We start from the raw sequence: 72,089 nt of genomic DNA, 5'->3' as shown, positions 1-72,089 counted from the left end.
AAAAGGACCCAAATGGGTATATGGACCTTTGGACTGTAGCATGGAGGGCCGACCTGCTCCAGAATTAAACTCTACGAATTGGCCCATACGCCGAGGATCCGAGGGTACAGCCGAGGGCGAACTTCTCCTCGGACAGATCCAAGAGAACTCAAAACTTCATTATGAAGGTCAAGGCACAACTCTGGAAAGACTAATGGTTAAAGGGGGACACCCTAAACCTTTTAGATGCACCAGTGTTAAAGAAAATATCAAGAGCAAAGGCTGCCACCTCCGCATTAAAGGCTCTGCACCTACCTCCCTGGCCGCATTAATGGGGAAGTGACCCCTAGACAGTAGGGCTGAAACTTCTAGTCACTGTCCAAAAAATATCAGGGAAGGAAGTATTTAAGGGGGGTGAGGGCCAGAGAAAAGGGGGATCGGCAACAAAGAAAGAAACTAAGAATTGTAACTTTTAAGTAAGAAATAGAAATAATACAGAAGTAATCCTCGGCTTACGTCCGAGGAGGCCTATTTACAATTATCTTTTGTTATTTACATGTGTTTGTAACTCTTAGCCCGTTATCAAGTTCTCAGCACTTCTAACCTAGGTTTCAAGCTCACGCTCTACAAATTTTATTGTCTAAGGCTCATTGGGCCTGAGCCCGTAGTTGTCTTTGGGTCCAGGTGCAATTGTGCACTTACAATTATATTCTTAGTATTTTGCACTCATTAACTCACTTGACACAATAATTAAAAAAATTAAGTAGACACATGGCACAAGCTTAAGTGGATAATTATAATGTAGTTTCCACATAAATTTGGATACATGATGCAAAATTGGATTATAATTTCAAATTCTAAAAAATTTTCTCTAAGATTTACTTATTAATATATATATATATATAGATATATAAATGACTTATAAATTTGAACTTTTTTTAGTTTTATGATTATATCTTTTATGATTTATTATATTGGACTCTTCGTTTTCTACAATAAATTAACTAATTTGGCACAAAATTTTAGATTAGATAGGACACTTGGCGCAAAATTAAACTCTAATTGAAATTTAATTTTTACACTAAATTAACTCACTTGACACAAAAATCTGAAGTTTAGATTAGATGAGACATATGACGCAAAATTAGACTTTAATTGAATTTCAATTTGAAATTTAATTGGACTTTCACTCTGCTTTACCTATTATTATATATATAAATTAATTCACTTGACCCAAAGATTAAAAAATCTAAGTAGACACATGACACAAGTTTAAGTGGATAATTATGGTGTAGTTCCCACATAAATTTAGACACATGACGCAAAATTGGATTATAATTTCAAATTCTAATTCAATTTTCTCTAAGATTTGCCTATTAATATATATATATATATATATATATATATATATATATATATAGATATATAGATGACTTATAAATTTGAATTTTTTTAGTTATATGATTATGTCTTTTATGGTTTATTATATTGAACTCCTCATTTTCTACACTAAATTAACTAATTTGACACAAAAATTTAAAAATTTAAATTAGATAGGACACGTAGCGCAAAATTAAACTTTAATTGAAATTCAATTTTTACACTAAATTAACCCACTTAGCACAAAATTCTAAAGTTTAGATTAGATGAGATACATGGTGCAAAATTAGACTTTAATTAAATTCCAATTTGAAATTTAATTGGACTTTCTCTCTGTTTTATCTATTATTATATATATAGATTAATTCACTTGGCAAAAAGATTAAAAAACTTAAGTAGACACATGGCACAAGCTTAAGTGGGTAATTATGGTGTAATTCCCATATAAGTTTAGACACATGACGCAAAATTGAATTATAATTTCAAATTCTAATTCAATTTTCTCTAAGATTTGCCTATTAATATATATAAAAATTTGAATTTGTTTTTAGTTATATGATTATGTCTTTTATGGTTTATTATTTTGGACTCCTCGTTTTCTACACTAGATTAACTAATTTGACACAAAAATTTAAAAATTTAGATTAGATAGGACACGTGGCGTAAAATTAAACTCTAATTGAAATTCAATTTTTACACTAAATTAACTCACTTGGCACAAAAATCTAAAGTTTAGATTAGATGAGATACATAGCGCAAAATTAGACTTTAATTGAATTTTAATTTGAAATTTAATTGGACTTTCTCTTTGCTTTATCTATTATTATATATATAGATTTAAAGTAAGGATGTCAAGCCCTATAAGTTAGGGTGTTAGATGGATTTTTTTTTTCTGCATAGGTTAAGAGTGTTACATGTTAAAACTATCATTAGATTATTTTTTTTTCCCCAGAAACCATAGAGTTACTATACTTAGGTATTAATTTGATTTTTTTTTTGTTTCGTTTATATGGGTATAGCCGAATGGACATGCTAACTGAGAGTGAGAGATACAACATTTGAATTAAATCAACACTGGAAAAATGATTTAGATATGAAAGTAACATTTACAAAAATAGGGGATGTACTAAATATCAAGTCAAAGAGTGGTCTTATTATATCTGTAGATTTGGTGTTACTTGATAAGAATGTAAGTTTTAATGCAATTGAGAGTGGACTTATTATATATGTAGATTTAGTGTTACTTGATAAGAAATGTAAGTTTTAATGCAATTGACGTTTATGTTTGTGGATAGGGTCCCTTGCTCCCGTAGGCTCAGGCTCAGCAGGTAAAGTGTCACTATGGTCATATCCAGGTGGAAAACACCAACTCCGGTCACTCCTCTCTACCCATTTTTTCATTCATCAAAACAATGTTAGTGGATAAGGTTTTGTCTCTTGTCTTATTTTATTTTCTTAGTTTTTTTTTTCTAAAATTTAGATAAAATTATGAAAAATAACTTTATTCATGCAAGTATTAGAAAAACAAATTATTGATAATTTATAGATATTAGTCAAGAATGATAAATAAATAAAATCCTCAAGTTTCTAAGAGCATCTCCAATAGGCTTTTTAAAGCCAATTATATGGAGTAAACACACAGAAAAACCCCTCCAACAGTCTCTCCATCTCCAAATCCTTTTCCTCTTTACTTGGAGTAAAATATTATTTCTTTCTCTCTCTTCCTTTTCTCTTTTTTCTGTTTCTTTGCTCTTTCCCGCCTCTCATCCCTTTCTCTTTTCTCTATTTCATTGCTCTCTCTCGCTTCTCATTAGAGAACAAATGGAAGTAGCCCTTCTCTCACAAAATCAACATAGCTCTCTCTCACAAAACCCCTAAACCGTGGTTTGCTCAACCACACGTGAAAAAGAATAGAGATTGAGAACATCAACTCAACCACGAAAATCAATATGTACCCAAAATTTTATTTTATGGGTTTTTCATAGTGTTTGAATTTATTGGTTTATTCTATGAGTTGAAGATTTGGTGGTTTTGAATGATTAGCTATTTTCCTCACTGCTATCTGGGTTTCCTACTTCACTCATTTTTCTTTTTATTGATACCTGACATTAATTTTCTTGCCTTCTTGTACTCTTTGACATATGCTAGCTCCAATTCTTGCCTTCTTGGTTTCTGAGATTTTCTTTCCTCCCTTACCCCTTTCTTTTACTAATTCTTGACTAGCTTAATGTATGTTTAATATGTTCATTTAAGCAGGTTCTATGTTTCTCTCAATGCTAATGAATTTTGACATTTTAATGTTATTTTATTTCTTTAACTATGATTCTAACTAGATTATTTTGAATCTATGTCATAAACAAATGTTGATCTAGAGTGATTAGAGTTGTTCTTTTCTAGAAAACTCTAATGGAGAAGAAAATTTTTCGTTGGTAATATGGTAGTGTATGGGAAGATGGTAGAGGAAAAGCTGGATGAGGAGGAGTGGGAAATGATGGAAGAGGAAATTTTGGAAGATGAAGTGGTGGAATTGGAAATGCAAAACAAATCTATGTATGTATGTGTTGAAGTTATCGGGGAATCTGCGTATTACTTGATGCACTCCATGAAGTTGAGCGATCTCTTATCAAACTCGTGCATTTGCAGTGCTAATCCGACTAACAAATTTACCAACACTAATACTAGGTGCTCCAATTGCCTTTCCAAAGGAGAATTAGAATATAAGATAGAATTGAAGCAAGTGGAGATTTTGACTAGTGACAGTATCCCATTTTTCATTGGTTGGGTTGTAGGGCATTCGGCTCCAAAATCATTCTTGCCAGTGGTTGTAAACACATGGCAGGTATACATGGGCCAGTTCTTAGCCGAAGCCTTTATGTTTATGAGACAGATTCAAATATCGATTCTGAACCATGATTTAAAGACCAAGGAGACTCCAATGGGTTTTTCAGGTATTTTCAACAAGCAAAGGTAGACCCAATCCTGGTCAAGGCAAATGGAAAGCTCTATGCACTTGTTGGAGCTCCCCTAAATAAGCAGGAAGGACTATCTTTTGAGGTGTTCAACCCCGAGACCATGGCATGGTGGTCCTTAGACTCCCCTCACTACAACGGAAACATTGACCCTTTTCTCTTTTGGAGCAATAAGCTCACCCCATTTTTCTCTCATGCATTTTCAAGCAGTAACAATAGGATTTTCATTTCAAACTTCGACACTGCTTTGCTTTGCTTTGACTTCAATACCCATGAAAGGAAGAGATATAATTTGTTAGTTGAATGGCCAAATGAAGATGAAGAAGTTCCTAACTTGAACAGTTTTGTACCTCTTCCCTTCTTTGGCAAAGCTGAAGTTCTTAAGGAGTCTCCTTTTGAGATTGTACTTCTAGGACTGAATATAGAAGGTACTTTCATTGCCACATGGGTTAATTCTTTTACTTTGCACCTGCTATCTCAGCAAGAGTTGTCGTTCCATGTGTCTCCTGAATTTCGTGGTAGCCATCCGAATTTGGTCCATTTAGGAAACTAGCTGAATTCCTGCATTATTAGTTTTCTCCAATATTTCAAAAAAATTTATAAAGAATATTGTAGTTTAATTGTTTGGCATTCAATTTCCAAGAGAGACATTTATAATTCAGATCCCTCAACTATTGATGTGTAAAAAAAATTTCAAAAAAATTCCTTGTAAAAATAATAAGCTTTAGTTATTTTATGGACAAAATAGAAAGACACTAAGAGTAGTGTAGTGATTTGATCACACTATATATATGTGTTCACTAATTGAAAATTACATGATATAATGGTTAATATAGATAAGCATGATTCATGCCTACTAAAAAAATGCATATATACTTTTTTTTTGTAATGTTCTTGATTGTGTGTTACTAATTTTCCCCTTTTTTATTGGGCATTGCATCAATTTTTTCATAATACAGTCTTTCAATTGTTTCTCACATAAAAAAAAAAATTGTTTCTCATACGATTCCAAGAAAAAATGATACTCCATCCGTCCCAATTTGTTTGTCCTCTATTCTATTTTAGGATGTCCCAAAATATTGTCCACTTTCTAAAAATAAAAGTCATTAATGTACTAAAATTCCTATTATACTCTTACTTTATTTTCAAAATTATTTGAAAAGAAAACTAACAAATATTTAAAAAATCAATCTAATTGGGACACCTTTTTAGTTGCATCCTTAAGAATAACTCTTTAAAAAAAAAAAAAAAAACTGATAAATTTATTTAAGGATAGTTTTGGAAACACAAGACAATAAATGGTATTCCTTTAAAAAGTTTGACTTTTCAAATAGTACAAACAAATTAGGAGGGAGTATTAAAATTTCATTATGTTATAACAAAATAAATATATTCTAAATTTATTATTATTATTTCAACTAATAATTATCTCTTTTATAAAGTTTATAAAAAATAATTATATAAATTCATTTAATATATATAATTAATACACAGCTATAGATAATTAATATATGCATTTAGATATTTATGAAAGATGGTTTTGGATAATGTTGTACATATATTATAAAGAAAAAGTAAACTAAATTAGAGTAAATAAACATATACATTTTGAGATATTAAAAATTAATTTAGTAGTTTCAATAGATATTTGTAGCTTTCTCAAGGTAAGATTAATTTTTTTTTTTTTTTTAAATCATGAACCAAAGATAAATGTAAAAAAGTAACAAGACCATGAAAATCAATTGATTTGTGTTGTATTCACATATTTCATACCATAAAATGAAAGTATGTCCAACTCTCTTATCGTCTTCTACTCATCGATAGTGTAACATTAAGACATGATGTAGGTAAGTGTATATGCATGTATCTTATAGATGATTTAAAATTAAATTATGGTAGAATATGGCTTTATATTGCGCACCAAATATTTTTTCTCCTTATATACCCAAAGTAAAAACCATCCAACTAAATTACCCAAACCTAAATCATATTTAAGCTCCTAATTTAAAAAGAAAAAAAGAAAAAAAGAATATAACCGTAAGGGTTTCAGTGTCTTGATGGTAGGTGGGTGGCCGGTATAACAAAGGTAGTGACCTCTTAGATTCCTCTTTCTCTCCCTTTCAAATATTTTATCAGTCTCAGGTCCTTTATTTTGGTAATATATAGTGAAACAATGCTTTTTATTTAACAATCCATAACATTTTTGTGTCTTTCTATCTCTTTTTAGGGTCTTATCTGGTTAGTTATTACTATTAGTCCTTAATTATTATTGTTTTTTTGTTTTTTTTAAAATACTAAAACAGTGAGTATGCTAAAAGACATGAAGAATAGAAAAATGTGTGGTGTAAGTTTAATCAATTAATTGATTCTAAAAAAAAAGTTTTAATCAATTAATGAGACATTAATGAGATAACAGTAAAATAAGTTGATGTAGACTTTTGAATAACATTGAAAAAAACTTAATGAAAGAGGTCCAAAAAAAAAAAAAACTAGATGCAAAATTAGAGCTCTACTTGGCAGGACTTCATGCACTCTCACATGAGTTATCTGATTATATATATATTGATTAATTGGAAATTCTGTCTCGTTACGACTCATTTCATCCCATGCAATTCTGATAAGGATACTATTGAGACTCAGGATGACAGAGATAGTATGATTACTACCAAGGGGAAGATGCTTATTTTTGTGGTCACCTTTCAGCTTTCACAGAAAGAACAAAAGACTCAAACACATCGTAAAGATCCTAAATCATGGTCGTTTTGTGATGCATTAGAGGTGTCGTTGGGGTTCGGGTTGGAGTTGGATATTAAAACTGAATTAAAATGCTGTGAAGTTAAAGAATTTGCATTTAGTTTCAAATTTCTTTCAACTCGGATATTTGAGTGTGATAGGTCAGCACCCAACGTTGAGACTAAGGGGGACGCCATCGGTTGTTTTGTGCTGTAGTTACTGTAAGTATCATAGAATCCTGCCCTAGGTTCCATTGCATAATTTGATTTGATTTTGCATAAGAGGAATTCTTCCTAATATTCAATAGTACAATGAAGTTACAATGTTTCTGCTATGTTTAAAAAATGCCATTGTTTCTATTAAATGTGGACGGTTCCCAATCAAGATACTAGAAGCTGTTGTTTGTAGCCCATCAAACTTTGCTTAATAAAATATTTCAACTACCCTTGCACTTTAATTCTAAGTTCCTCTTCGTCTTAATTACTTTATAATCCATTGCTTATCTCCATTTGTGCTGCAGAGAACATACAAAGGCTAGTTTCGCATAAAAGTTGAAGAGCAGCAGTATTGCCACCTACCATAGTTGCTATCAGCTAGAATACTTTCTGGACTCAAACTTGAAGTTTCATGGTGAAATACTTTCAGAGGAAGATATTTTCTTGAACCTTCTAAAGCTTTTAGCCTGAATAACTAGGCATCTGAGCTACTTTACTTCTGATCCATGTGGGAAGTTAAGTTTTAGCTGTAAACTTTACTATGATTAGTTGATTACCACTGTCAGTTATAATTGAATATTTCACAGGGATGATGAGCACTCTTGGTTGTCATGTGCTTGCAATCTTGGAAAAACAATGGCCTAGATTCCTCGACTAAACTTGGATGATTAATGCACGAGTGCTATGCTTCTTGGATATCTTCAATCTTTGATTTTCGTATTGTCTTTGGTTTTGTGGAATGTGACAGAAAAACATGTGAGATTTTGCAGAGCAGAGGCGGTGTGTCATGCCAAATTTTTTGGGTTTGAAATGTGAGAAATAGTGCTCTGTTTACTTATCAAAAAGAAATAGGCAAAAGTCCTCTTCCATAATATTCTGCTTTCATATATGCTACTTTTTTTCTTCCTTTCTTAAATTGTAGTGATTCAATGTGTAGCCAGATTGTATATTCAGAAATCAAGATAATATACATGATAATTTCTCCTCCTTTTTTTTATTTTTTTTACTGAAATGGTAAACAATAATTTCAATAACTTTAATACTACAAAAAAAGTATTTATTTTTGTGGTGTGTGTCAAATTGCATGTATAATTTCTCAATGTTTGTAATACGCTGGGAGCATATTAGGTCTTGCTTTTAGGAATTGAGGTTGGTGTCAAATGAGCATGAAGAGATGCCTCATTGGTAGAGGCTCTGCATACTTCTACGCCAACTACAATTATATTATTTGCTCAGTATGTTTAGTATTTGTCTACTATTAAATCTTGAATACAACTATTTGGATGCAACTTCTTATTGGTGCTTATTATAGCTTTATAATTCCCTTCATAGATGTAAATGATCATATGTCCTTTTACTCGATTCTCAACCAAAAAAAAAAAAAGTCCTACTCTTTTGTAGCATTTCATGTATAACATTCTTAGTCTTTTCTTTTTCTTCTATTACATTGGTTTTATGCTTCAAAAAAAATTACTATATTTTTTGCAATGTATAAGCAAATTCTTCCTTTAGTTAATTTGTTTTTTCAAATTTGAATAAGTGCATGCCCTGTTATTTCAAATTCGTAAGAAGTTTCTTTCTAATCCTGCACATTTATAAATAAATTGAAAAAAAAAATAGTTCAGAATTCTATTATTAGGTAACATGAATCAAAGCTGTCTTAGCTTACACAAAGCATAAAACTCAGACAATAAATCAACTACTAGAGCTTCTAGCTTACTTCAAAGAATGAACTGACTATTAACACATGGCAGTGTGGCTTGATAGGTCCATGCCTTTAAGGAGTTTCGTTCTAATGCAGCACATGTATAAAGTAAAACACGGGTAGATTGGCTTTGATTTTCTTTCAAGTTCAAGAAGAATTATGTGTCACTCAAAAAGTTGCTAAACAATCAACTCATAGGAAGACAATAACTACAGTCTATATGACTAGAGTCTATATGGGTGTGGGTGAATGTGGGCGTAAAAATAAATATACATCAAGAGATAATTTCATATCAGCATAGCCCAATAATTTCACTTTAGAGAGTTATGATGGCATCAACAGCCTTGATCTACTTTTCACAAACCTGTATTAGAATCATCAAAATTTATTTTTCTTTGTTCTCTTATTGCTATGCCCTTTTGCCAGAACAATTTGGTGGGTTTCTGAGCTTAGATTTATGAAAAGTAGCTAATGTGAGAGATGCAACAGTTTCAAGTCTCAACCAACACTTGATTTTTAAATAATTAGGCCAGATCTACTCACCTTGGTCCTCTTCATGCTAGAAAAACAAAGCAAATATGAAAAGTAAATTATCACTGACAAGTATGCAGTCAGCAAGATATACAGGAATAGAGATTACATACACTTTGACCAGTGGACGGGATATAATAACAAGCATTTGCAAATCTTCATCTTCATTTGTATTCCATACCTGCAATGATGATTGTAAATAAAGTAGTAGTAGTAGTAACAGTGATAACATGTCACGGGATGATCTTCAAAAAATGTCAATTGCAACCAACAAAAAGTAGATGGGAGAAATTTCAATTAATTTAAAAGTAGATATCATTCAGCAAGCCAGAACTATGAATCTATGACCTATCTTGGTATCCACAACAGCACTTATCAAATTGCAGTTTAATAGTTGCACCGAGGCATCCCACAAGCACTAAAGCACAATAGATAGCATCTATTTAATACAGGGATTCAGAACATCCTCCAAATTTTTCTTTGAACCCCACATTAACTAACATCTTCTGAATTACGTCATTAGATAGCATCTTCTAATGCCAGTAGAAAACATAAAACATAGAATTGTTTACCTGGTGAGCATCGTTAACAGGGATATGAAATGTGCTATTAGAATATATTTTATACTCTTGAGGCTTTCCAGGGTACTTCTCATGTGAACTTGATGCAAGATACAGAGTGCCACTTCCCTTTAGGACAACAAGAACTTCTTCGCAGGAATGCCTGTGAATCGGCGTATACAAATGTTTGAAGCCATACCTCAACCTGCGAGAACCCAAATCTTGCATTAGATAATTCAGGAAAACAGATGTGTGACATATTTACCTTGCCTTTTACAGAGATTATTGCCAAAGCTAATTCAAGCCAATGCAAGGGATGCACATAATCTAGAAAATGAATTTTTTTTTTTGGGTTCAAAACTACAAACAAGACGGGCTTATTATTATATAAAATTCAATATTATTACTTTTAGATGATCAGGACGCGAAGCACATTATGTCAGTCCACCAATAAAATTTTCTATGGAATTTTGTTGAGAAAAATCCAATGGAAGATATGAAAGAAAACAAACAAAAACAAAGAGATAGATTCGATGGTGGGTGGAAGAAACAGCGAGATATATAACTCAATGGCAAATTTTAACACTCTTATAAGGCCCAATAAATTAATTGATGCTAGAAATACTACAAATTTTATTATACAAGTCTTACAATTTGATGGGTTAATGACAAGAAGCAATTTAAATGCCCATTTATTATCTTATTACAGTGTCATCTGATTGTTGCTAGTGTAAGTAGTTTTTGTAGTAAAATTTGTAATTTCCAAATAATTACCTTTTAAGTGAATCGATAATGCTAGTAGAAAAACTTGTAGCAATCTTATTATTGCTCAAATGATTTTTTTTTTTTTTTTTTTGAGAATCTACTCGAATGAATTAATCATATGAAAAGGTAGAATAATATATAAATTTTAAATGAAAAATTTATAGTATTTATTAATTTCTACACATTACACATCTATCTATATTTATATAATAATACTAAAAGTTGAAGCGTTGAGCCACATCAGCAGCCATGTCATTTCCATAATCTTTTTTGAATTTTTTCTACAATTTTTAAATAATTTTTATTAATTTTAAAATACTGATTAATATAGAATAAATTCCAGCCCTATTTTATGATAAAGCCCACTTCTTCTAAATTTAATTCCACCATAAATCCCAAACCCAAACCTTTTCAACTGAAATCCTCTCTAAAACCATTTGTTTTCATGCTTTAAACTTTTTTGTTTTTTCCTTTCCTTTTGTTACACGGTTTCAATTTCCTGTCTCCCCACATTTTAGTTCTTTCCCTTTCCCTCTCAACGGTTTCAGATTCTCCCCATGTTCTAGTTCTTTCCCCTTCCCCACCTTTTGTTCTACGGTTTCACATTAAATTCACGCCAACCTCACTCCCTTCTGGCAGCAACCTCTCTGTCTTCCTTCCTTCCTATCTTCCTCTCTTCACATTATATAAATACTGACAAAAGCTGCTAAGGTATCTCAAAATCTCAGTTCCTTTTGTGCTCTATTATTTTGCTTGATTTTTTTCCCCCCTCTTACGGCCTCTTTCGTGCTTTAGGGTATTGAATTTTTTATTGTTGGGTTTTTTAATTGGAGCTCTACCTCTTTTGGGTCTGTTCGTTTTGAGTTTTTAGATTGCTAGGTTTTAAATTCTATGTGATTCCAACGACTTAGTGTGACTGAGTTCTTAGTGTAGTTCTGTGGTGTTTGCTTCCGCTGTTTGTTTAGTGTGACTCTGAATTCCTGGGGTTTGAATTTTCTGCAGTAATTTTTCTGCATAATTGTGTTTATTATGGTCTTTGGTTTAGACATGGTTTATTCTGGCAGTAGCGATGAAACTGTTCCGCTATGGGACTACTGTACGTTCAATCATCAATGTGCTAATGTGATTAACATTGGAGACACTAAAATGAGTAATGTTTTGCTCTCAATGATCTGTTCTTATTTTTCAATTGCCACTTTTTTTTTTCTTTTATCTTTTTTTTTTTTTTTTTTTTTTTTTTTTTCGTTTGCTCAATTCAAGATGTGATCTAGATTTGGCATGTTGGTACTGTTGTGGGTGTGGATACCGAAACAGGTGCTGAATACAATCTTAATGGACCTTCTACCTAGGAAGTTGTTAACGAATTGCTTTTCAACATTGGTGACATTATAATGAGTAATGTTTTGCTCTCAATGTGTTGTAAAGGTGAACATGAACAAAGTAATGATTTGTTCTTATTTTGCTTTTGTCACTTTTTTTTTTTTTTTTTTTTTTCCTTTTTTCATTTTTGTTTGCTCAGTTCAAGATGTGATCTAGAATTGGCATATTGGTATTGTTGTGGGTGTGGATACCGAAACAGGTGCTGAATACAATCTTAATGGACCTGCTGCCTAGGAAGTTGTTAAGGAATTGCTTTTAGCTGAGGTAGAGGGTAGACCTAAACTTCTTTGCTAACCGTTTATCGTTGGAATTGGACTTCTATTAATTGGACTTTTGGATTCATAAACGGGTTAGATGTGAATCAGTTAATGTATCTGGTTTGAGAAATTATATAATATTTTGAGATGCAATTCACTATCACCAGCGCTGTCAACATATATGCACATCATAGCTACTCTTACAGCACATGATTCCTGGTGTTTAAATTTTTTGCAATAATTTTTCTGCATAATTGTGTTTATCATGGTTTTTTGTTTAGGCATGATTTGATATTCATGGTTTCAATTTGTGAATTCGTGAAACTCAAGTGACTGCGCAAGCATTTTTATGTTATTAGCGTTAGAACATCCCTCACATGCCACTTCACAATTGTCTTCTCAACCTATACATTGGTGCTCTAGAAACCAGTCAGGGTATGTATGTGGTTAGTGATGGATTTATTATATTGAACTTTATGCCAATGTGAACTGAGAATTCTTTAGTGCTGGAAAAGTACTTTTCTGTTTGTTTTGTTTATTTGCTTTTATTATTCTTCTTTATGACTAAATCCTGTTACAAAAATTCTTTTTCTCATGGGGCCTTTAACTTTTATCCTCTAAAAGCCGGTTATATAGAGTTCTTTTATCCAAAGAATATGGTGAAAACGAAAGCACTAAAAGAACAATTACTCCTCCAATTGATTTCTTTTTCATTTTCCTTTTAATTTAATTGTTCTGAGAGGTTTCAAATCTAGTGTCTAAGCTATGGACTGCAAAGAAATCATTCCTTCCAAAACGAGATATGGAGTGGTTCTTCTTTTGTGTTCAGTAACTGATCTGGATATTAATTAATTTTGAGCTATTTCAAAATTATTAATAATTTATTTATATATACAACTTATGCATGGGTTTATGTTTAAACGACTCTCTTTATGTTTCTTCTTGCAATATTCAATGCTTGCACTGTCATCAATAGATATCTAATTTAAGTTAGTGATATATAGTTTTATATACAATTATTAGCGATATAATTTTAGAACATATTATAAAATAACATTAATACTAATTAATTGTTAAGGATAAGAATTGTTATTCAACTGAAAAACAAACTCATGCATGCCGGTTGTGATATGGTGATATCTTAGAAATTCAAAGTAGAAAAGAGACCTACAATTGGAGGTAAGATAAATGATAGCATTAGCCATTAGAAATAGAATCATTTGGGGTCATTAACTTCTCATCTTCTACCACCGCATACCCTTGGTGCAATAGTTACTCCACAAGTGTAAGTGTTTATGGGGTGTTGGAGGCAAGGGTCGGGGTTCAAGTCTCCAAGAGGAAACTTCAGACACATATATACTTAAATTAGGTTAAAGTAGAATTTTTATTTTGTATTAGAAATTTAAAAAAAAAAAAAAAAAAAAAAAAAAACTTCTCACCTTCTCTACACTACTTTAAAGAACAAAAAAAGCAAGGTTGTGGATGTCTATTCGGTTGCTCCACAACTGTTATTTTACTATTAATGAAAGTAACTGACACATGTTAATTTATTTGCTACCCTCATCATTTGTTGATCATTTAGATACATGGAATGTGTGATTGCTAATGAAAACTCTATAAAATTGTTTAAGACATTGCTAGGTTGGCAGATCAAAACTATGCTTAAATAATTGAAATATATATTCAATACTATAACATTTAAGCTTTATAGTGGAGGGTATATGAAAGGCTTCTATTCATAAAAATAATAATAATAATAAAACTAAAAATAATTGCTAAAACTTAATCAATCACTCATCCATAAAACAAGCAAAACAGTGAAACACTATAAATTACAATCCTAAACAACTTCAAAATACAAACAAAAAATATCCTTAAAATACTCTACACAATCATGAAAATGAGCATACAACACGAATTATTTTCCAATGTTGGAAGACAATCGCCAAGATTTTTAGGCAACATCAAAATGAGGTACACAATTTTAAATTCACAACTAATGTTTGTTACTTTCACATAAATTACTTTTTCTCTACTAATCACAACCTACCACGTCCAAAATTGTGCCACAAAATATTGTAATCCTATATTTTCTCTTTCTATTAACTTTATCCAATGAAGTTGTGCACTGTTCTAGAGTGTTATATTTAAAAAAAAAAATTTTGACTTCATTGATCCAATATTGCAATTAATTCTAAACCAACCAAATGGAAAACAATTGCTGCAAAACTATCGACAAATCCTTCAGCATACAACTTTTGGAACAAACACATTTTGCATCCCAAAAAACCAAGCATGCAAGAAAATGGAGTGGGTCATTGGAATCATGAATGACCTTACCCTTATAGAAACGAAAAATTACATGTTACATGCAAAATGTGCTCAATTGACTTAGAAATGTACAAATTAGCCAACCGAGTATGGTAGAAATTTTGTTTCCAAAATAAAAATCTATAATCAAATTTCCTCATTCTATTCTGAATACAAATCTCTAATAATACAAAATTAATTCCATCACCAAAACCTCCAATCATCATAAATCCTGTAATATATTGGTCAGTCATATATAATGCAGCTTGAGTAGCAATACATAGAAAAATATTAATAATATATAATAATAACACTCTCATAAACAAATTTATCACGCGCAACGCGCGAGTCCGCAACTAGTTTTCTTAAACCAGGATGATATTTAATTAAGTTTTGAGCTTTCGTTACCGTTTATATACTCTCTTTTCTTTTTTCTATTTTTAGGCTCCAATCTCCCTTTCATATCCCATTCATGACATGCTGTGTAACGAAAAAGTCAAAGTCCATTATTATTAGCAAATTATCACATTAATTAATGTAGCCCACTACGTTGTAATTGTTGAAACAAACACCGGTTTATATTTTTATTATTTTTTAAATGGGACATCCATATGTTATTTTATTTAGATAATATATTGAGTTATACAACTAATTTAACTAGTCAGAAATTTGTGCAATATAGAAGAAACTTTAACCAATATGATTTTTTATTTTATTCTTTCTTAGAATATAAAATTTTAATAATTATGGTAATTATTAATAATTATTGATTATGATAGTATTTATATATGAAATTATTTATTCTACCATTTAAAGTTAAAGAAAATATGACATATTAAGATTCTAATAAAAGGGTTTAAATATAAAATAAAATTTTAAATTAATTAAAATTTTATTATAATAATGACGTTTTTATGCAATATCCTTAACTAATTATATAAAATGATTAACTAAATTAACTCTTATTATTTTTTATTATATATTTTTAATGGATGGTATCAAACATATTTATCTTAGAACAAAATTTAGCTCCAAATTATTTTGTGGTTAAGTCCAAATGATTTGTAAGACTATTTATGTGTATTATTTAGACAAGTTACATGATTTTTAAAAAAACGTTGTGTAACTATAACTACATATAAATGATCTCCTCAATCACTACTTTGTGGGTTGGAGAAAGAGACCATATCCATGTTTAGAGTCAAACTTTTTCCTTCCTCTAGATCCAAGAATAACTATTATGTAAAATTTTGAGAACTCAAAATCTTATATGAAAAATATTATGAAGTTAAATAAAAGTCAAATATCTTTAGATTTATAAGAAGGATTCAGATCCTCTAGAGTTCTTAGGGTACTCTACCAGTAGAGTTCATTAAATCCTAACCACTCTTTAATGATTTAATGGTTTAGATTCTGCCATGTCAGCATTTCATTAATAATATTCTTGAAATAATAAAATAATGTTGTAAACAAAACAATTAAGATGATTGTTAATGAAATGTTGACATGGCAAAATCTAGACCATTAAATCATTAAAGAGTGGTTAGGATTTAATGAACTCTACTTGGTAGAGTACCCTAGGAACTCTAGAGGATCTGAATCTTTTTTTTTTCAAATTGGCATAAGAGATACATTTTACTCTTAAGAAAAAATATAATTTTTTTTTTATCTGTTGAGGTTTCAGATCGTTGAGTTTCAATGTGCTTATAAATGGAGTGAATTATATTTTTACCGTTGCCACCTTCTTGTTGCAGATTATGTGTAAGCTAAGTTGGTGTTCCCGGTAAATATGATGCAAATTGAGGAAACTCTAGAGATTTTTTCCGAGCATTATGACTATGATGTCCTCATTTCCCACATGCGCTAAGTGACAATGAAATTCGCAGATATCTTTTTTTTTTTATGAGAAACATGTAAAATTTCATTCAACTGAAATTGAAATACAACAGAGAGACTTTGCAAAAGCATTACAAACAGAGATCCTCAAGAATAAGGTGCTCAACAGGACCTGGGATGGTCCTTTTCCAAATCTGGGAAACACCAGTATTCCTAGCTACTTTTGCAAGATTGTGGGCAACTCTATTGCCTTCCCTTTTCAGATGTTGAAAAGAACACCAGCTGAAGGATGAAGAAACTTCCCTAATATTCTGGATAATGTGCCCAAACTCACCACCAAGGACCCCATCATTGATTGCTTGAATAATGGACAAGGCATCAGACTCACATATGGCGTGGGAAACCTCCATTTCCGATGCAAGGAGAACTCCTTTGCAGATATCGTGAACTTAGTTTATGCATTACGTAATCTCTTCCAATTATAGTAGACCTTGTTTGGTTTATTGTTGTGGCTAAAATGAAATTTCCTCGTGTATTAGTTTATGCATTACGTAATCTCATCACAAGCGCTTCATGCGTGCAAGGAGATTTTGATGTAAGGCAAAATCAACTATTTAATTTTGGTATTTTTTATTTTAGGTTCAAGTTATTTATTTCCTTATTTTTAGGTGCTTTTAAAGCTTTTTAGGTAAATTTTGGTTCTTGTTGTGGTTAGGTGTTAATTAAATAGGCATCTAAGTTTGTAAACATTTAAAAAAAAAACAATTATTGATATTAATAAAAATTCATACTTTTGTCTATTGTTTTTCTAGTGGATTCCAAAACCCTTTTTCCTTGTGGATTTAAGGAACCCTCGTGGATTCGAGGTTATTTTCAAAAGCAAACGTGTTTTATTTCTTAACACTTCCGCATCCTGCATCAGACCTTTTTTTTTTAGGTTTAGTATCGTATTTCTATTCAATCGTCTCCTTTAGTGCACTGAAAAGTTGTTGTAAATTTGATAATAGTATATAGATAATAAAGCATGTATGTGTTAGTACTTTATTTTATTTTACTATTATTTTTTTAATATATTTAGATTTAAAGCTATAATATTTACTTTTATTATGATTGTTCTTTATCATCATATCAAAACATCAATTGATTTTTTGTGAAAGTAAGATTGGAAATGAAGGTCTTAAAGGATTCATGTTAGCCTTAGTGCAATCTTAGCCAAATTTGACTTAAAAATCTCACTTTTATTAGTTTAACAAACACACATCAATGTCAGCTTGAATACTTCTCTATTTTATTAAATCTCTATATTTTTTTTTCTCTTATATATATATATATGTGTGTGTGTGTGTGTGTATAATTTTGGGTAAATTTCACAAACACATTCTGAGGTTTGGGTTAATACCAATCAAATCCATAACTTTTAAAATTTGACCATCCCAATCCATAAACTTAGACGGCATTGCAAGCCGTTAGTTACTTTTTACTTTTTTTCTCTATCTCACCTCTCATCTCTCCTTTTTTTTTTTTTTTTTTCTTCTCTTCCAGTGACTCTCTCACATTCTCTCACCTTCTCTTCCAATGACTCTCTCACATTCTCTCTAATTTCTATTTTCTTTCTTTCTTCTTCACAATGGCATCTTGGTGTGGGTATCCTGATTTCTCCTCTCCCTTCGTGTTTGTAGTGGTTTTTTCGTGGTGGGTTCACTTTGCAGATTTCTCTTCTCTCTTCGCCTTTGCAGTGATGACGTAGCGGTGGATTTGTAGTGGTTTGTGAGTTTTAGTTAGGATCAGTGTTAGAGGATTTCGGATTTGTTGTGCGTCGGCTTTGGAGGTTTATGGGTTTTGGTTTTGTGGGTTTTATTTTGAATACTAGTTTTGGGTTTGGTTTTGGTTTGAATCATTTATTCTGGGTTTTGGTCTGAATCATTGGGGGTTTTGGTTTGAATCACTGATTCTAGGTTTATTGGTGGTGGATGGTTACAAAGTTCTAGGTTTGTGTACTCATGTCAATGTCGTTGTTTTGTTGATTGGTTTGTGGCTTTTGTTGATGGTCGATAGTCAATCTGTGGACGATGGTTCTGGGTTTGTGGATTTTACTGATGGTCGGTCGTCGGTGGTCGTTGATCGTTGGGTTTCATTCAAGGTTTTTTTTTTTTTTTTTTTTTTTGAGAAAAGCCGTGTTCTTCATTTTTTTTTTTTTTTTTTTTATCTTCTTCTAATCCGAATCAAAGAAAGCCAGAATAGGAAGAGAGAGACTTAGGGAAAGGGATGAAAGAGTAGAATATCTAACGGCGTTACAAGCCATTTGGGGTTAGGGATTGAGATAGTTAGTTTTAAATATTCTGGACTTTATTGCTATTAACCCATATCTCAAGAGATGTTTGTGAAATTTACCCTAAATTTTTTTTTCCTACTTCTTTCCCTTTCACAGCAAGCAACAACCCCAATCCACGCTTATTATTGAGTGTTATTTTAAAGATACTCTTATTGAAATAAACTAATCAAGTAGTCTTTATAATTATATAAAAAAAAAAAAAAAGAAGGGGATCCATTTGTTTATGTTTTCCTATTTTTCTTAGGAATAGCAAATTTCTATATAACTCTAAGGTTGATTGAGAATACTACATGTTAAATATTAGCATTGATACACCATGTTGAATATGCTATTATGGATGCGGAAGCGAAAGCATAAAGTATAGAACACAATAACACAAGAGGATTACGTGGTTCAGTCTAACGGCCTACATCCACAGATGAAACCCTAAAGGGCTACATTAATAATATATTAGAGTGTAGAACAAATCATATATTACAATGAACCATAACATATGTATATATAGTAGACTAAACCCTAAACTATTAGACTTCTAGTACAAGTAGGAAACTTGGCTTGCACACAAAGTAGAATTAGGCTTGGGCTTATGCTAATGGGCTAATATATCTCTAACACCCCCTCTCAAACTCAAGATGGAAACTTGATGAAATCTTGAGATTTGATTAGGTTGAAAAGATCCCTTGAATGAAGTTTGGCTCTGTGACAGTGGCTTGAGAAAGGCAATGGTCTTGCAGTGTTGATGTGACTTCTAACGGTGACATGACTATACCGGAGAATTTTGACGGCAGCAGTGGAAAACCAAAGAAGATGAACGCAACAAAGAAACACCTAGGAAGACAAAGATTGCTCTTAATATACCGTAACGGCAGAAAACCATGGCCATAGGAAAGCAGCTCTGATACCATGTTAAATATTAGCATTGATACACCATATTGAATATGAAATTATAGATGCGGAAGCGAAAGCATAAAGTATAGAACACAATAACACAAGAGGATTACGTGGTTCAGCCTAACGGCCTACATCCACGGAGGAAACCCTAAAGGGCTACATCAATAATATATTAAAATGTAGAACAAATCTTATGTTACAATGAACCATAACATATGTATATATAGTAGACTAAACCATAAACTAATAGACTTCTAGTACAAGTAGGAAACTTGGCTTGCACACAAAGTAGAATTAGGCTTGGGCTTATGCTAATGGGCTAATATATCTCTAACACTACAAGCTATAGCCAACATGAATGATAGCCAATGTTACTTGGTTTGCTTCCTCCTCTTCTTCCTCTCAATTCTCTCCACCCAATATGGCCCTATTTTCAATCTCCGCCTTGGTTTCACTCAATGCATTGTAGTTTTATCGGCCTCAGTGGGCGCTGAAATATTTAAAACTCATGATCTTTCTTTTGCGGAACACCCAAGGACGCTTTCTCAGACAAGACGCCATATGGAACCTCTGGATTTTTCAGTGCCCCATATGGCGATAATTGGCGGTTCATCAAGAAATTGTGCATGACGGAACTTATCTCAACTGGAAAGCTTTAAAGGTCCCGGGTGGTTCAAGAGAAAGAACTTGCACGTTTTTTGTATAATGTTTTTGAAAGTGCTAAGAGGAAAGAGGTTGTTGATTTGGGTGTTGAGCTTATGAAGCTAACGGATAATATGTTGTGTAAGATGGCGGCAAGCACAACTGCACAAGTTGTTCAGAGAAAGGTGAGGAAGCATAAAGAATTAGAGAGATGATGAAAGATATGACTAGTATTGGTTCAAAGTTATTTTTTGGAAATATATTGGGACCCTTTGGTATATTGGCTTTCTGGTTGTTTGGAAAGCAAGCCATAAGTGTACGGTTAAGGTTTGATGAGCTCTTGGAAGGGATATTGAAGGAGCATGAAGATCAGATTAGGAAGAAAGACAGTCAAGATTTTATGGATATATTATTGAAGGTGTATCAAGATGACAAGGCTGAGGTCAAAATGACAAGAACCAATCTCAAGGCTTTATTAACTGTGAGTAATTTTTGCTTTAGGCCTTCAATTAACGGTTGGTCCCTTTCTTGGTTTATAGAAACGTTAAAATCCTCAGAAGAAAATTGAAAGTTCAGATAGGTCTGAAACGAAAATTGTTTTCCTTTTCTTTTATTCATTGTCTTCATAAATTACCATCAATTTAATCACTTAATTATTTTTTTTAACACATCTATTTATAGATTAAAAAAAAATCATTTTTATGAGCGGACTTAAACTTCCCATTAATGAGTGAGCTCCAAACATACAAAATTCTAATTGAAAGCAGAATGGAACATAGTTGAATTTATGGTCACTTACTTTAATATATACCATGATGAATTATCACTTTTCTTGGATTAGCCAAGAGAATTCAATATTGCAGTATATTGTACCGATGTATCATTTCGGTGTGGATTGAGGTTTTGGAAAAAGTCTATTTTAATCCATATAGTTTAAGAGTGGCTACAAACTAAACTTTTACACTTTCAAAAGTTTCAGATTAAATCCTATATATAATTTAAAAATGCTTAAACAAAATGTCATCACATGCATGTGGTTATTCTTATTCATCACATGTTCCTACCATATATGAATGTTATTTTATTGCAAGCCACACAAACTTGTTTTGTTTAAAGCCTTTTCTAGTATGGCTTTATGCGAAATGGATTTATAGTTTGAATCAAACTATTTTTGAAAGTGTAGAGTTTACTTTGAAATTTTTGAAAGTGTGAAGTTTAATTTAAAACCACTTTTAAAATATAAATTTTAAAATGTATTTTGCTTTTTTTAAAATAAAATATTTTAACATTTTATTTGTATTTATAAATTTTAAAATAACCGAAAAGGAAAAAAAAAATCTATTAGGCCATGCTTTTGCATTGTTTAATTGGGTCCAGAAGAGGGAAATGAAAAGTTATGCCTTGCACCAATAATATGTTTCCTCTCTTTCATAATTGGTGGGGAGTGACTGTCCACTATATCTAGTGAAGGGTATCTTTTTCTGGAGGAAAGAGTTTCATAAATAGTTGTTAGGACATGCAAGTCACATCAAACCATTCCAAAAAGCATTGAAGAAAGAGTTTGACTAGGGACAACAAAATTTACACAAAAAATTGTAAACCACTCTCACATTTCATTTTACATGAAATACACTACAATACAAAAGCTGTGAGATTGCACGGACTCCTCTGTGTAATTTTGGTTGCAATGCATGAAATTATTTATATTGTGAGTGTGTACATCCACAAATAATGAAGGCCAAAAATTGTTAGAGACCTTGTCATTGTTAATCTAGCACTCTACAGTCTACACACCATACAAGTACTTTGCTTCATCATAAACATCCATGTCAAGACTTTCCTCATGCTCACACTTCCCTATCTAAAAAGAAAAATATGTTGGAGAACTTCAAATAGGACTATGATTCAATCAAAATGTGACAAGTTTTTCATAGTACGTAATACCTGACAAATAGCTACATAAGCTTCAGTTCACCTTGAGTTCAATATGAATAAATTAATTGCTAGACAAAATTTTGACAAGTTCAAGCATGCAAATTAGTGATTTATCTGCAATTGGTTCAACTCTTATTATATGTCTCCCTCATCAACTCAAATGTTGCACTTTTACCAGGATATTTTTGTCCAAAATACTAGTACCTCATCGGAGATCATTCTATGGACAATAGCTGAGCTCATCAATCATCTTCTATATTCGATAAGGTTAGAGACGAGATAAATTCAGTCGTTGGTAGTACTAGACTAGTCAAGAAATCAGATGTTGCGAATCTCCCCTACTTGCAAGCAGTTGTAAAAGAAACACTACGACTATATCCACCATTGCCTGTGACAACAAGAAAATGCCGTCAAAGTTGCAAAATAGGAAGCTTTAAAATACCCCAAGAAACCATGGTGTTAATTAATTTGTATGCCATAATGAGAGATCCAGATTTATGGAGCAATCCAAATGAGTTCCAGCCAGAGAGGTTTTTGGTTTCCTCTAAAAAACAATAAAGTATGAAATATAAACAAGATGAAACCTTTAGTGTTCTTTCTTTTGGGGCAGGAAGGAGAGCTTGCCCTGGTTCAAATTTAGGATTGAGTATGGCACATATAGCAGTTGCAACATTGGTTCGATGTTTCGATTGGAAAGTAGTTGGAGATGGAGAAGAGGCTAAGGCTAAGGTTAATATTGAAGTTACAAAAGGTGCCTTTATTCACATGGCTGGCTCATCCACTTAAATGCCTTCCGATTGTTAAATTCAACCCATTTGATTCTGTGATGTGAGTTTGTTTACTTCAAAAATATTTTCTAATTCAAAAAAAAAATTACAAGCACATGCAGTAATATATATTCTTTTTATGTAATTTTATGTTCAGTATTGAACTCCTGGTGGAAAATAAACCTTGTATTTATTTAGATCATGTTTATTTGTAAAGGCAAGTTAGCTTTAGGGAATTTAATGTGTTTGAAGAAAATGTAAGGAGTCGAACAAGTTTAATTTAATTTAATCAATAAATTAAATATAAAAAGTGTTAATATATATTGAATTCTGTGACAAGTGGTCTCTTCTATCATTACCTTTCAAGTTTCAACAACTTCCTGAGTTTTAGTCAGTTCAACTAATAATGTATCTGATAGTTGAATAAAAAATTTGGAATTCAATTCCCGTCTACACTGAAAACTAATTGATATTTTGGTTTGAACTTTGATGATTAAAAATATCATCAAGAGTGGACACCATAAGTTAAAACTCTCTAAAAAAAAAAGTTTTAACAGCCACGTTGAGCTTAATATCAACTTTAGTCGTGTTTTATATATATATATATATATATATATATATATATATATATATATATATATATATATATATATTTTTTTTTTTTTAAGTCTGATTGTATATTTAACAGTTTTAACACATATAACACGTGTCAAAACAAATAAATCACACGTGCATACTTGCTAGAAAGTTCAATTTATTAGTTGCTAAGGCCTCTAACGGCTAGTTGGTTATCTCTCTCTAACTACTATAAAGAGAGCTCCCATACTATTTCTCATTTAATTTGCTAGCTTTGTTAATCAATTATATACTAGTGATTTTCATTCTCTGTTTTCTCATTGAAATTTTTTAAGTTATCAGAGCCTACGATCAACCGATCATGGCTCCACAACCACAAAATCTTAGTCAACCACCACAAACTCTTACTCCACCTGTGTTCTCTTTGATTGTTGGAATCAATAATGCTTGAGAGGTCTGGAAAACTCTAGAGCAATGATTCACATCAACATCAAGAGCAAACATATTGAATATGAAATTGGAGTCTCAGAGTATCAAGGAAGGAAATGATACAATCTATCAATGGCTTTCTACAGTGAATCAAAACAGCAAGAGATCGTCTACTTACTGTTGGAGTAGCAATTGATAATGAAGAATTGCTATGCATTATACTCAAGACGCTTGCCCAACAAGTATGCCCAAAGGTGGAACATTAATTGCATGAAATCATTGAAATGTTAGTGATATAAAATTTCAATGAGATCTGGTTAGGTTGGGTTAATCCAACTAGGTCCAACATATCTATTATAGAAATGACCACAGCTAGGCCCAATTTCTTTAAAACCACCTAGATATTGATTTTTCTAAAAAGCTTAAGGCCTGTCTCACTACAAATCTATGTCCAATCACATACATAGCTAAACCCATCAGAATTCTTAAGCCCAACCCAGTTACACTAACCTAAACCAAGCCCACATACCAACTTTCCATATTTACACTGACAAACCCTAACTTCCAATAACTACATGAACACCGCTTTCAACTTCAAACAATTACATAACATCCCTAAAACATCCAACAATTGCACAAATCCCCCATAAAATTTCTAAAATTATCATAAGAACCCCCATAACTTACCAAAATACCCCTATAAACCCTCATAAATTATTAAGATACCCCAAAATACTCAAGGATTACCAAAATACTTTCGAAGCAGGAAAAAAAGAAAAGAAAAGAAAAAGATAATTAGTCTATCTATAAAAGAAGGAGATTATATGAAAAATCTAACCGGTTCTTTCCTTTCCTTGGGTTTATGGTCATTCGCCAGGAGTTTCAAGTTTAATTGAAGAAAGAAGGTTGAACTTTCATAAATCAAGCATCTCTTTCACATAAGAAAATGGAGGCGGGCTTGGGTATAATCTTACTAAATTGATTCCACATGAAAGAGGACCAAACAATTGCCCTCTTGAGTAATGGGAAGCAGACTAGTCCCCGAAAGTTCTCGTTCTTTTGTTGTTGGGGCTTACAATTCACATCTGACACAACTTATTGATGATTGCCAAAGTTATGCAATTTTTATTCCAACTTCCTCTGTGTTGTCAAGGATTTACACACGCATAATGTCATAGCTATAGGGTATCGCTCGTAGCCAACTCATATATGCTTTAGACCTTGATTTTCCTCTAATTTATTTGGATGGCTTCCTCATAACAAAGAGCTTCTTGATCTTAGGCAATTAAGGGCTTTTAGAGGTCTTCTTGTTGGCTTTTACATGTATTTTGCATATACAAAGAGAGAATATTAGAGCAACTACATCAGTGGTTGCAAAAATTTGTAAAAAACAAAAAGTGCTCAATTTTGCATATTTTATTCCAAAAAACACCTGCATCAATACTTGTAAAAATGTGTAAATATACAAAACTGTTTTGCACATGAACAATAACTGTGCATATATGCATGGTTACTATTCATGTGCAAATGATTTTTTTTATTCTTTTTTTCTCTCTCTCCTGTCATGTTGCTCTCACATCTGTCTTCTTCTCACAACAAAGAAAGAAAAAAGTGGGTAGAGCCATGTGGGTAGTGGGTTGTTTAATATAATACAAAATTAAAGAAATATTATTATTTAAATAAAATAGATGATAAAATAGATAAAGTGGTGTGGGTGTTTTATAAAAGTAGATGTGTAAAATAGAAAAAGTATGTTTTTTCTTGCAAAATAGACAAGAATTTTGCACGGACTGATGCAATTGCTCTTAAATTGCTGTTTGGATTACCAAATTATTTGGATTGAATTTTTTTTTTCTTTCTTTTATTTTTCTTGGTATCCGTGGCTTTATAGTATATAGTACAGTACTACTATTCTAATAGTTCAGAACAAAAATTACAAAACTGATCCTATAACAAAACAATAATATAAAAACGCATGATTTCAAAAAAAAAAAAAAAAAAAAACAAACAAAACCCAAAAAAAAAAACTTCACAAGGCCTAAAAGTAAGGTAAGCCCACAGCTACAAGTCATATGTCCACCCACGATTAAAAAAAACCACGCATCACATATTCACAATCTGCATTAGGAGAAAAAACAGATAAGAAAGAGTGAAAGACTTAAACTATACCTCAGGTCCTTAGACCTGCTCAGATTGGAGAAGTAAAGCGACCAGCAGAAGCGATTTAAGAGTAGTGAACAGTGGAGAGAGAGAGAGAGTATGGGTAAATTTTTGATTTGTGATTGTTTTGTGAGTAATATTTTTAGACTGGATTTATAGTTTATTTGGTTGAATTTTGATTTGTCTAGAGGTCAATAATGTTATTTTTAGGACAATTAATTTTGTTTAAACAAAAGAATTTTCTTCTTATTTTTTGGTCAAAAGAATGTAACAAATTTTTCTAGGTTTCATTTGGAACCAATTTTTTTTTTTTCCTGATTGCCCCTTCTTTTCCAAAACTTTGGACCCCCTTCCATTCAAAGTCCTTAGAAAATGACCTAATTGGCCTAGTAGAAGGGCAGACCTAGTTCACACATGGCCACAAAAACACATGAATAAAAAAAATCTCAAGCGAGCTAGGGTAAGGGGACCTCAAATAGTTTTGTATTTCATTACATGCAGAGGACAAGATACTACTTAATTTCCTCACACACAGCTAAGGTATAATCAAAACACTTTTGTTAAATATTCTGGTTAACATGTTCTTTAAAATTTAACATTTCCAATTTTACGTGCATCTCATATTCAAGACAATCTGGACAATCTTGGCTGAATAATTGGCTCATTTAGTACGTTTGTTTAAATAACAGTTTTCAAATTTACAAGGTTTTTAAAAATACTTGTGGGTGAAAAAATATATAAAAATACGTGTAATATTATTTAAAAATTAATGAAAAAAGAAAAAGAAAAATAGAGAGTAGTCATCACAAAAATAAGAATCTGTTTGGATACTGTTTATTTTGCTGAAAATGAAAACTTATTACTAAAAACACTGTAGTATAATATTTTTTATTGCTGAAAATACTATTCATGCATTTTTCATCACTTGGCTGGTTCATGAACAGTGATGTAGGACTAGCCAAGTGAAATGCAAACGCACACAAAACGCCACTCTGCGACTACGCAAACGCACACATACGTAACATTTGAGAAACAGTGTTACGTGTAATTGATACATGACAAAAGTTAGTGTGCAATTCTTGCACAAGATAGAGCTTCAGAATTTTGAAAAATGAAGAAACTACCCAAAAAAAGAGAAAAACAACATTATGAAATTTCTTAAAAATATACCAGGGACATTTGTAATTATGGGTAGGGTAGATTGTCACTTGCAAACAATTCTCTCACACAATATACTGTCAGGTTTAGAGCTGTTTGGTCATGGATTTCAAAAATTGTTGTTTAAAATGATGTGAAAATTGTGGTTTAAAAAGTGTTGTTAAAATAAGTATTTTTAGTGTTAAAAAAAAAAAAAAAAAGGTGTTTGGTATCATAGCTTAAATAAATTGTTCCAGTGTTCAAAAAACTAAAATATGTGTTTGACTTAAAAAAAAAAAAAAGCTAACCAGTTGGACTTTGGGATTGGACGTGCAGAGACTTTGGGATAATTGTGAGAGGAAGAGATGAGCCATACCTGACCAGGTGGGCCTTTACCATTTTCAAGATAATTACCCAATTGTCATTGAGAACCCTTGTTTTGTTGTTTAAAAACAGGCCGGAGGTGATTCCAAAACTGTGTTTGAAAACCGGTTTTGGAACAATGTTTTCCAAACAACCTGTGTTGAAAATAGATGGCCAAATACGTTTTTCTTTTTTTTGGACACATATGTTCAGTGTTTAAACATTGACCAAACGGCCTCTTAGTCATCCAATCCCTCATATGATCACACCACAAAATATCTCCCTTACAACAACGAAATCAAAATTAGGAATTTGATGTTAACTTTCAACAACAGTCGTATTAATTAGGAATTCAAAGTTGTAGTAGTTTCACACTTTCACCCTTTATTTATTTGCACGTGAGAGGCATGTGTTTTAGTACAGTTGGATGTTAGTTAGAGAATATTTCAGAATTAGTTAGTTGCTTTGTTGTTGTTGGTCTGTGTGTATATATAAAAGGAAATGCATGTACATTGAATTATTTATCAAATATATTCAGTTTTTACACTTCTCTCTAAATCTGATATGGTATCAGAGCAATTGTTGGTTCCAAAAGTTAGGGTTGAGTATGGCATGGCACATATAGCAGTTGCAACCATCATTCAATGTTTCGATTGATAAGTGTTCGGAGATGGAGAAGAGGCTAAGGCTAAGGTTATTACTGATGATGCCAAAATCGTCAGTTGGGTCACTCGTCCAATCCGGAGCTCTTGACGATCTTGTAGGACCTGCGAGATAAAGAAAGTTCATCGAAAAGACCACCGGGTTGTGCCCGGTGGGTGAGCCTCTGATGCTTAAGTTAGTATCAACCCAAATCTTTCATATATAGATGGTATTTTGTAATAGTTTCTAACGTACCTTAGCAAATGGGCAAATTGTCCCTTTTATAGATGACTTAGGTAGCTGTTGAACATAAATAGGGGTGATTATTACCCTAATTGTAACGTTCTTTATCTTAATGAGAGGGATTAAGGTCTTTGATGATCGTTATTGAATGTGTTGGGTGGTTACTCATCTATCTTTGATGGCCTACTAATGACGCAATGATTGTCCATTAAGATGGACGGCCTTAATGGTTTTTATGGACTCATCAATTGCCCCCCATTCCCTAGTCTGATTTTGCTTTATGCTAGTCAGGCTTTGGGAATATTCTCGACTTGTTTAGACTCAGACTTATTTATCTTCAACTACTTTCTTCTTCAAGAACGGTAGCATTTTCGCAATGACTTCTTAGTATTTGCCTTTTGACGGTCTTTTTGGACGTTCGAAGGATCATAGCTTGATCTTGAAAATGAGCTAATATCTTTAGATGATCATTTTTTTATCATTGTTGAAGAGTAAGGTAATTTTTTTAGACGACCATTTTTTATCACTGCTAAGGAGTGAGGTGATTTCTTTGGATGACCATTTTTTATTACTGCTGAAGAGCGAGGTGATTTTTTTGAGACAACCATTTTTGATCACTTCGACGTTTCTTCTTTCATTCATTTTCTGGTTGTCACGTTTGATATTCTTGATTTGCGTGTGACTTGCATTTGTGTGAGAATCCTTGTCTGCTTACACTTGTCTAAGGGTATTAAGTCACTTAGCCACTTTTAGGTGGCTTACATCTAGTTACGGAGCTTTGTCATTTAGACTTAGCGATTTACATCCGTCTAGCGGAATCTTATTCAATTTTTTTTTTTTGGTGACTTACAACTATTTAAAGAATCTTATCACTTAGGTTTCATCAGTGATTTACATCCGTCTTGGCGGAATCTCATCACGTAGCCATTTTTTTTGTGACTTACATCCATTTAAGGAATCTTGTCACTTAGGCTTCATCGGTGATTTACATCCGTCTTGGCGGAATCTCATCACGTAGTCATTTTTTGGTGACTTACATCCATTTAAGGAATCTTGTCACTTAGGCTTTGTCAGTGATTTACAACCGTCTTTGCGGAATCTCATCACGTAGCTATTTTTTGGTGACTTATATCCATTTAAGGAATCTTGTCACTTAGGCTTCGTTAGTGATTTACATTCGTCTTGGCAGAATCTTATCACTTAGTCATTTTTTGGTGACTTACATCCATTTAAGGAATCTTGTCACTTATTGCTAGAAAGATTCTTTGACGCTATGTCGTTTTAGACCTTCTTGAGGCCATGTTGATATTTGCATTAAGTAACACATGCACTTGCCAAGACTTGGTTAGACAAGAATTTCAGAAAAATTCATATATGAATTATAAGTTACCAATGGCCTAGGTGGGTCTTTTCTTATTTTCTTGTAATCCTAGAGTTCTACCTCTTTTGTGATCTGTCTAGTAGTACATACATTTTTGCCTGAAACCTTATTATGTGTAAATTTTTATAGACAAATATAAAAGAGATAGAGATAAATGTGTTACCTTGAATGACGATATTATTTTGTCACATACCTCGATCTTTTTATTTTTGGGATCTTTTTGACAAGCTCTTCCCTTTTTAAGATGACAAGTTCTTCTCTTTTCAAGTTTTTTGTAAGCTCAACATGATACTTCATGTTTAAGGCCTAAATCTCTTTTGCTTCAATTTTTTGAAGGCGTAAAAACTAGGCCACGTTTTTGCCCCTGTTCAAACGTGAAAGTACTATTCTCGTTTGTTGAAGACTAGAGGAATGGTCTATCATGATTGGAACCTTTTTTTTTTTTGGCGTGCTTTGACGACTATGGTCATTGCCATTTGTAATAGCAATTTCCTCTTCATTCTTCTTTAATTGTGCGCTTAAGTCACTTCAATAGTGCTAGCTGCATGACAATGTACAAATGTGCAATTGCACACTATACAAGACAAAGTGCATTCTATATGAATCATAGAGAAGTATAAAAATTGAAGTTATTTGACTATATGCTTCTTTAAACTGGTCTTTGCTAGGTGCTTGCGTCGTATATGATTTTTAAAGCAATTTAAGGAGATTTTGGTAAGTTGATGGAGATAGCGGAAATTTATTGAGACTTAAATTCGTGGGCATATTGTGAACATGATCATCTAGCATTTTAAGTGTAGGAAACTTAATAGAATTTCTCAGATTCATGTCGATGAAACATATGCTACTAAAAATATAGTCATATTGATTGTGATAATTGTAACAATTTTATAGCAATATTTTTAACATGTTCTACATACACATTTGTAATAATAATACAAGCTTGATATTTATTTAATTTCAATAAAATGATCTTATGGATAAAAAAGAAAGAAAAAAAATGAGTTACCTCAATAGAAGACCTTAAATTTCAATACTATTTTGTACATACCTTGGTCTTTTCATTGTTGTAGTCTTCTTGACGAACTCTTCATCATTGAACTCTTACTTATAGAGTTCTTCTTTGTTGGATTTGTACAACCCATAATTTACAGGAGATGAACTTAGCATTTGTGATGTAGATGGAATTTTCACAACTTTTAGCTATATCTCTATTTTCTTTTTAAGGGTTTCTCTTCGTCAAATTATGACATCCCCTTCGAAAATTTGGAACATCTTAAGGCCCAAAAACTAGGTACCATCGTTGCTATATTTTGTTCCAGTTATTTGAAGATATAGGTATATCTAGAGGGTTTGCCCCCGTTCAAACATGAAAGGTACATTCGCTGTTGGATGTTGACCAAAACAAGGGCCTGTCATGGTTTGTACCTGCATTTTTCTTCCTTTGGACTTAATCTTAGTCCCAAAGGGAAATCTTCATAAAATTTCATGTCTAATGTATTAGAACAAAATTTAGAGACTTATAGACCAATGCCTATGAATATGTATGGATAGAGATGAAGTAACATGTTCATGATAGAAAATTATGAATAAAATTATAGAGTGATCCCAAAAAGACATTGCTACTCTTTAAAATAAATGAGTAGAATGGAGAGATAATTAATTTGATAAATTTTTTCATAGTGCAAGGTGATAGCAATTCAATTTTGGGGGAATAAATATGGAAAATGCCATCATCTTAGGTATGATATTTTCAAGATATGAAATTCCATAACCAATTATATTGGCACCTCAAGCCAAGGTAGCTACTAGTGAACGGCATATAGGCCATTTATGAGAAAATTGTGTCTCATTTTACCTTCGTCGATTATATATTTACAGGGATGGCAACCTTATGAAATGATAGGAGAAGGTCGTGATATGGTTGCATATAATTCACAAAAGGAAATCATTGCAAACAAATAAGGGAATAAATTCTTATATATATTCCAGCCCACATGACACACACGTGCACATCGGTTGCCAACTCCGTTTTGTAGCGATAAAGTAGAAATAGCCTACCATCTCACTTGCTTTCATTTTATGAAAAATGTTTCCTTCTTTGGTTGACTATGCAATTTGTCAACAAATTTTTAACCACATAGTATACGGATGTCTAACTCTTGGCCCTTAACATAGAAATTATTTAAACAATAGCAACTATGGTGGGACAATAATAAGTGTCGCATAACTAACCCGTAAATATGGTGCTAAAAGGAAGGTAAGATATATGATATCTTTCCCCATAGTGTGGTTTGAAATAATTTTAGATTTTGCTCTCTCTCTCTCTCTCTCTCTCTCTCTCTCTCTCTCTCTCTCTCTCTCTCTCTATATATATATATATATATATATATATTTGTTTTTTTTGGTAATCAGAATTTGCTCTATTCTAAGCAAGTAATGCTATAATATAAATAAGAGGAGTAGGGACTTGACCTAGCAAGAAAACCTCTACGACATTCTTAACAGTTGTGCCTACACCATGACCTTTTTCTGTAGGATGATTTTTCTTATGTCGAGCCTTTTTTCGATCCATTTTTTCGAGCTTTACTAGGCTCATTTTGCTCCAAAAAATACTAACAAATTAATAATCTTGATTGTTCTCAAATGATGAGCTTAATATAGAGTACATGTCATTCCGTTTAATAGAATCATGTGGAAATAATTTGATACTATTTAGTATTTAGAGATAGTAAGCTCTGCTCATATATCATAAATGTGAGTAAGTACTTACTCTGGTGATGTCACTAAGGCGAGCCTAAAATAAAAACATTGTACCTGTATAGCCGCTTTTATTGAATCATATATGTGGATTGTGACACAGTGAGAGTCCCACATTTTTCCCTTTGAATTCTCAAGGCCATGATTAGGTATAGATAGAACCATTTAAATTCTCCATTCTCAAAGTCAAAGCAACATATAAGCATACATGGAAAAGTTTGAATAGTAAATTTTGTTTGTTCTATTGTGGGACATTTTAAGATACAAAATTTCATAATATTTTGAAAATGATTTGTGCTTAACTATTGCAGTAATTTTGTAAGGACTGAATTTTATAATTCTCTGGGTCTTTCAACCTTAGTCCCACCTTGCATTCACTTTGAAAATTATTCTGTGTGCAAGGCCGAATACGCCATTCATGCATTTTATTCCTAAAGGTTTCTTTTAAATCTTTTCGGAATTGTTCCTTGAAAAACATTGTTTCATTAACCAAGACTAATAACTCATGCATAACTAACTGTAGAGCATTCTAACCATGTTATGCATTTTCTACTATACTTTTGCCACCAATAAATACGCATAAATTTGGGGGATGGCCTTATGTTGTGGCTTTATTACCCGTGAATATCAACCAAGATATCATTAGGGTACCATTTATTTTTCTTCTTTAGTGTACCATTAATCTAATACCATAAAGGGACACAAATAGTCTATTTTTGTTTTAGTTATAGCAGGAGCCATTATTAGGATATCAATTACGCCATAATATATGTAAAAACAAATAATTGAAATTGTTTTTAGCCTTAACATTTACGGTTCAAGGCATTTTCATATACATCATATTCAAAATTTAAAACGCAATTCGGCCTTACCACATCTATACACAATTAGATATGCTTCTCCATACAATTCGGCCTTGACTCTTCTATACAAATCACATGTGTTCCTCCCTTATCACTTAGATACAAAATTAAATACAATTCCATCTTATCCTAATCCTATCTCAACAGAATTCAAGATTTGTCTTTTGAATACTACAGATGTGATACATTAGTAACACTAGCTGCGAATGACTTAACTGCTATCCTTGATGACTACAGCTGTATCCTTAACAATATATGATTATATTTGGCTTTAATGGCAAGGACCTAAAAGAGACCGGTTTGACTGATGCAGTTTATAATAATCAAGGTATTCATTACCTTTTTTTTTTTAATGCCTATATTTTAGATCAAAATTTTGGTAAGGTAATTATGTTCTATTGAAGTTTGGTTCCACCTTTCATGCAAACTAAAAACAATGGGGAGCCGGTGAAAATAAGAAAAGAAAGTTCTCCTATGGTAATTTCATCATAGTTGACTTGGGTGGCTGAAAATTATATGACCACCTACAATCACTTCTTCTCTTTATTTTTTAACAAAAGGATATCTAATAGAATAAAATCCTTTGTTATATGACTAAAGCTTTAGACGAGGTTATCATTTTTTTTTTAGACTTCTAGTATTCTAGATCTTTTAACAAGATGATGTAAGACCATATAACAAGATGAGAAACAACACATCTTACCTCAGGGCCTAGGAGCTGGGCTATTCCTGCGAGGTTTGCCAAGGTCGCTCAATTTCTGGTTATTATGTGTACTATGTCATGCCTAGAAGGTCACACGTTGTGAAGCTCTTACGTCGTTGTCGACCAACCCAATCACATCTTGCGGCCGGGAGTCACACTTTCATTGGTAATGACATCACTGGAGGTGTCTTTCAACCAGACCCTCAAGCTAGAGGCCAACAGATTTGAGACCTTGGATCTTGGCACTCTCATCATCATCTATTCATTTGGCTGACAAATCGTGTTTTAATGACGAAGGTGCCTTGGTAACATCTCTTTATCTTTCTCATCTCGACCCAATTTTGGATGACTAGATATGGGCAGAGTAAAGAGATAATCATTGAATCTCATCCCATGAGGTACTCTAGATTGAACCAAGTGAACCTTTTGTTACAGGAAGGGCTAGATGACTAATCGTATTCCCACAGACGGCGCCAAACTGATGATGCCAAAATCGTCAATTGGGTTACTCGTCCAATCCGGAGCTCTTGACGATCTTGTAAGACCTGCAAGATAAAGAGAGTTCATCGAAAAGACCACCGGGTTATGCCCGGTGGGTGAGCCTCCGATGTTAGTATCAATCTAGATCTTTCATATATAGATGGTATTTTGTAATAGTTTCTAATGTACCTTAGCAAATGGACAAATTGTCCCTTTTATAGATGACTTAGGTAGCTGTTGGACATAAATGGGAGTGATTATTACCCTAATTGTAACGTTCTTTATCTTGATGAGAGGGCTTAAGGTCTTTGATGATCATTATTGAATGTGTTGGGCGGTTACTCATCTATCTTTGATGGCCTACTAATGACGCAATGACTGTCCATTAAGATGGACGACCTTAATAATTTTTATGGACTCATCAATTTCTGATATTGCATTAGGTGCTTTTATTCACATAACTCATGCATTTAAATGCCTTCTAGTTGATAACTTTAATCCATTTAATTGTGTGATCACTGTGATTTAAGTTTGCTTACTTCTAAATAAGTACAAGCACATGCAATAATATATATGCTTTTTATGTAATTCTATGATCAGTATTGTACTACTGGTGGAAAATAAACCTTGTCTTTATTAGATTTTTTTTTTTTTTTTTTTTTTTTTGGGAAACTTGTAAAGGCAATGAATAAGATAAAGTCCCATCTATAAAAAAAAAAAACATGAGATAAAGTTCATGCGAAGGCAAGTTAGTTTTTGGGAATTTAATGTGTGTGACGAAAATGTAAGAAGTCAAACAAATTTAATATAATCAATAAATTAAGGATAAAAAGAGTTAATATCTCTGTGTGTCTATATATATATATATATGAGTCCGAATTTGGTAAGGACGAGGTGTAAAACATGAGATTAATACAACATCATTTTACTTAAAATTTAATATATTTTACCACACTTAATAATATTTCAATAAACTTTTAATTTGACTGGATTTATATATGAGTATTAGAATTGATTGGATATAATTGTACGTATTCTTAAATATATGATAACATGAGTTTTACACTACATCATTACCAAATTTAATCTCTATATATATATATATCGCTTTACAGTATATCGCTTTACAGTACATCATTATATCGCTTTACAGTATATATATATATATATATATATACTGTAAAGCGATATAATGCGTCTTGAATAATGTAGTCCTTGACAAGTGGTCTTTCCTCATTACCTTTCAACAGCACCGTTGGAGTTAATATCAACTGTAGTCGTTGTTTTGTTTTGTTAAGTCAGATGGTATATTTAGCAGGTTTAACATATGTAACACGTGTATAAACAAATATATCACACGTGCATGACTTATTAGGAAGTTCAATTTATTAGTCTGTTAAGCCTGTAACGGTTAGTTGGGTTATCTCTCTCTAACTGGTAACTACTAAAAAGAGAGCTCCTATACAATTTCTCATTTAAGTTGCTTGCTGTGTTAATCAATTACACACGTGATTTTCATTCTATGTTTTCTCATTGAATTTTTTCATGGTATTAGAGCCTACGATCAGGGCTTCCACAACTACAAAATTAAATCTGAATCAACCACCACAAACTCTTACTCCTTCTGTGTTCTCCTTTATTGTTGGAATCAATAATGCTTGAGAGGTCTGGAATACTCTAGAGCAATGATTCACATCAGCATCAAGAGCAAACATATTGAATATGAAATTGGTTTAACCAAAAAAAAGAATATGAAATTGGAGTTTCAGAGTATCACGTAAGGAAATGATACAATCAATGGCTTTCTACAGCGAATCAAAACAGTAAGAGATCTTCTACTTACCGTTGGAGTAGCAATTGATAATGAAGAATTGCTATGCATTATATTCAAAAGGCTTGCCCAACGAGTATGCCCAAAGGTGGACATTAAATGCATGAAATCGTTGAAATATCACTGGGATAAGATTTCAATGAGATCTGGTTAGGTCCGGATAACCCAACTAGGTCCAACATATCTATTATAGAAATTGCCACAACTCGGCCCAATTTCTTTAAAACCACCTACGAGTTTATTTCTCTAACAAGCTTAGAGCCCGCCTCATACAAAGGTGCGTTTAGGTAACGTTTATTTTACTGAAATAATAAAAAAATAATTTTCAGTTACTTTTTAAAAATTAAAATACTATTCATTTGTCTTAATGCGCTAAAAAAAAAAAAAAAAAACCTAAACCAAGTTACAATAACCTAAACCAAGCCCACATACCAACTTTCTATATTTACATTGACAAACCCTAACTTCCAACAACTACATAAACACTGCTTTCAACTACAAACAACTACATAACATCACTAAAACTTCCAACAATAGTACAAATCCCCCATTATTTTCTAAAATTACCATAAGAACCGCCATAACTTACCAAAATACCCATATAAATCCTCATAAATTATTAAGATACCCCAAAATACCCAAAAATACCCAAAATACAATTTTAGTTTTTCATTTATTCAGAGCATCCTAACTTGCAACATCTATGAATCATTTTCCATTTTGATAGGATTTATAGCCAAATTTGCGAATTTTCGGCCCTCTATAAATGTTAGATCGGATTTGAAATTGTTCAAACCATATTATATATTTTAGTTTGTTTCGAGTTATTGTTTTATTTTTTTTATTTGTGAATAATATATCCTTAATCACAATATCATTTAATAGTCAAAATTAAGCTTAAGCTTAATCTTAATTCGTTTGTTAAATAAGTGAATATAACAAGCCATTATTTTCTTCCATAGATCATAGGAGTTGGAACAAATCAGTTTTACAGTTCTAAAAATCCGAAAAGTACCCCTCTATAATTTCATCATTTAATGTTTACCAACAATGCATGGGCATATGAATGATCTCAATACATTTACAATCCTAAGAGCTAAGACTTTTGACCCTGCTAACTATTTCAAAGTTATTATGATAACTTCATCTTTAATAAAAATGCATGTGCAGTAACAGCATAAGTTAAAGGCGCAGTCCTAGTGCCATAGGATCTGAGCTGTGAAATACAAATGTTGGTCAGTTCGAGCTAGCAGTAGAGGTGTATACAACAGTTAGTGGGGGTAACTCATTTTATGTATAATGCTTTAATTATCGACTTTAGGGTAAGCCTAAGCACCTAAATGGGGACTGAGCTAGATATTTATTCTTGGGTGACCAAATTCTAAGACAAAAATGAAATAGTATGAAACTGAAAGAGTGTGTGCGCAAAAACACATGCATGTTCACACATAATTATGTATGCGTTTGGAATCACCAAATCAATAATTACTTTAAGAAATTATCATTAGATCAATCTCTAATAAACTTACAAAAAAAAAAAATTATGTATATGTTGCTATTTTGCTTGAAAAGATTAGTGAAAAAATTTATATTTTCTTAGATATAACTACGTACGACTAAATAATTCTTAATTTGAGATTTGCCTTATATAAAATTATAAGTAAATCAGGCATTCCTATAGTACCTGCAATATATTTTGAGCTTATTCATGAATTATGAGATATGTGTACTTTATTGAAACTTATGACTTCTCAAACATTTAAATTTAAATTTAAATTTTGAAGAAAAAAAAAAACTTCATTTACCACTCACAATACTGATTAACAAACTTGTGCAATACACTAAATCCAAAGCATATATATTTGACCCACAAATATCAAATCAATAGCCAATATTAGACCAATCAAGAATCATTTTAAAAAGTTTATAAAAAAAAAAAAAAGAATCATTTTAAGAAATTACCATTTCCAGTCAATATCTTAAAAAACTTACTTATAAATCAAATTCTCTTTAAAAACTCGATTTTATTTGTAATGATATCTCATGTGACTTTGCACTCTTTCTTGTCACAAGGATCAACAAACTAAATACTATAAAAATAAATTGAAGAAAACAAATTTGAGTAGTCAAGAAAATTATGAAAACTAAGCATATTAAAAACATAATATGAAAAGTGCATTGTTGAAACTAAGTTGACAAAGCCTAAAACTCCGATAATATTTTATTACTCATACTATATAGATTTTTTTTTTTTTTTTTTTTTTTTTGAGAATCTCATACTAAATAGATATTCTACTTTGAATTTGAAAATGGATTTTCTTTTGTTACGTACATAGCTTAAAAATATCACATTACATTCCTTAAAAAAAATGTATTACAACCAGTAAACAATTTTCATAAAAATAATGAATTTGACTATTTGAGTAGGCTTTTGTAAAATTTGTATAATCTATTACTAATCTTATTATTTTTTATGAGGTGCTATAATTTTTTTTTAATTCCTCAAAAGACTAGGGTTTTTTTTTTTTTTTTTTTTTCCTTTTAGGGGCCAATTTATTTTTGTTGTAGGCCAACTCTTAAAGCTTTTAATTTTTATTATAAAAAAAAGGCATACAATTTATTGAAAATTATTGAGGCTATGGGGGGCCATAGCCCCTCTTTGGTCAATATTTAGCTCTGTCCCTACACGTAAAAGAACCCGCACTTAAATTTTGCCCCCACTAGAGTAGGATGGCGAACAAATTAAATACATACCTCAACATGTAAATGGTAGCTGGAACTATCATCAGAAATATGGAAAGTTGAAGCACTCTTAATGCACATGTCTTCTGCTTCTAGATTCCCAAATAGGAGATAATATCTTATTTGTCCAGTGCATATAAGATTTTTGCCTTGGATGGTAAGTTATTATCCATCTTTTTATGGACAAAAATTAGGTGCAAATATTTTAATGGTAAAGTAATCTTACCTCACAAAACAACAACAATGTGCACAGAAAATTATTCAATGATAAGCCTCACCTACATTTCATAAAGTCAATACCAAACAAAACAAGTAAACAACACCGTAAACAACAAATATTTTAATCATAAAAGATACCTCATAAGCTAAAAAGCCACTACTATAGTTTGCAAACAAAACAATAAAAACAAAATTCTTGTGTGCTAGTACAACACAAATCTGATATTGGAAGATTTTCAATAGTACTCTAGAGTCCAGTGGACTTTGATACGTTATCCTCTCATTCTTTTTAATATATATTTTTTTAAGTCTCAATTCCGGGGCTCACTTAAACCCAAATTTGACATAGTGCAGGTCAACCAAAAAAATAATGAAACAAGCTACTACTCAAACTTACAATCTAGACTCACAAGATAATGAAACACAAAGACTTTCTATTAATAATTAACCTCTTGAATAGTATGGTTTTGAAACTCAGACCGTTTAATGAGAGGTTCAAAGTTTTTAAGATTGGACCGGGGTCAAACTGAGGTCGAACCATAATGACGTTATAATTAATTTAATAATTATTTAAATTATAAATAAATATATTAAATTAATAAAAATTGACAAATTGGCTAAAATAATCCAAAACAAATATAGATAGTATTTTTATATAACATAACTTTCATAATACAAATAAGAATGATTAAATTCTAAAAAAACATTAATAGCTATTGAGTTTCTAAATTAAGTCACCACAAAGCATAGTTTAGTACCCAATAACGTTTATTTTATGTGACCCAATAAATTAGTTAAGAGACAAATGAGTTTGTTTGCCGATGACCAAGCCCCATTTGACTACCGATTATTTAGGCCATGTTTGGTGAGTCAACTCAAACTCACATTTTTACATTTTAAACAACTTTACACACATTTTTACACACTTTTTCACTCACACAAATATCAAAAAATTACAAAAATCTTATCTCAAACTACTGAAATCCATTTGAATATTCTACTAATCACCATTTATTATGAATTTAAAAAAAAAAAAAAAAAAAAGCCAGAAGACATAAAGATGTCCATGCATTAAATATTGGTTAAAGTTAATTAAAGAACAAAACCCAAGAAGTAAGTGCTTGACAGCAAGCATTAAATGTTAGTAGTTGCCAACAAAGCATACATTAGTGGTTGACAGTATAACAAACAGCAACAAAGAAGAAGACTTCAGAAGCGGTGAAGAAGAAGACTGAGAGCCTATTTGGTACATTTTTCAATTTGGATTTTATTTGGCCATGGGTTTTGCCTATTTTGGGATTAATGTGATTATGGGTTTTATTTGTTGTTGGTGTGGGTCATTGGTATTGTGGTAGGTATTGGGATGTTCTTTTCATGGAGAGGGAGAGAGAGGCTACTGTGATTGAGAGTTATTTCAACTAGAGGTAGAAAAGGGTACCAAGATATAGCACTAGTGTGGGGTTTATGATAGTTTTTTTTTTTCCCCTTTATTTGTAGGGAAGGGTGGTCTAAGTGGATGTAATCATATATATTGGAATATGATTTGGCAGGATTTGAGGGGCTTTTTCATTTTCATTCTTTTAACTGGTAGACATGTTTGCATTTATTAGTAATCTGGATGATGAACGTCTACTGATAAACCATTATTTTTTTTACTTCTCCACTGATTATTAGCTTTGGCTGGGCGGCTGTTGTTCTTCGGATGCAGAGGAAGAAAAAAGGCAGAGGGCGAGAGAGAGAATGAAGGTGAAAAAAATGCTTATGTTAAAGAGGGGGTGGGGTTTTAGATTTTGGAGTAATGAGAATGAGAAGTAAGAAAAAGAGAGGGATCCGTTGGGAGATGTGGCTGTGGTTCTGACTAGATGGAGACAAGTCCTGAGGTGGGTCCCACACAAATGCAAATATTTACAAGAATACCACACTAACTTTAATTTTCATAACTCGAAAACTTCAAACAGTTTTTCCCAATTTTAGTGAATCAAACTCAAAATTTTGAGTTTTAAGTTATAAAAATTGAAAACAAAACCTTAGCCAGACATAATTTCTTGAGATGGGCCCATTGATTTTGAGAATTAAGTGATAAAAACTAAGATTAAGTTAGGGTCTGTTTGAGATCCATTTATTTTACTGAAAATTAAAAACACTATAGCAAAATAATTTTTAAATGTGTGAATAGTGCCGTGGAACTTATTTTTAATAAAAAAGTTACTGAAAAAAGAGGTTTATGGATCCCTTGAATAGTGCACAAGATCCACTGACAAACAACAATCATATTCAACACATTGTTCTCAATAATAAAAAAAAAAAAAGGAAAACGCACAAAATTAATCCAAACACAAAAACGCAGGTACAAAAAACGTATGCCAAACGCACATTGGCAAAAACGTCCTCTGAATACCTCAAGAGGTCAAAAATGTAGAAACAATATCGGCAAAAATGAAAAATGCAAAGAGAGAAAGAGAGTAAGCGAGACAGAGAATAAGAATAAAAAGACGGTAATGTGATCTCATCTGATAGCATCTCACATGGTTAAAGCTTCAGCCTTCAACAATGGTTGTAAACCTGTAAGTATCCAAAACAAAACCTCTAACAGTCTTGAAAGCTCAATTTAGTGTGAAAACACTGGAGCTTGTTTAGCCCTAAATTAAAAATTATAGCTTAATTAATTTTACACTAATTTACCTAAATGTGAAACAAGAGTAAAAGAAGCACAATTACCAAAATTACTCTCTAAGCCATAAGCAAGCAAGCAAAGATAAATGTAAAGCTTAAAGAGTAAACGAAGAGAAATGCAAACACAAAATAACACCAAGACGTGTTATCAACGAGTAAACCAAAAAACTCGGCGAAAAACCTCTCTGCGACCCTCCAAGTCGAAATCGATCCACTAATGAATAAGTTAAAGTACACAAATAACAAAAGACTCTCCAAGCCTAATCTACCCAATGTACTTGAGCCCTCCAAGTTCCTGCTACCAACGAACTTCTCGGAGTCTTATCTTCACTAGATTTTCGGATATTGCAATACCACCCGATTGCATCTGCCAAGCCTCACTAGCTTCTTTTGGCAAATCCCAAAGTTTCCCAAGCTCCAAAATACTCTTTATACTCTGAAAAGATGTGAGTTGTCTCCTCTCAAGATATAACAATGGGAGAGGGAAAGAGAAGAGGCTACAAGGATTTCTCTATTCAGGATGAGTAGCTCTCTCTCAACAGGGGTGGGTGTGTTGTAGATAACATATCTAGAGTTTTCTATTTACTTTTGTGGGTAATGAACGTATATATAGTTTGGTTAAAGGGTATAAGAGTCACACTTAAAATCTTCTAGTTAGAGAGTTTCGCGGGTACCTCGCAAGATGGTCTGTCTCACGAAGTACTCTTGAAATGCAGCTTGACACTTGAAGTACTCTTCAGTTTCTAGCATGTGCTTCTCACATGACCTTTTTGCAAGAAGTTTTACTCGCTAGCTTCTTGCGAGTTAGTCATGAAATTGCATTGATCTTTATTGTATGCTTGATTCTTCACCAACTTAATACTAAACCCAATACAGTAAAATTCCACAAAATACAAGGAACAAAAGTAATGTAATTACAACACTTTTTGTCATGGAATAAAGCCAATATAAAACATAGCTATAAATTACAACTTTACAAGTCTGACTTGTGAACGGTTTTCAAACCCGAAAGGTTCAACCGCTGTCAGAATGGTTCACTGAATTTCTCACATAGGCCAATTCTTGGAGTTTAAAGAACCGTGTTCATGAACGATTTCTGGTTAACCTAGTCGGATTGTGCAGTCCGGTCTGGGTTTCAAAACCTTGCTAAATAGGAGATAGTATGTAGTGCACTAAGTGTATACAAGACTTTTGCCTTGGATAGTAAGTAATTATCCATCCTTTTATGCATAACAACTAAGTGACCGTTTGGATTGGGCTGATTTTCCTGCGTGTCTGTGTCTTGTGTTTCCTTCTTCTTTTTTTTCTTTTTTTTTTGGAAGCGCGTTTCAGCGCTAAAAGGTACTCTCAGTGGGTCCCGTGTACTGTTCACGGGATCCACAAACTTCTTTTTTTCATTAAAAATGGGTCTCACAGCATTATTCACACATTTAAAATTTATTTTGCTGTAGTGTTTTTATTTTTCAGCAAATTAAGCAGTATACCTAAGTGTCCGTTTGGGAACAACTTATTTATCTGAAACTAAAAACTGTTTGCTGAAAGTACTATAGATAAAACTAAAAAATAGTTGAAATAGTGAAATTCATGAACAGTACTAAAAAGTGCAATATAACCCATAAATAATAGTAAAAATAAGCTAAATAGTAACCAAACGCAACCTAAGTGCAAATATTTTAATAGTATAGTGACCCAGCCTCACAAAACAACGATAATGTGCAAAGCAAATAATTCAATGATAAGCCTCACCTCACATTTCACAATGTCAAGCCTCACCTCACATTTCACAATGTCAATACCAACCAAAACAAGTAAACAACAATCAACACTGTAAACAATTAATATTTTAATAATAAAAGATAACTCATATGCTAAAAAGCCACTGCTGTAATTTTTAAAAAATAAAAATAAACAATAACGTATTCAAAAGTGTTCAAAATAATCTAGCCATGGTTACCACCATTTGTGATATCCAATGCTATTCCTTCCTCTTCTTTGTATCTCTCATCACAACCTTCCTAATCCGATCCATTCTCAGCAAACCCACCAAGGTAACCACGAATTCTCACCTTCTTCCTAGCCCACCAGCCCTCCCAATCATTGGTCATCTCCACCTTCTTGGTCCATCCTTATACAAATCCCTCCACAACCTATCTACCAAATATGGCCCTCTTCTCTATCTCCGCTTTGGTGCATCACACTGCCTACTTGTTTCTTCAGCCTCTGTTGCTTCTGAAATATTCAAATCCCAAGACCTTGCCTTTGCTTCTAGGCCTATATTTGCCTTTTCTGACAAGTTACCCTATGGAACTTCAGGGTTTGTCACTGCTCCATATGGTGATTACTGGAGGTTCATGAAGAAACTTTGTGTGACTGAACTTCTTGGCACAAAACAGCTTGAGCGTTCCCTCTTTGTTCGGCGTGAAGAAAAAGAGAGGTTGTTGAAGAGAATGTTGGAGAGTGCAAGGAAGAAAGAGGATGTTAATGTGGGTGTTGAGGTGATGAAGTTCACAAACACTGTGACTTGCAGGATAGCGATGAGTACTAGTTGTTTGGAGCAAGAAGGAGAGGCAGAAAAGATTAGAGATCTAGTGACGGAGTCCTTTAAGCTGGCAGCAAAGATGTGCTTTGGGGATGTGTTGGGGCCTTTCAAGAAATTGGGGTTTTGGGTGTTTGGGAAACAGGCTTTGGATTTGACTAGGAGCTATGATGAGTTATTGGAGAGGGTGTTGAAGGATCATGAAGTGAGAAGGTGCAAAAATGAAGGCGAGAGAGAAGATAAAAAGGATTTGATGGATATACTCTTGGATGTTTTTCATGATGAGAAGGCTGACGTTAAGATTACAAGAACCCATATCAAGGCCTTCTTTGCGGTAAAGTTTCTCCTTCTTACTTCTCAATCTCTTTATTTTACATTATTTGAATATTTTTTTTAATGAGATATAAATTTTACTAGCTTAATTTAAGAGTCTAAGTGAGTAATGAAGACTTGAATTTTGATTCTTGCTCTCCCCTCGTCCCATCATGTTTCAAGATAGACTAAAAGTGCATTTGTATTGGCTTAATTAATTTTATCCCTCACTTTTTCTAATTACAACTGTATTCTTAATTTTTATCCCTCACTTTTTCCATACCAACTTATTTTTTGCTTGCCGTTTCAGTGGTTCCAGGCTTAACATTCACACATATATTATACTACTAGCATACTGCTACTATTAATTGGGTGCTTTTTTTTCTTTTTTCTTTTTCTTTTTTATTTTATTTTTAATCAAGGTGTAGTGCCATTTTTAACTTCTTAAATGTTTTTCTTTTTTTGGGACACAATAAGTTCTTAACTGTTAGCTCATCTTAATAGGATTTTTATTTTATACAAGATATAATTTTTACTCTAATCTAATCTAAGTGTATGTGTGTAAAACTCTTTCTTAGAGACTTGGACCCCGGTCCTTGTTCCCTACACCCTGCAAGCACTTATACTTGTGGAGTGACCACCGTACTAAAGGTGCGCGGTGGTACTCATCTTAATAGGTTTTGATTAGGGGTCTTGTGGCACTATTTGCAATAAAGGCCAAAAACGTGGCACTCCCACTCTGTGGCTTTGTGCTGCAAAATGCAAATATGGGAAGGTTGAAGTATCATGAGCAATCCACCTCAAGCTGAAAGAATCATCAATAGTCACCTTCAGTTTTTTAAGTCTCTCTTTCTCTCCGTGTTCATAGTCGTAAAATCATCAAATTCAACTCAACAAAGTTGTGCCCTACCTTCTTTAATTACACTAAAATTATTTATAATTAATTTGAAACTCAATTTTTTTTTAGTAATTTCGTATTTCACATAAATAATTAAATAATTATTGAAAAAGTCATTTTCCATCTTGTACAAAAGTTTTATTCTGACAAGCTATATTGTTCAAAATGCACGTTTCATCATGTTCTACCCTTTTATAAAAAAAATTAAAAATTAAAAATGCAAGTATCATATTACTACCTTTTATAATTAAAAATAAATAAAAATTTCATAAATACTAAGCTATATCCAGTCAAATAACACAAGAAAAAAACAATTAAGTATTGTCATCAAATATATATAACTATATATGTGACAATACCTTAATTGCTTAAACTATTAGCCCAATATCAAATCGAAATATAATAATATGGGTTCCAGCTAATTCAACTAGTAACAAGATAGTTGAATAAGAGATTTAGGATTCAATTTCTGCCTACATCAAAAATTGATTGGTATCTTAATTTGATGATAAAAAACTATTACCAGGAACATAAGTCATAGTTATAGGTTGAAACGATTTTTTTTTTAAAAAAAAATCTAAATATAATAATATAATAATATAAATTGAAGTGCTGGAAAGTGGAAAGTAGAAACCACTGTTACCACTCAAATCACAACCACATTTATGTGAAGAAAATCATAACCACTCATTTATGTAAAAGAAACCCACACTGATTGGTAAAATAATATTATTTAAAAGTAGATATATTTTATAAAACATTCAAAAACACCATAGGAAGACCAAATGAGATATTACGGTGGGGGCTCATTGTTTACTAGTGGCAAATTTCAATTTTTCACGGGAGTTTGTTGTAGGCTTGCAGCTAAAAGCCTGATCATTCGTTGGAGTTCTTTGCATCAAAATTATCCTTAATTGGTTTTCATGATCATGAACCACAATTGTAAGATTTGAGGAGGCCAAAATTGTATGATTCAATGGGTTTTGCCCTCCCTGGCTCTACCCCTGGCTGCATGGAGTGGTAAAAGAGAACAAAATTCACTCCAGCCAAAAATTGCATTTTGGCCAAAATTACCTAAAATTGACTTGGATGCTCGAAACGGGCTGAAATGAACTAGAATTTGAGCTAAGGTGGGAAAGAGTGTATTCCTGTTCTAGTTTGCATACTAGTACTAGAAATTCCATCTGTGGCTAGAATGGAACAAAATTAATAGCATTTTTAAAAAACTTTTAGGAATTTAGTAAATCAATAAACATTAAATGTCATTGTAACTTTTTTTCATTTGTGATAAAAAAAGAAAAATCTATATAATATTTAAAAGATAAAGTGTAACATTTATTATTTCTATACTCATGTTAAGTCACATCAGCATAGCATTTCAATCCATTTTTGTCTATTTCAGTTTGTTTGGTCCATTTAGTTCACATTGACCATTTTTGTGCACTTATTTAAGAATGAAAAAAGACAAGTTTAAATTAAGAAAATATAGATTTCAAACTCATTCTAAATTTTATTAAATTTTGCAATTGACAAAACTTAGATACAATTCTTTATTTACTGTTCATTAGCTAGGTTTTCCTCTTAAAAATCTGCCATTTGTCTGAGTGAATAACTAAACAAACGGTGTTTTAGCACCGTTCTTTTCTTTTCTTCTTTATTTTCTTGAGCCTATGAGAAAAGTTAGATGACTTGACTGCAGATCTCTCAAACTTCTCCCAAGCAACATCAAAAAATAAAACCTGGCTTTAAAAGGACAAGGCTGTATTGATCTTCTCCATAACTCCCATTATTTTTATTAGAAGACTAGTTGATCTGTTCATACTTTGTATGTTAGACAGATGGCCTTTTAAATAATAAAAAGATAGCAACAGAAAAGGTTTATCTCCAAGCTAGTTTGAAGCGAAACCCTTCAAATTCTTCTTATTTCTTTTTATTGGATGCAAATTTTGAAAATGTAACTGTTGAATTGCATGTTCTTTATGTTTTTAATATACATGTCACAGGTTTTTCAAATTAAATGTTATTTACTATTCAATCAACAAAATTATTATTTTTGCATAATTTTAGACTCTAAAAACTTGAAATTTAAACATATGATTGATGAGATAGATATTGGTCTTTGATCTTTTTGAAATTTTGCAAGTATAGAGGATATAATAAGAATATTCAATCTAACGGTTATATTTTTAAAATTCACACCTAATGAAAAGATATAGTAAAACTGTGAAAATTTGTCTGCAAATTAGTTTGGAGAAATCCTCCTAAGTTTGGAACAAATAGCCATTAGAATAGTAATAGCAGCTCCATTGCACTAATTCCCAATAACACAAATTAGATAAAGAGAAGGGCAAAACTACCCCCTCCCCCCCTCCCCCCCATCAAAACCTGCTACTAGTCTACTACAAGCCTACAACTCAACCCAAACCCAATCCTCTACATGCTACAACCACCTCTATAATCTCCTTCGCCTCATTGTTCTCTCCTGGTTAGACCCAAGCGATTGTGTGAAAGAAATCAGATATGAAGCCAATGGGTTTTCTCAGAGAGCAAAGAAAAAAAAATACAACAATAGGAAGTTACAGTACTTTAATGGTTTTTCTTTAGTTATTCAATTAGACAGATGTCAGATTTTTAAAAGGGAAAGCTATGGAACAATGTATAAGGAACTGTATCTAAGTTTTACCCTTTTGCAATTTTAATTTCAATTTTGTTCGGCATATATTTAATGAATCTGAACTTATTTCAAATTCATCTATTTATTTATTTTATTTTGCTTAAAAAGAGACAACTTAACATTACTTATTATTAAGTTCTAAAACACTCTTAAATCATATTCAAACCTTAAAGCCACTATATTTAGGGTGTGTCTGGATACTGCTTATTTTGCTGAAAACTAAAAACTAAAAACACTATAGCAAAATAATTTTTAAATGTGTGAATAGTGCTGTGGAACCTATTTTTAATGAAAAAGTTGTTAAAAAAAAAGTTTGTGGATCCTGTGAACAGTGCACGGGACCCACTCATCAGACATCAATCTTCTCAAATCTCACATGTTCTATTCAGTTCAAATCTCACAATTTCAGTATTTCACAGTCATTTGGTTGCAATCAACAGTCACTAAGGGATCTTAGCAAAACCACAGTACTCTTCTCCTCTTTTAATCTCTGTTCTTGTTGTCATCTTCATCTAAGTAAAAATGCCTAATAATATATTATATTCAACCTTTAAATAATTATACCGACCCAATAAAAAAAAGTGAAAAATTGCAATACTTGTATGTATTTGCTAAGTATTAGTCAAAACCAAGATCATTTTGCAAGCTTGATGCATATGGTGTTTGAATATTTTCTCAGATTAATAATTTATCCTAAATTATCAATATAAAATCAACGAAAACTCAATTTTTTTTTAGTCAAATGCAATAATTTTCTTAGCATAATATGCTTGAACTTAAAACTGAGCAATTTTGAGTTGCTAGATTGTGAAAAGCAATTTAATTTATTTTTTTAAATCTCCAATACTAACGCAATTGAAATTATGAACAATTTCCAAAGTGCAATTGACCTACCAACTTCCAATTTAATAATTGAAAATATGTTCAAGTAAAATGGTTTTTACTAATTTAGCTAATTTGAATCCATACAATACTCCAAATTTAAGTTGTATAAATAATATTATTAATTTTTCCTTTCTCATAGTCCATTAAAGGTTGATTTATTTTTTATTTTTTTATTATTCAATAGTTGGGTGAGGGGGAGGGGGTATTTGAATTTTGAATGTCTTTGTTAAAAATATTAAGAAACGCAAACTAGTTGGAGTAATTAATTTAAGATGTATAAATAAGAGTAATAGACTAGCCCTTGTATGGAATTTTCCTTCAAAGATTGTTTTACATTTAATTAGAGATGTAGTAGGAATGGAAAATGTAAACAAGGGCAGACCAAGGGATTTTGGGGTCTGAGGAGATTTTTAAATTGAGGCTTTTTATATACTTAAATTTAATTAAATAATATTCTTTTCTGTTCTATCTAAGTTGTTTAGATTAAAAAATTTTTATTTTTTTAATGAATTTCTTGTTCATATGTGAGTTGTTCATCTAAAACCTTTATAACTCCTTTTTTGAAAATTATTTTATCTATTATTGAGATTCTCAATTTTTTTTATTATATTGTGTACATTGTTAATAACAAATTATTTAAAGAACCCTTTTGAGACTTGATTAATTTTTCACAAATTTTTTTTTTGTTAACAACTAATATATATATATATATATATATATATATATATATATATATATATATATATATATATATATATGAAGCTATAAAGATTATAAATAAATAAATAAAAAACAAAGAAATGAGTGGACAATGGTCCACCTATACTTTGCTAATTCCACCCTCCTCTCTTTTGTCTTTGATAAGCAATTGAATAATGTTATATCCACAATAATTTCACAACAAATATTAGGTAGTAATTTGTTATTGGTTATATAATTTAGGTCCACCACTAACATTACTTTTTTTATTCCTATAAATAACATATTATCACATAAGATTTTCTTTTGTGAAAATGTTGAATATTAGGTAGTAATCTGTTATTGGTTATATAATTTGAGCTCACCACTAACATCATTTTTTTTTCTTTTTTTCTTTTCCTATAGATAACATATTATCACCTAAGGAATTTTTTTTTTCTTTTTTTGTGAAAATGTTGTGGATGTAACGTTACTCTAAAAAATTTCTTTTGAATAATGCTAGAGATACAAAAATTTCATACTATTCCTAAATTAACGTAGCAAAAAATTTAAATTAGAGATTGTAGTGAGCTCATGTGTGAGTTGACTTGTTAATTTAGGAATGCTGTGAAGTTATTGTAACATTTTGTTGTGTCTATTTCATTACTATTTTTTTTTTTATTACTAATATTTGGGGCCTAATAATACTTTTATAGATATAGAAATATCACTATATATTAGTTAGAATTTCGAGGCTTTGTTGCACTTGGATAAGTATATAAAACTTATGCTTATTAGCGAAAGTTCAGTTAAAAACAAGTTTAACTTCTAACAGAGTGGCTGGTTAGAGATGCCACAGTTGTTGAAAAATATACATAAAGTCAAATCAATTTCAGAATAAATGATTTCTTCAAGACTCCCAATTTGACCATAATTGAATTTTGCTGTTATGCCAGGATCTCTTCATTGCAGGCACTGGCACCTCAGCAGAGTCAATGCAGTGGGCAATAGCTTTGCTCATTAATCATCCTAGTGTCTTCAACAAGGTTAGAGAGGAAATAGAATCAATTGTGGGAAAGACTAGACTAGTTGAAGAGTCAGATATCCCAAATCTCCCTTACTTGCAAGCAGTTGTAAAGGAAACACTAAGACTATACCCACCAGGCCCTGTCATTACAAGAGAATGCCGCCAAATTGCAAAATCAATGGCTATGATATACCAGAAAAAACTACAGTGGCAATCAATGTTTATGCCATTATGAGGGATCCAGACTCATGGGATGATCCTAACGAGTTCCGCCCGGAAAGGTTTTTGGTTTCACTCAATGAGCAAGAGAAATTAGACCAATGTCAAGTTGAAGGAAAGGGACAAACCTTCAATTTTGTACCATTTGGGGCAGGAAGGAGAGGGTGTCCAGGAACAGCATTGGCATTTAGTATGATACATGCCGCAGTTGCTGCATTGGTTCAATGCTTTGATTTGAAGGTTAGTGGAGAAGAATATGGAACTAAGGTTGATATGCAACCTGGACCAGGCATGTCTTTGAGCATGGCTCGCCGACTTATAGTTCGTCCTATTGTTCACTTCAATCCATTTACCGCTTCAATATAATCAAATAAGCATAAGCAATTGCCCATGTTATGGTATGTATGTCCAATAAACTAGGCATTTGGTTCTTTGCTCAGCATCGTATCTGCAACTATCTTTCTATGTCAAGCACCAGTTGGTGATGTAGGTCATTAAATTTGTATAATGTGATGCTTTAATATTATGATGTGTTTCTAAATAACATGTTTCCTCGTGGAAAGTTGTTCTGGACATGGAGAGGTTGATGTTCATCATGATATAGAATTATTATCAACTCTTTAGATTCTCAATGACATTAATACCTACTTTGGCTTCGCTACTCAAAGTGAAACAAAAAGAATTCTTTGCGTCTTGACTTTATGGTATAGAGAAAATTATATGGGTTGTATGACATGGATTTCAAATCTTATTAAATTTGTAATCTCAAGTGATGAAAACATTTTACTTTCTCATTTTGCAAGTTGACATTCTTTATGTAGCATGCACATAAATAATATAATTCATTAATCCAAATGACTAACCCATAAATCAAAATTTTAAATTGTTAAACAGTGGTAAGCTTAATCATTTAATCAATACTGTATTGATTGATGTCAACCGTCCAGCACTACAACTAACAAAATCTTATATTTTGCATGGACAATTTAGTACAACTTATTAGGCCAAACTTCCATCATAGAGAAGCAAATGAAAGACTTTCATTAAAATAACCTGAGTTAGAAAGTACACAAATTAATTTTCTTAAGAAAATTGACATCCCATTGATAACTTTGCTTCCAGCCCAAAGTCCCAAGGATATCTTTTTTTTTTTATTATTATTATTATTATTAAAAAATAATAAATCTTTTTAGTTGAATAAGATACAAACGAGAGAGAGAAGAGCTACAAAAGACTTCCTAGGTCCAGTTAATCTACTTGTATCAGGAAGAAAACTCATGTTGGGATTGAAGAGATGGATTTGGCCCAGAAGCAACTTTCAAAGTAACCCAGACAAGCCCATGGGCCAAACCATTGGCCTGGCTAGAAGTGTTGAAAACAATCCTAATTACAAAAAAAATTCAGCTTCTCACTAATTTAAAAAAAAGATACCAAAAGTTTTCAATCAACTTCCTGGCATTATTTTCTCAAAAAAACTTCCTGGCATTATTGAGAGAAACATATCAATTGCTAACTATTTAATGGTTAAATTTTCAAATTGTTGTATTTTACCCAGATCACATGAACCCAAATTTTTTTTTTATATATGTAAATTATCATTTTGATCATTAACTTTTACATTGTATGGAAATTTAGTTCCTAACGTTTTAAATGTATTATAAAAAATGTTAATGTAACTAACAGCCAAAATAAAAATTATTTTTATGCCATAGAGACTATCACATCAGTATAAACTGAAGAAGGCCCATTAGAGTTGTAGGCTAAATTGTTGGGTTCAGACTCAATGACATGGGTTAAGCATCTTCATGAATTGGAGCATATGGGCTGGTCAAGCTGAGCATCAATATTTGAGGCCGAAAAAACCAGAAGACACGCCAAGTGGAAATAAATCACTTCACTCACAAGCAACAACTCCTAGCCAATTTTATACTTTTATTTCCTTGGTTGAATGAATTTGTACCAATACTTTTTGTATCACAGTTTCAACAGAACAAAACTTGGTCGTATTTGCATATTCTGGTATAGACAATTTCCGGTTGTGACTATCTTAAAACAAAAGGTTGGTAACTGTTTGTTTCTTCTTTCAATTTATAATGATGACCCATTTCACAACACAAACACAAACACACCCTTTTTCCTCCAAATTCCACAAACAAAGGCTATTCTTTCTTCCATACTTTCAACCATCGCTTATGGCATTGTACATACTTCCCATTCTCCTGGTTCTATCTCTATCAGGTACCATAATTCAAACCCATGTCACTTCTTTTCTCAAACATTATTTGATATCAAAAATTTTTTTGGGGTATGTGGGGGTATATTGTAGCTAATTATTTTCAAAAGCTAAAGTACAAGAGTTGTTGGTTTAATAATTTTTAAAGCTTCATGAGATTTTAAATTCATAACTCCTAACTAGTATCTTAGAACCATTCAGGGATTCATCCCCATAATTATCTGGTGTGTATGGGACAAAAAAATATACATACAAAGAGAAATAGTTACTCCCCAAGAGCTTTGGCCACCCGCGTTAAAAATAAATAAATAATGTTTAAAACATAGAAGGTCTGTACATTTTGTATTACCTCTTAATGTAGCTAATGTTGATAAATATGTATGAATTTTCAGGAGCTGAAGCGGCTGTGTTTACATTGCAAAACAAATGTAGGAACACAATATGGCCAGGGATTCTACCTGGGAGTGGACAAATTCAGCTAATGAATGGAGGATTTCAGCTTAACCCTGGTGAAGTTGTAAATGTTACTGCACCTAAGAAATGGTCAGGCCGGTTCTGGCCTCGTCGTTTTTGCAAGTTCGATTCCGCTGGTAATGGACAATGCTTGACAGGAGACTGTGGTGGCAAGCTACAATGTACTGGAGCTGGTGGTGCACCACCAGCAACACTTGCTGAGTTTACCTTAGATAGTCCTGTGGATTACTATGATGTTAGTCTCGTTGATGGCTATAACGTACGTGTTTCAATAGAGCCTTTGAGCGGTACAGGTCCTACATGTAAACCAATTAGTTGTCTTTCGGAGTTGAATAGGCTCTGCCCTGTGGGATTGCAAGTGAAGAGAAATGGTCATGTTGTGGCGTGCAAGAGTGCTTGCTTGGCCTATAACACACCTGAATATTGTTGTACTGGTGCATTTGCCACTCCTAATTCATGCAAGCCTACCAGTTATTCCAAGGTGTTCAAGGCTGTTTGCCCCACGTCTTACAGTTATGCATATGACACTACAAGAAACATGACTTGTTTCAACCCATTTTTTCCAAGGGTTTACTGAAAATGGTTGAAACAAATGCTAAAAACTAGCGCGCCTAATTAAAATCTGACTAACCTTCTTACAATGGTCATTAAAACCCTTGAAATAAACTAAAACACTAAAATGGCGCGTAATTGTTTCCTCCAAAATTTTACATTCTTCAACGGAATTCTGACACAACCCTCGGAATAAAGTCTCTCTCTCACACAAGCTCAGAATTCAAAAAACCAATTTTCGAATAAAGCCTTTGCTCACTCTCTTAGAAAACCCATTTTCATTTGTTCAATGGAGAGAATGAGAACTCTTAGAAAATTCTCTCTCTCGTAGCTCATCTCATCTCTGACGATAGGTTGAGGCGCAGTGATCAACAATCCTATCTCCGACGATAGTCAGGGCCCTCTCCTCCACCCCTTTGTCCGATTACAGGTCTCTCTCTCTCCGTTTGTTTCCCGAGAAAAAAAAATTGAATTTGGAAATTACCTAGTAGAACTTTGCAAAGAATTTTTGGTATTCTCTCTTGTTTTCTCTCTCTCATTCTCTCCATTGATATTTCTCGGAAAAGACGATTCTGGTTATCGAAGGAGCCGGTTGCATTGGCTTTCACACTGTGGTTCAACTTCTGAATGGAGGCTTTAGGGTTTCGATCATCGACGATCTTGATAATTCCGTCACCGAAGCTGTTGATAGGGTTAGTGATTTGTTCGGCCCTAAGTGTTCTCAGAATCTTGAATTCCACCTGGTAAATTTCTGTTTTATTTGGTTACCGAGAAAATGAGGGAAAAGAAGGTTAGAAATTAGAGATTTTTTTATTTTAGGGAGATTTGTATTTTCTTTAAATTTTTTTTTAACAGTTTCTTGGCAACCAAACGGTGGCTTTTTGAGGTTTTTGGCTTTTGGTTACATTACGTGTTGGTTTTATTGCAGGGTGATCTTAGGAATAAGGACTTGGAGAAGCTCTTTTCTCAAACACAGTATGTTTATTTTCAATTACGTGTTGGTTTTACTGTACTAGACTAATTTCAATTCACGAACAATGAAGTAAAATACAATTAAATGGGAAATTTTTTCATATTTCATTTTAGTCCTGTTATTTTTCTTTTTGTTTGCTTAGACTTATAAGTTTCCTGTGAAACATGGTGATTGGGCTTCTGGAAGATGAGTGGAACAAATAATTAGATCACTTGCACTTGAATTTCAAACAAAGTTTGCACAAAGATCTCCTTTTCATTGGAATTTCACAAACTTGTTACAATTTCCTTTCCTAAATTGGTTTGCAGTAATTTTGTTTTGAGCTGCTGTGAAATTTTATTCTTACAATTGTTTCCGTCACATTGTATTCTGAAAATAATGCCATGCAGCTAAGAATTTAGGGACTTAAAATCTCAAATTCTTGTGTTAATTTTCTTTGGTTGGCAGGACTGTAGATCGCACTAAATGGGTTGGCGCATTTCACAAGAAGCAGGATTTTATTGATGTTGTAGAGGTATATGTAGCTCCTCAGAAACTGAATGATTTTAAGGCTGTCAGTTATATAAATTGGTAGTCTTTCCATTGGAGTGAAAAATCATTTTCATTTTTTATGCTTGTGTGAAACTAGTCTGTCTTGTTACTGAAACAATTTTAAGCTGCTTCCAATCTCCTTTAGCACATGCATAAATGTAATTCTTCATAGGTTTTGTTGTGAGTTAGCTTGCCTTGCACTGACATCAATATCTAGAAGACCTTTTCTTTTCACCAATCCTTTGTAGAGTTAATCGCAAGACTAAGTCCTCTGTTCTGAATCATGATTTTGCAGCAAAGTTCATTGAAATAATTTTCTTCTGAGCAGTAGAGGTGGAGTACTTGAAAATTTAAATTACAACTATGATCTTTGAGAAGTACCAAGAGAAGGCAAAATCCTTATGCCTGGATTACTAGCTAGAGGCCCAAAGGACTATTCTTTAGAAAGGTTTCCTACCTTATACACATGCATTTGTTTTGATTCTTGTTTGAAGTGATTTTTGTAAAGTTGATTTGAAGCTAATATATGGGTCCATAATGTAATTATTTTGATTGTATCTTTAAACTCCTTTTTGTGATACTTGTTTGCAAAATAATTCAGAATTACTTGTTATTAGAATTGAAGAAAGAAAGTAGCATATGAAAGATGATATGAATGCTGCCATGTTATATAAACTACTAGTAATCTAATTTCTGTTTTTAAAATTTGTTCTCTTAGTGTGAGTGCATTTGCTCGTGTGTTCTATGATTGTGGGAACTCCACTTATGTCTTGCAATCACAGCTTATACTGCTTTATTGCTATTTCCATAATATTGTTGACTTGATTTTTTATGTTTTCAAATGAGTAAGAATCTTAGTATTGATAATGTATTTGTTCATTGCAGCCACCATTATCTGATAAAGTCAAAGAGACTGATGATAACTTTGCAATAGTTCTTGAGCTATCTGAAGATGACCCGCATTTTGATAAAAAGAAGGTAAGAAATGGCATAATTGATTGCCTTCAAGCTCTCTTTTATTCTTCGCTAATTTTTATTGAATAGTTGGTTAATGTTCAGAAATGTGAGGATGAAATATTATGTAATAGAAGGAAATATATAACTTTAGTAAGTCACTATTTATTATTTACTCTATTCTATATACTGAAGTGCAGGGGATTGATACTGGACTCCTGTTGCATACCAACTACTAAATTAAAAAAAAAAATTACATTTATAATTTTATACATATGATTGTGTCAAATTCTTTTTAATTAAGATATATACGAAAGAAAACGTGACTGTAAATACTGACAATAATTGTTCCATTTTTGTTAGCATGAAAATTATGTTCATAAATTTTCATTAGTACTTTCAGTTTATTACAGTTATGCTTTAATACTATCTAGTTCTTGGTAAGGAAACCTAATTTCTCCTAATTTAATTGAGTTGTTATGTTGCTACCATTATTCTTATTATTTTCACATCTTGTTGGCAGAAATTACTTCAGAATAAGGGTTTTAACCCCAAGGAACAGGTTTATCTTAAGAGCTCTTCAGGTCCAGATTGGATAAGTACTACCTTGAAAGTAATGCTTCAAATAGCAAGAATCATACAATTAGATGAGGTAAAAATTCCAATTCTTCTCTTTAAACTACTTGGTATTTCAGTGTAGGTACATGCTTGGAGGAAAATGAGAGAGATGAATTTTGTTTCCTATTTTCAATATTTTCTTATAATTCAGTTTTCAATTAGGAAGCTAGTTATGCAGTTATGAGTGACATTTTATGAATATGGAAATTCCATACACTTGTAACTCTTGTGGTTTTCGAATGTGTTTGGACTGGTTAAACATAATTGTGGCATTCGAGAATTTTGTATATTTTTGTAATGAATGGAAGATGCATGAACATTTTGGTCTTTTGCCCTCGCAGCCTGTGGATTATGAGCCTCCGTTCTTCAAAGGCTGCACAGAAGAAGAAGCTCGTAATCCGTGGACCAAAAATCCTTTGAGAATGGAGGTTGGGAACGTGAACAGCAAGCATCTTGTATTAGCTCTCAAGGTAAAGGGAGTAAGTTTGCAGGATTGACTTGATATTTGGGATCGATGGTTCATATATCAGAGCTAAATTTTGTCTTAAATGGTTTTGTGTACAGGTAAAGAGTGTGCTCGATCCTTGTGAGGATGAAAATGAAGATATTCAAGATGATGAAATGAGCTTAGGGGCTGATTCTGTGCAAAAAGATGACTCTTCTGACTCTGATAGTGAGGTGAACTGACAACAGTGAGCTTAGGCTTGAATGGAGCTGACTTGATTTTCATGTACAGGTACAGCAATTAAGTTGAAAAAATCTCTAATATTTTGTTTATTTCTTTCAGGTCAACCATTCAGAAGAAAATCGATATATAGTTGCACCAGTTGGTAATTGCTTTGTCCCTATGTTTCAACTTGCAAATAGTTTGCGTTTGAGTTGATACTGAAAATAACAATAGTATTCTTGACAGATAAACATCAGCAAGAGGAAGATAACAATGGCATGGTAGATGAAGGTAACATTACAAGTACACATTTCTATGTTGGTAGAGCTACTTTTATACGAAATGAGTGTGATAAATTCAAAGATAAACCTGAAGAATAGTAAAAGATTCATTAACATTGTTTCTTTGCACTTTTTCTTCTTATCTTCTGGCTGATAATTGTGGCTATTCCTGTTATATGTGCAGATGATACTCAAGACCCAGAGGAAGATGAACAACAATTGGCCCGTGTAAAGGAATGGATCAACGATCGTCACATTGATACTGTTGACTTTACTGATGTTCTCTCTAATTTCCCGGACATCTCAATGGTAAGTGCTTATGATTTTTGTACTCTTTTGGACAAACAGTTGAAAGAATGTCAGTGCAATTAGCTACTTAGATTATATTTCAATTCCTAATGTTTCCCTAGTTTATAATAGTACCCAATCTATGTAATATTCATGATAGTGTTTTGTGTTATTGTAACAGGTTTTGACTGAGGGTAATTGGAAGCTTTAATCCATGTTAAAGCTCTTAAACAAGAATAAGTGCATTTGGTGTTGCATATTTTCTTTACTTAGCAATTTTTGTTACTGTTCTGAATCACTTCTGATTCCATCTAAACTGAATTTCAGAAATCATGGAAAAGCTTGTTAAGGAAGGCGTTCTTTCAAAAACTGGGAGGGACAGTTACACCATTAACAAGCAAAAGGCTGTTTTATCATTTTTCCCTGTTTATTATATTGAAGATTGTATCTGTATCTGGCCAGCTCATGCTTATTTTCTTTCTGACAAACTAGAATTCTGACTATGAATTTACAATGGTGAAAGAAGAAATGGATGGTCAAACAACACCTTTTGGTGGCAAAGTTCCCCAGGTTGAAGATAGCATGTACATGAAGGTAAGATTTTATTTATTCTGTTTTCCTTGGTTTGTGGTCTATGGAGCTGATTTCTCATCTACAATGCGAACTAGTATGTGTTTCCTGCATCTACACTCTACATGAACTGTTGCTGTATTTATATTTAGAGTGATTTCCTTAGGATCCGCAACATTCCCAACAGTATCCACAACTATGGTCCACAAGTGCCAGCATAGAGCTAATATCAGCAATTAGAACAAGGCCTATTGACTTTTTATGCCATATGGACACCAAATACATTCAGTTTTTGGTCATTGCGAGTTCTCTGATTGGTTTAGAGAACAAAATTGTATATTCTGATTATCAAATAAGGATAATCTTTTCCTTATTCTTTAAGATAAGAGGTGTCCAGTAATTTTGTTCTTTATGCCATTCCTCAACTTCTTTGTCTAATTTTTCAGGCTTTGTATCATGCTCTTCCAATGAATTATGTAACTGTGGCAAAGCTTCAAAGCAAGCTTGAAGGAGAAGCTAACCAAACAACTGTGCGCAAAATAATCAACAAAATGACTCTAGATGGTTTTCTTGAAGCGAAAGGCAGCAGAAGGCTAGGTTTGTGCAGCCCAATTGAAAAGTTTGTGCTTGGCTTAAATTTGCAGGATTAAATTGCAGACAATTTACTTTTCTTTCATCTATTTTATAACATAGGCAAGCGTGTGATCCATTCTGAAATGACTAAGAAAAAGCTACTAGAAGTCAAGAAAGCTTTGAACACTGATGCCATGGTAATATCCATAAAACTTAATTTTCTGTTCAAAGCTGCATCTTCTTCGAATGTAATAGTACTAATTCTTCTTTGATCCCTCAAATTGAACAGGATATCGATACTAATGAACCAAATAACAAATCCAGTTATGTCGAGCTCCAGAAAATGGGTACCTGATCAAAGTTTCTTTTTCTACTTAAAGTTCAGCTTCACGGATTTGACCATATATATTTATAATAGCACTTTTCACTACAACATGCTTTGTTTATCTCAGGGAGCAACTACAACGACATGTCCACTTGTGGTGCCCTACACTCGATTGGATCAGATCTCACACGCATGAAAGTGAGATCTGAAATAAATCAAAATGGCTCGATTAGGAGTGAGCAGACAATTTCAAAGACAAAGGAGCATGGAAACACTCCCACAAGCAGGGTGGAGGTAATGTAGAAACGAAACATCTACTCCTTTCAATTAACATTAACATGTCTTGCAATTGGATTGGTTCACTGCCACTTGATAAGTGATTCACTATGTAAATTGAGCAGCCAGTAGCTTCAAGAGAAAGTTTTGTGCCAGGGTACGAGAATGGCAGAGCAAATGGAAACGCAAATTACAATGATGAGGTAGATGGAGTTATCTGCAGTAGGTCCAGTCAAGAAAGGCGATCAAGAAAAACAAGCACTGTATGCTTTTAATTCCTTCCAAGGAATCACTTGGTGTTTTTTACTATTTTCATGCGGGACTAGTCTAATATATTGAATTGTGACCTTTTCTCTTTTGTAGGTTAGGGAGCCTATCCTTCAGTATGTGAAACGCCAGAGATCTCAGGCTGCTTGAAATGCTTTGGAGCTGTGATGCTACTACATTGCATTTTCTCCACAGTTTCATGACTTTGTTTTCCGCTTGTATGTGTGGAATTTATTGAAGTAACTTTTTGTGACCTTAGCTAGAATGTCACAATCATGACAATTTACATTTCTCCTTGAAAGTCCTTTGTGGTACTGAGAATGCTTTTGCGTATATACTTGCAATTTATTAGCTAGGCTACCATTGTAGGGTGGTCCACGAAAAAACAAAATGGTCTTATTTCTTTCTTTTGCCTTAGCGTGATGATGGATGAGTTATATGAATTGGTCTGTGCTTTTTGGTATATTGGATCCTTTTAATCACATGGAAACAAGCTGACAGGGCAGTGGTATTTCAGACAATTTGTGCTTTGATTAACTCTAGGTAGGAATATCCATGAGCCCATAATTCTTGCAGTCTTGCAGACAAGGTATACTTCAAGTCAAGAAGATAACATATTGCATAAAGTACAAGAAACATCAACCGAACTAAGCATATGCCACTTGAAAATTAATGGGAAATGTCATTAATGATGTTGGTATTGGTAGAAATTAGCTATGAAAATGGTTAGAGTCTAATGCTAATGCTGTAAGGCGTAAGCTATGCCGAACCATCGGTTAAACGGGCGAAAGATGGTGTGTTGTTGACCCAAAATGTGAACAACTAACGTTTGAAGAGAAGAATAGGAAACAAAATAGTTTTTCCACATAGGTTTGATCCCTTTTAGGTTCTTGCAAATTGTAGCTTCAGTGTCTTCCTAGTTTGTTTTGGCACAAAATTCAAAAGTGGAGCATGAATAGCATGATAGCCTGATCCCTGGCATTTTATGGATTATTAACTCATGATGATGTTTATTATAAGGGTTTCATTGGGATGCAGATAGAACTTTATTTTGGCGAGGATGATGCTTGTTCATCAGTGGAATATTACAGCCCCAGGAATGAGGTAGAGGCTCTTAATTCAATCCTTTTGCTTCTTGACATTTCAGTCTAAAGTGGTATGTGCATGCAAATGAATGTCCTCTCAATCCCGACTCATACTCTGTAATACATCTTGTGGGTGACCTCATAGGCCTACTTGACCATTTTGGTGAACAACAGGTATGATTTATATGCATGCATATAGATTTGTATATCAGTCTAACTATAAACAACCTGTTCTGCTTTCTCATTGTGCAGCGGATGTAGCAGAATTTACTGGGAAGGAACAAATAGATGCACAGCCAACCAAGAAGGGAAGGGGAAGAAAATAATAAATTTGTTTGCTACTAGAGATATAGGTTTTGTAAAAATTTTAGTTGATATCATGGATGATATGCAAAATCTACTGTGTAGTCATTTAATTTCTTGTGCAAAATCTACTTTGCATATTTGGGTTCTTGTGCAATCATTTAATTTCTTGTTTTAAGCTTTCTGTAAGTTTTGGTTCTTACAAACCAACTTGATTCTCACAAGTAATATTAGGATCAAGATATCTTCGTGTAATTCAGGAAATACTAGTTCAAATTGCACTAATATGCTTCTTCAATATGGTAGTTTCAACATCAATATATATATATATATTTATTGTACATGATTGTGGTTTTTTTTTTTTTTAAATAAAATAAAATCTTATTTTGAGGGTCAAGAGATCCCTTAAATAACTTTATTTATCAAGGGTTGTAAATATAAATCTTTTAAACCTTGGTAAAAGGTTATTTAAGGGTCTCTTGACCCTCAAAATAAGATTAGAGCACTTGTTTTGAGGGTCACGAAGGCCCTAAAAATTTCTTTTTCGACGGTATAAGTTTCAAAGGTTATCAAGGGTCAATTGGACTCTTAAAATAAATTTTTTCAAGGTTTTTTAATACTTTTTTTAAGGGTTTTGACCCTTGAAAAAAGTCAGATTTGTTGTAGTGTGATGATCCCACAAGCACTTTCACTTGCCAAGATGGTAATTATTTGATTAGGTTTTGCTGAATATAATGTAAAAAAGAAAGAAATATATGATGTGTATTGCAAAATTATGATGAGAAGTAAATTCTCCACGGATGCTGGGATGTATTACTATTCACATAAAAACAAATGTAATTAAGATATACTTAAAGTAATTGTTTTAGTTAGTAATTTTTGTAACAATCAAAAGTTTCTCAAGTCTAAATTGTCAATGTTATAACATATATTTATGTTCAGGTTTTTTTCCCTATTCTTTGAAAAGCAATGACCCTTTCAACTTTTGGTATATCATTGGGGGCATGACGGTGGGGAAAAATACCTCTACATATTGAAAAGAAATCACTTTTTATAACCTATTAGCACATTTCCATGTGCTTCCTTAGGTAATATAAGATTCCAGGATTGATTTTCCCTTTGGTCCTTCACATGAGCTGTTCAAACTGTTGTGTGGGGTTGTCGATGATGACTGGGACGATAGTTGGCTTGATACGAATGATAGAATCTACAATTTAATATGCAATAATGATAGTAGAGCATGACAAGGGCTTCCTTATCCAAGCTTGATCAAAGCTAAATTTACATTAAACTTTATCCAAGAATAAGGAAGGGAACTCCACTTAAACAGGATCTAGCAACCCTACATCGCAAAGCCAAGGATTTAGTTGCTATTCTATAAAAAAGGCATCTTTAATTTCTCATAAACCTGGCTTCCCAATAACCTTTTCCATATCTTTGTATTTACTTGATTAAAATCAGATTAATGCTCCACCTTATAGGCAGATTTCTATAGTGAGTGAACCTGACTTATTAGCGGATCTTTTTAATTGCTGCAACCGATTTCTCATCAAATATTTGCGGTAGTTTATAAAAGAAGACACCATAATTTGCTGGGCTATTAACTCTTCAAATGTTGGACTCAATTTGAAGCCGGATGTTTTTGGCACACATGACTCATTCCAAAAGTGAATTTCATGACCCTAGCCAAGCAAATTACATCTACCTTCATCAATAATTTTTGTAGAACTCTCAATTCTCTTCTAAAGCCAAAACGAAATCTAACCTTCCTTCCATATAACCAATGTTTAGCTCGAACATATTTGGAGAGCAATAATTCTACACCAATCTATCTTAATATGTTTCCTTTTTGTGCTATGATATTAGTTTTTTAGTGTAATTAGGATTTGAACCCCAATCTCTTATTAGACAACAAGAGACATTATCAATTAATAGATACCAAAGTCTGCATCATGTGCGAATTAAACAAGTTGATGGACTGCTGATTGAAATAAAATAATGATGCATGAATTATCTAGTTATTTATTGTTTGTTGTCTCTATTTTATCAAAATTCTCATTTCAACAAATGATTCAAAAAATATCCTATTAGGACTAAATTGACCATATTTTATCAATAATGTTTCACTATTTTATACTTTTGATTGAGTAAAAGGTTGTGGAGTCCAGAAAAAGAAAGTGGACAAGAATGAGAGGCCAAGTGGTGACCAAGTCGCTAAGCTCATATTTGAGTCCCTTAAGTTAAAAATATAGATATTGAAGTTTTAAGGTCAAATGGGTTTTCCCGTTATAGTATCGAATAACGATTTTGCTATATGCAGAAACTGTGTGACTGATAGGCCATCCTATTAGAGGCTCTGGAGTTGCATGTGAATTTGAAATATTCCGCTATTGGAGGCAGAGGCAAGTGAGAACTCAAGAAAGGGCCAAATTTCATGAGAAGAAGTGAGGTAGACAACAAGAGGTTTGATAATCATCAGTTGGAGAAGGAACAAGGAGGCTCATGAGAAGTTGGTCTGGTGGAGCCCAAGAAAGGAAGGTGAAGAAGATCAAGGGGAGGGGTTGGAAGCTATGACTATATATGAGGGTTGAAAAGTCTATGTACCAAATTGAAACTAAAAGTGTTTTGATTTTATTTACTCTCACATACTTTTTGTTTATACATTTTATTAGATAGGTATTATGGAGATATCTTTGTTGAAAATATTAAAATGTGCCAGTATATTTTGTATTTATATAAGTAAACATGCATGATAAGATTTGTAAACATTAAAGATTACAGAAAGTCAAAATATAAAATAGTTAAATAGTTGGATAAGTTGGTACTCTCCCGAGCCATAAGTTCTTTAGACGAGAGGGGCCAGTTAGGTGAAGCTACCAAGGCCGTAGCAATAGCATACATATTATGTTAAGTATCTCTAACCACTTAAAAAATAAAAATATAAAAGGAATGCCCATAATCATGATAATGCCATACAAATGATAAGATATGATCAATAGTATTGTATAATATAAAGTCGTTGTTGAGTGTTTTGTGAAAGTCAAATTCAAAAATCAGCAAAATAATGAGATTCAGATCAACAATGCCTTATAAAATTCTCTCTTGAAAGGTGGACAAACATTGAATAATTTCCAGCGAGTATTACATTTGCATAGTAATACAATTATAATAATAAAAAAAGCTCCCTTGAAAGGTAGACATGATCTCAAAAAAAATATATATATAAAAAATAAATGTGAAAATGATAGTAAAAGTTCAAATAGTGTATAAAACACCAATGAACGTTTAGACCCTCCAAGATTGAAACAACCAACGCAAGCTTATACACAAATAATATATGTGCGAAAAGATGAATATAAGCTAAAACCAAATTGGTAAAACACTTCAGACCGAAATTAATCACAACCACTGCAGTAATTAAAAGGCAAAGAGTAAAGGAAGAGAGATGCAAACACAAAGATAATCCACTAGAGAATAGAGTTGGGATACACGAATTGCAGAAGACCCCCTAAGTTTAATCTACCCAGTGCACCTGAGCCCTCTAAGTTTCTTGGTCCAACAGAGTTACGCCGAACATTATCTTCTCTAGCTTACCGGATCGCGCAATCGCCCATTGCGTCAAACAAATGAAATGATAAGATATGATTAATAGTATTGTATAAATTAAAGTCGTTGTTGAGTGTTTTGTGAAAGTCAAATTCAAAAATCAGCAAAATAATGAGATTCAGATCCACAATGCCTTATAAAATTCTCTCTTGAAAGGTGGACAAACATTGAATAATTTCCAGTGAGTATTACATTTGCATAGTAATACAATTATAATAATAAAAAAAGCTCCCTTGAAAGGCAAACATGATCCCATAAAAAAAAAATATAAAAAATAAATGTGAAAATGATATTAAAAGTTCAAATAGTGTATAAAACACCAATGAACTTTTACACCCTCCAAGATTGAAACAACCAACGCAAACTTATACACAAATAATATATGTGCAAAAAGATGAATATAAGCTAAAACCAAATTGGTAAAACACTTAATACTGAAATTAATCAAAACCACTGCAGTAATTAAAAAGTAAAGAGTAAAGGAAGAGAGATGCAAACACAAAGATAATCCACTAGAGAATAAAGTTGGCATACAGGAATTGCAGAAGACCCTCCAAGTTTAATCTATCCAGTGCACCTAAGCTCTCTAAGTTCTTGGTCCAACAGGGTTACGCCGAACATTATCTTCTCTAGCTTATCGGATCCCGCAATCGCCCATTGCGTCAACCAAATGAATTGGTCCATTCTGAATTGTTTTCCAAGCACCAAAATGATAAGATATGATCAATAGTATTGTATAATATAAAGTCGTTGTTGAGTGTTTTGTGAAAGTCAAATTCAAAAATCAGCAAAATAATGAGATTCAGATCCACAATGCCTTATAAAATTCCCTCTTCAAAGGTGGACAAACATTGAATAATTTCTAGCGAGTATTACATTTGCATAGTAATACAATTATAATAATAAAAAAAGCACCCTTGAAAGGTAGACATGATCTCATAAAAAAAAAATATAAAAAATAAATGTGAAAATGATATTAAAAGTTCAAATAGTGTATAAAACACCAATGAACGTTTAGATCCTCTGAGATTGAAACAACCAACGCAAGCTTATACACAAATAATATACGGGCGAAAAGATGAATATAAGCTAAAACCAAATTGGTAAAACACTTCAGACCGAAATTAATCACAACCACTGCAGTAATTAAAAGTTAAAGAGTAAAGGAAGAGAGATGCCAAAACAAAGATAATCTACTAGAGAATAAAGTTGGGATACAGGAATTGCAGAAGACCCTCAGAGTATAATCTACCCAGTGCACCTAAGCACTCTAAGTTCTTGGTCCAACAGGGTTACGCCGAACATTATCTTCTCTAGGTTACTGGATCCTGCAATCGCCCATTGCGTCAACCAAATGAATTGGTCCATTCTGAATTGTTTTCCAAACACCAAAATGATAAGATATGATCAATAGTATTGCAAAATATAAAGTCGTTGTTGAGTGTTTTGTGAAAGTCAAATTCAAAAATCATCAAAATAATGAGATTCAGATCCACAATGCCTTATAAAATTCTCTCTTGAAAGGTGGACAAACATTGAATAATTTCCAGCGAGTGCTACATTTGCATAGTAATACAATTATAAAAATAAAAAAAGCTCCCTTGAAAGGTAGACAAGATCTCATAAAAAAATATATAAAAAATAAATGTGAAAATGATATTAAAAGTTCAAATAGTGTATAAAACATCAATGAACGTTTAGACCCTCCAAGATTGAAACAACCAACACAAGCATATACACAAATAATATATGTGCAAAAAGATGAATATAAGCTAAAACCAAATTGGTAAAACACTTCAGACTGAAATTAATCACAACCACTGCAATAATTAAAAGGTAAAGAGTAAAGGAAGAGAGATGCAAACACAAAGATAATCCACTAGAGAATAAAGTTGGGATACAGGAATTGCAAAAGACCCTCCAAGTTTAATCTACCCAGTGCACATAAGCCCTCTAAGTTCTTGGTCCAACAGGGTTACGCCGAACATTATCTTCTCTAGCTTACCGGATCCCACAAACGCCCATTGCGTCAACCAAATGAATTGGTTCATTATGAATTGTTTTCCAAGCACCAAAATGATAAGATATGATCAATAGTATTGTATAATATAAAGTCGTTGTTGAGTGTTTTGTGAAAGTCAAATTCAAAAATCAGCAAAATAATGAGATTCAGATCCACAATGCCTTATAAAATTCTCTCTTGAAAGGTGGACAAACATTGAATAATTTCTAGCGAGTATTACATTTGCATAGTAATACAATTATAATAATAAAAAAAGCCCCCTCGAAAGGTACATATGATCTCATAAAAAATTAAAAAAAAATAAATGTTAAAATGATATTAAAAGTTCAAATAGTGTATAAAACACCAATGAACGTTTAGACCCTCCAAGATTGAAACAACCAACGCAAGCTTATACACAAATAATATATGTGCGAAAAGATGAATATAAGCTAAAACCCAATTGGTAAAACACTTCAGACTGAAATTAATCACAACCACTGCAGTAATTAAAAGGTAAAGAGTAAAGGAAGAGAGATGCAAACACAAAGATAATCCACTAGAGAATAAAGTTAGGATACAGGAATTGCAGAAGACCCTCCAAGTTTGATCTACCCTGTGCACCTAAGCCATCTAAGTTCTTGGTCCAATAGGGTTACGCTGAACATTATCTTCTCTAGCTTACCGGATCCCGCAATCGCCCATTGCGTCAACCAAATGAATTGGTCCATTCTGAATTGTTTTCCAAGCACCAAAATGATAAGATATGATCAATAGTATTGTATAATATTAAGTCGTTGTTGAGTGTTTTATGAAAGTCAAATCCAAAAATCAGCAAAATAATGAGATTCAGATCCACAATACCTTATAAAATTCTCTCTTGAAAGCTGGACAAACATTGAATAATTTCCAGCTAGTATTACATTTGCATAGCAATACAATTATAATAATAAAAAAAGCTTCCTTGAAAGGTAGACATGATCTCATAAAAAAAATATATAAAAAATAAATGTGAAAATGATATTAAAAGTTCAAATGGTGTATAAAACACCAATGAACATTTAGACCCTCCAAGATTGAAACAACCAACGCAAGCTTATACACAAATAATATATGTGCGAAAAGATGAATATAAGCTAAAACCCAATTGGTAAAACACTTCAGACCGAAATTAATCACAACCACTGCAGTAATTAAAAGGTAAAGAGTAAAAGAAGAGAGATGCAAACACAAAGATAATCCACTAGAGAATAAATTTGGGATACAGGAATTGCAAAAGTCCCTCCAAGTTTAATCTACCCAGTGCACCTAAGCCCTCGAAGTTCTTGGTCCAACAGGGTTACGCCGAACATTATCTTCTCTAGCTTACCGGATCCCGCAATCGCCCATTGCGTCCACCAAATGAATTGGTTCATTCTGAATTGTTTTCCAAGCACCAAAATGATAAGATATGATCAATAGTATTGTATAATATTAAGTCGTTGTTGAGTGTTTTATGAAAGTCAAATCCAAAAATCAGCAAAATAATGAGATTCAGATCCACAATACCTTATAAAATTCTCTCTTGAAAGCTGGACAAACATTGAATAATTTCCAGCTAGTATTACATTTGCATAGCAATACAATTATAATAATAAAAAAAGCTTCCTTGAAAGGTAGACATGATCTCATAAAAAAAATATATAAAAAATAAATGTGAAAATGATATTAAAAGTTCAAATAGTGTATAAAACCCAATGAACATTTAGACCCTCCAAGATTGAAACAACCAACGCAAGCTTATACACAAATAATATATGTGCGAAAAGATGAATATAAGCTAAAACCCAATTGGTAAAACACTTCAGACCGAAATTAATCACAACCACTGCAGTAATTAAAAGGTAAAGAGTAAAAGAAGAGAGATGCAAACACAAAGATAATCCACTAGAGAATAAATTTGGGATACAGGAATTGCAAAAGTCCCTCCAAGTTTAATCTACCCAGTGCACCTAAGCCCTCGAAGTTCTTGGTCCAACAGGGTTACGCCGAACATTATCTTCTCTAGCTTACCGGATCCCGCAATCGCCCATTGCGTCCACCAAATGAATTGGTTCATTCTGAATTGTTTTCCAAGCACCAAAATGATAAGATATGATCAATAGTATTGTATAATATAAATTCGTTGTTGAGTGTTTTGTGAAAGTCAAATTCAAAAATCAGGAAAATAATGAGATTCAGATCCACAATGCCTTATAAAATTCCCTCTTGAAAGGTGGACAAACATTGAATAATTTCCAGCGAGTATTACATTTGCGTAGTAATACAATTATAATAATAATAAAAAAGCTCCCTTGAAAGGTAGACATGATCTCATAAAATAAAAAATAAATGTGAAAATGATATTAAAAGTTCAAATAGTGTATAAAACACCAATGAAAGTTTAGACCCTCCAAGATCGAAACAACCAACGCAAGCTTATACACAAATAATATATGTGCGAAAAGATGAATATAAGCTAAAACCAAATTGGTAAAACACTTCAGACCGAAATTAATCACAACCACTGCAGTAATTAAAAGGTGAAGAGTAAAGGAAGAGAGATGCAAACACAAAGATAATCCACTATAGAATAGAGTTGGGATACTCGATTTGCAGAAGACCCTCCAAGTTTAATCTACCCAGTGGACCTAATCCCTCTAAGTTTCTTGATCCAACAGGGTTACGCCGAACATTATCTTCTCTAGCTTACCGGATCCTGCAATCGCCCATTGCGTCAACCAAATGAATTGGTCCATTTTGAATTGTTTTCCAAGCACCAAAATGATAAGATATGATCAATAGTATTGCAAAATACAAATTCGTTGTTGAGTGTTTTGTGAAAGTCAAATTCAAAAATCAGAAAAATAATGAGATTCAAATCCACAATGCCTTATAAAATTCTCTCTTGAAAGGTGGACAAGCATTGAATAATTTCCAGCTAGTATTACATTTGCATAGTAATACAATTATAGTAATAAAAAAAAGCTTCCTTGAAAGGTAGACATGATCTCATAAAAAAAATATATAAAAAATAAATGTGAAAATGATATTAAAAGTTCAAATAGTGTATAAAACACCAATGAACGTTTAGACCCTCCAAGATTGAAACAACCAACGCAAGCATATACACAAATAATATATGTGCAAAAAGATGAATATAAGCTAAAACCAAATTGGTAAAACACTTCAGACTGAAATTAATCACAACCACTGCAATAATTAAAAGGTAAAGAGTAAAGGAAGAGAGATGCAAACACAAAGATAATCCACTAGAGAATAAAGTTGGGATACAGGAATTGCAAAAGACCCTCCAAGTTTAATCTACCCAGTGCACATAAGCCCTCTAAGTTCTTGGTCCAACAGGGTTACGCCGAACATTATCTTCTCTAGCTTACAGGATCCCACAAACGCCCATTGCGTCAACCAAATGAATTGGTTCATTATGAATTGTTTTCCAAGCACCAAAATGATAAGATATGATCAATAGTATTGCAAAATACAAATTCGTTGTTGAGTGTTTTGTGAAAGTCAAATTCAAAAATCAGAAAAATAATGAGATTCAAATCCACAATGCCTTATAAAATTCTCTCTTGAAAGGTGGACAAACATTGAATAATTTCCAGCGAGTGCTACATTTGCATAGTAATACAATTATAAAAATAAAAAAAGCTCCCTTGAAAGGTAGACAAGATCTCATAAAAAAATATATAAAAAATAAATGTGAAAATGATATTAAAAGTTCAAATAGTGTATAAAACATCAATGAACGTTTAGACCCTCCAAGATTGAAACAACCAACACAAGCATATACACAAATAATATATGTGCAAAAAGATGAATATAAGCTAAAACCAAATTGGTAAAACACTTCA

General features: G+C 32.5%; 3 protein-coding genes and 2 pseudogenes across 3 annotated transcripts; 4 read left to right on the top strand and 1 right to left on the bottom strand.

The window, feature by feature from the left end:
* Window positions 1-9,516: 9,516 nt before the first annotated feature.
* LOC142617028 (auxin-binding protein T92-like) lies at window positions 9,517-17,030 on the bottom strand. Its single transcript, XM_075789734.1, has 4 exons — window positions 16,756-17,030; window positions 10,085-10,277; window positions 9,583-9,693; window positions 9,517-9,540 (listed from the first exon to the last, which is right to left on the bottom strand). The coding sequence occupies exons 1-4, from the start codon at window positions 17,028-17,030 to the stop codon at window positions 9,517-9,519; spliced, it is 603 nt and encodes a 200-aa protein (XP_075645849.1).
* A 3,167-nt stretch (window positions 17,031-20,197) lies between these two features.
* On the top strand, window positions 20,198-23,252 carry LOC142617027 (cytochrome P450 705A1-like; annotated as a pseudogene).
* A 20,969-nt stretch (window positions 23,253-44,221) lies between these two features.
* LOC142617514 (cytochrome P450 705A22-like) lies at window positions 44,222-52,144 on the top strand (annotated as a pseudogene).
* A 1,527-nt stretch (window positions 52,145-53,671) lies between these two features.
* Window positions 53,672-63,504, top strand: LOC142615141 (thaumatin-like protein). The gene is made up of 3 exons (XM_075787839.1): window positions 53,672-53,856; window positions 54,244-54,847; window positions 63,257-63,504. Exons 1-3 carry the CDS (start codon window positions 53,712-53,714, stop codon window positions 63,315-63,317), a joined length of 810 nt encoding a protein of 269 aa, XP_075643954.1. The 5' UTR covers window positions 53,672-53,711; the 3' UTR covers window positions 63,318-63,504.
* LOC142615140 (meiosis-specific protein ASY1-like) lies at window positions 55,437-62,730 on the top strand. The gene is made up of 20 exons (XM_075787838.1): window positions 55,437-55,620; window positions 55,806-55,852; window positions 56,298-56,364; window positions 57,267-57,359; window positions 57,859-57,987; window positions 58,295-58,423; window positions 58,518-58,631; window positions 58,741-58,783; window positions 58,867-58,911; window positions 59,086-59,210; window positions 59,371-59,383; window positions 59,517-59,593; window positions 59,682-59,783; window positions 60,206-60,356; window positions 60,453-60,529; window positions 60,622-60,679; window positions 60,785-60,951; window positions 61,059-61,196; window positions 61,297-62,459; window positions 62,538-62,730. Exons 5-19 carry the CDS (start codon window positions 57,952-57,954, stop codon window positions 61,348-61,350), a joined length of 1,329 nt encoding a protein of 442 aa, XP_075643953.1. The 5' UTR covers window positions 55,437-55,620; window positions 55,806-55,852; window positions 56,298-56,364; window positions 57,267-57,359; window positions 57,859-57,951; the 3' UTR covers window positions 61,351-62,459; window positions 62,538-62,730.
* Window positions 63,505-72,089: the final 8,585 nt, after the last annotated feature.

Source organism: Castanea sativa, chromosome 11, assembly GCF_040712315.1.
Source record: "Castanea sativa cultivar Marrone di Chiusa Pesio chromosome 11, ASM4071231v1".
Lineage (NCBI taxonomy): Eukaryota > Viridiplantae > Streptophyta > Magnoliopsida > Fagales > Fagaceae > Castanea > Castanea sativa.
The sequence above is the reverse complement of the archived record's forward strand: the minus strand, read 5'-3'. Positions and strand labels throughout refer to the sequence as shown.

Excerpts from the sequence above, each read along its gene's own strand:
- LOC142617028 (XM_075789734.1), bottom strand. The coding sequence starts at position 17,030 with ATGGAGGTTTCCCACGCCATATGTGAGTCTGATGCCTTGTCCATTATT. Across the intron at positions 10,278-16,755 it reads ATTCTTGAGGATCTCTGTTT|GTTGAGGTATGGCTTCAAAC; the intron begins GTAATGCTTTTG and ends GGGTTCTCGCAG. Across the intron at positions 9,541-9,582 it reads ATCTTGCTGACTGCATACTT|CATGAAGAGGACCAAGGTGA; the intron begins GTCAGTGATAAT and ends TTGTTTTTCTAG.
- LOC142615141 (XM_075787839.1), top strand. The coding sequence starts at position 53,712 with ATGATGACCCATTTCACAACACAAACACAAACACACCCTTTTTCCTCC. Across the intron at positions 53,857-54,243 it reads CCTGGTTCTATCTCTATCAG|GAGCTGAAGCGGCTGTGTTT; the intron begins GTACCATAATTC and ends ATGAATTTTCAG. Across the intron at positions 54,848-63,256 it reads ACGTCTTACAGTTATGCATA|TGATGATCCCACAAGCACTT; the intron begins TGACACTACAAG and ends TTTGTTGTAGTG.
- LOC142615140 (XM_075787838.1), top strand. The coding sequence starts at position 57,952 with ATGCTTCAAATAGCAAGAATCATACAATTAGATGAG. Across the intron at positions 59,784-60,205 it reads AAGATAGCATGTACATGAAG|GCTTTGTATCATGCTCTTCC; the intron begins GTAAGATTTTAT and ends CTAATTTTTCAG. Across the intron at positions 60,952-61,058 it reads CTCCCACAAGCAGGGTGGAG|CCAGTAGCTTCAAGAGAAAG; the intron begins GTAATGTAGAAA and ends TAAATTGAGCAG.